This window comes from Nuphar pumila, chromosome 8 (genome assembly GCF_984573655.1).
Source record: "Nuphar pumila chromosome 8, dmNupPumi1.hap1.1, whole genome shotgun sequence".
NCBI classification, from domain to species: Eukaryota; Viridiplantae; Streptophyta; class Magnoliopsida; order Nymphaeales; family Nymphaeaceae; genus Nuphar; species Nuphar pumila.
Genome location: NC_143256.1, coordinates 100,935,121 through 101,007,209, shown reverse-complemented (window position 1 = coordinate 101,007,209; position 72,089 = coordinate 100,935,121). Strand labels below are relative to the sequence as shown.

At 35.6% G+C, this 72,089-nt stretch overlaps 1 protein-coding gene across 1 annotated transcript; it reads right to left on the bottom strand.

Annotated features, from left to right (window-relative positions):
- Nucleotides 1–24,480: 24,480 nt before the first annotated feature.
- Nucleotides 24,481–62,866, bottom strand: LOC149830066 (protein arginine N-methyltransferase 1-like). Its single transcript, XM_090016293.1, has 9 exons — nucleotides 61,766–62,866; nucleotides 61,272–61,282; nucleotides 60,438–60,593; nucleotides 48,813–48,876; nucleotides 48,544–48,686; nucleotides 25,633–25,720; nucleotides 25,428–25,543; nucleotides 25,194–25,344; nucleotides 24,481–24,948 (listed from the first exon to the last, which is right to left on the bottom strand). Exons 1-9 carry the CDS (start codon nucleotides 61,968–61,970, stop codon nucleotides 24,743–24,745), a joined length of 1,140 nt encoding a protein of 379 aa, XP_089872419.1. The 5' UTR covers nucleotides 61,971–62,866; the 3' UTR covers nucleotides 24,481–24,742.
- Nucleotides 62,867–72,089: the final 9,223 nt, after the last annotated feature.

Below are 72,089 nucleotides of genomic sequence, written 5' to 3'. Positions count from 1 at the left end.
TCTTCGTATAAATAGTGGTGTCATATCTTCAAAGTGAAGAAAACTGTTGCCAACTCAATATCGTAAATGGGTTATTTCTCTCATGAATCTTTAGCTGACGAGACACATACATAATAATATTCTTATGCTGCATTAGAACACATCCTAAGTCAGTGCCTGAGGCAGCGTGAAAACCATAAAACCTCTACTGCCAGACAGCATATCCAAAACTGGGACTGACGTGAGCTTCCTCTTCAGAGTCTGGAAGCTCTCCTCGCACTTGGCATCCAACTCAAACTTGGTTCATTTCCTCTGAAGCTTAGTCATCGGCAAAGTCATCCATGAGAAGTCTTAGATAAAATGTTTATAATAGCTCACTAATCGAAGAAAACTCCTGATGTCATAGACGCTCTTCGGCTGCTCTTAATCTAAGATTGCATTCACCTTCAAAATCATCCAAAATTATTCAGCAAAAATATAATTTTACGAATTTGTTACATCGAAACAACAGTTAGAAAAACTCAATTACCTTAGCAGTGTCTACGGCAACATCATCCTTCGAGATCACATGACCCAAGAACATAACCTCCCTGAGCGAAAACTCATACTTAGAGAACTTAGCATACAATTAGTGTTCCCTGACTATACTGAGTATGGTCCTCAAGTGATCCTGATGTTGTTCCCTGCTCTTAGAGTATACCAAAATATTGTCTATAAAGACAATAATGAAGGAATCAAGGTAGGGACAAAACATTTGATTCTTTAGAGCCATGAATGTCGTCAGGGCATTCATAAGCCCAAATGGCATCACCATAAACTTGTAGTGTTCATATCTTGTTCGAAAAGCAGTCTTCTGGATATCGTCATCCTTCACTCGAAGCTGATAGTAGCCGGAACGGAGATCGATTTTCAAAAATATCTTCACTCTGAGTAACTGGCTAAACAAATCTGTGATTCTGGGCAACGGATATTTATTCTTAATGGTAAATTGGTTGAGCAAGCGGTAGGTTATGCATAACCGTATTGAGCCATCTTTCTTCGTAACAAATAAAAGTGGTGCTCCCCAAGGCGAGACACTCGGTCTAACAAATCTGTGATCCACCAACTCCTGCAACTGCTTCTTGAGTTCTCCGATCTCAGTTGGCACCATACGATAGGGTGCTTCAGAAATTGGCACTGTTTCGGGCAAACAATCGATACCAAACTTCACCTCTCTCACTGGTGGAAGTCTGGGCAGATCTTCAAGAAAAATGTCTAGAAACTCCTTGACTATCTCAAGGTCCTCTATCAACGAATTATCATACTTTGTCCCAATCACACTAACCAAAAAAGGGGTGTGTCCTCAATTAAAACATCTCTCAGCCTTCACTGTAAAGATGATATGACCATACAAAGTAGGTTTGGATATCTTAAACACTATCTCTGGGACATCTGGTCTCGATATCACAATGTTTCCTTCTCGATATAAAATATAGGCAAAATGCCCAAACAATCAATTCATTCCCAATATGACACCATAACCTTTCATATCGAGTAGGACCAAATTGGCAGGTAAGACCTACCCATGCAACTCTATACGTACATTCTGGATATGAGAAACACACAAAGAATTATTCTTAAACAAGGTATGAACATCAAGAGTGAAGATAAGAGATTCTATAGGGAATTTCAACTGATTAGCATAATCTACTTAAACAAAAGAATGAGTAGACCCACAGTAAAAAAGAACTAAAGTGGCATGTCCCACCATAAGAATCGTACCTTGGACCAAATCATTCGACTACAATTGATCTATTGTGGTGGCATACACACATTCGGGCACCCAGTTTTGTTGTTGAACCAGTTGTTGTTGCTGGTGTCGCTGTTACTCGTGGTGCTACTACTATTTTGGCTATCGCTGGGGCTGAGCCCTCCCAGACTGTTGTCGCCCCACACCACCTTGCTTCCTGAAACAGTTTGAGCAAAGTGGTCTCTCCTGCCATAATAGTAGCAGATGGTGGCCTCCTTAGGGCACCTCGATCCACTATACACCTTGCACTTTTGGCATCTCTGCATAAATCTCCATTGTGGTGGCTGCTACTGACCTCTCCCTGCCTGTTGCTTCTGCTTCTCGGCAAGAGGAACGAACTTCTTTTCACTTATAAGATACTATCTGCGATGATTATTATTCTTCATGGGCGGCTACATGGATGATTCTTTATTTCCTTTCTCCCACCCCTCTGACAAGGTTGTAGCAGCCTTAATCGCATTAGCAAAAGTTACGAGCATGCTCGTCATGGCCCGATACCTAAGCCCATCTTTCAAACCTCTGACAAACTTAATCGTCCTAGCCTCATCATTCATAAATAGCATGGGGAAGTACCTCTCTAGACTCCTGAATTTGGTAGTATAGTCTACCAAACTCTTGAGCTCTAAAAACTCCTGTAGCTTTCTAATCCTGGCGTACTGAGGGAAATAAGTCTTCAAGAACGCTCAATGAAAAGTCTACCATGGAATGTCGACCACTCTTACAAATCACACAGTGTGAGTAGTGTCCCAGCACTTTTTGGCATCGCATTTTTAGCGGTAGGTACCGAAATTGGTTTGTCTATCTATCATCAGGAACAGGCAAGCCTTAAAAATCTTGCTCGATCACCTTGAGCCAATTCTACGCAGCTTTGGGATATCCAACTTAAAGAACTTATCGTACATCACTGGCACTAGGTTCAGATTATCTTGCACTACCAGTATTGTAAGAACTGGACGGTTCTGGTTCTACACCAATGTGTAAATGGCCTGACCAATGTTTCGAAGGGTGTCCATGATAAAGCCTTTTTGAGTCTCCCAATCATCACTGGAGTTTGTTCTATTGAAAATATTTCCACTAGAAGTGTTCCCATGATGAGCCATCTACAATTAATTAACCACAACTTAGCTACAGTGTAAGATATTAAATTCAAACATTTTTCTATTTTATATTTTTCTCATAATAACAAACGGTTTAAATACTTCTTTATGCAAATACACACTATTTATAGAACATATTGACAATGAGATGCCAAATTATTGGATGGTTGTAAACCAATGATTTTTTATCCCTGAGCTTTGATACCAATTGTAACAGTCATACAAATTTCAAACCAAAAATATAAGAAATTTTTTTAAGGGTAACACATTATTGATTTTCTTTTTCTCTTCTAATATATAGTAATGCAACAGTCTCACCAACGGACACGTTTCAACTGTACCAAGTACTAAACGGCCTGCCTGAGTGCAAGTGAAAGTGTGTCTTAACCTCCTAGTACCAGATACAGTACAGAATCATCGTTAACAAATCTTATTTAACCACTACATAAAAGAAATTTAATGTATTTAAGTATTTCATCATTGACATTGCCTTAACTGAATTAAGCTCTAAAGAGTAAGCCTTCGCATGCACCGGTGTTCAATAGCCCCTTAAAACAAAGTTTGAGATAAAGGCGTCCAAATGACAAAATCTAAATATCTTTTATTTATGTAAGTAAACACAGTAAAAAAATATTGATTTGAAATCAATTTAATATGCTGGATTTTTTACTAAATCTCCCGGATACATTGCATTTTAAAAAAAAATATTGTCTTTCAACTACCCATAAAAGAAATTAATTGAAATATGAAATTGTTTAATTAAATATCAAACCATTCAAGCATTTGTTTCAAAAACAAACAATAGAATAGTCAAATGAGTATTGAATTAAAATTGAACAAGTATCCCATAGGATCTCAAAAACATCAGTCACTCACAACCCCCTCAACATCCTGCATTCGCTCCACAGATTACATATTACCTAAAAAATATTTTATTTTTAAAGCATGAGACTTTGAAGAATCTCAGTAAGATTCACACAACTAACGCAGGTATACAACACATAAAGCTTGCATAATATGTATCAATCATAATATATATCATTCAACATTTAAGAGGCAGATAAATGATTAAACAATAAAGTTTATACATTCATGATTCTAAAAATGTATACAAGCATGATAATAACAATTTCAATCATGCACATCTGCAATATAATTGAAATCAAGACATTTAATCGTATACATGAATCTGCATAATTATATGAGGATAAATAAAAGTGCAAAAAAGTAAAGTAAGTATTTTAAGTTACACTTGATTCTCAAAAAGTCTATCAGGTATGTGTAGGCTCCCTATGAAATAGACTAGACTACTCGAGTGTTTATTATGCTATGTATTTTAGTTTCTCAAGTAACTAACTGAGTCGTCTCCCTATGAGGAAAGTCAGGTTGTAATACATAGCGGCATACTGAGAGAGAATCTATCTAGGAGAATGGCTTCGCGTCATACGATGATCAAAATCATATACTTCTAGAGAAGACCCAAGGATGTGCCCACTTAGGACAAAGAGGCAGTCCTAGTCTTCCTAAATTCTCTGGGTTGTAGAGCCATCGAGACATTGCCCCTCATAGTATAATAAGAAAGAAAAGGCTCAGAGAGTTTCATATTGATGATGCATAAATTATACATTTTATTAATACAATTTCACTGCATAAATGCATCATCTATAGGTTTAAGGTCCACACTTAGGTGCATAATGATATTATAGAGCTATGGTTCGAATTTCATCGAAATCGGACTTAAAATGAAGAAGTTATTGCATTTCTAGTGTTGCGGATCAAACCTCGTAGTTGAATCGGGTATTCAGGATCCAAATCGCCCATCTGGGCATTGGATCTGGACCAAAACTGATGTAGATCCACCCCAGCTCCAGTCATTCATGTTTTATAATTAATTTTTTAAAAAACCCTGCAGAAAGAGGCGTCTAGTGAATATTTAGCTTTTAATCCTTCTTTTGGAAAATCCCTGAAATAGAGCAAAACGTCTAAAAGGAAGAACACGCCCATGAGGCTTTTGTCTTTTGCTTTGATTTTCGTGTCCTAGGGGCACGAATCTTGCTCACCTCCACCTTCTATCCAGCCGCCCACTTCATACACCTTCTTCCTCATCCTTGGTTGGCCATGGAAGCCATGGCAACCCCAATGGAGATGCTAATTCTTCCTCTTCCATTCTCCTCTTTTTCAGATCATGTCCTTCTTCTCCCCCTGCTGGAACTAACCATTGAGGTTGTTTCTTTGCAGCCGGAGTGTATCCGTCATGGTGGAGGTCCCGCTCCTCCATGGCCGGCCGGCCCTGAACCCCGGAGCACCACCACTTGTGGATCCCTGCAAAGATGGCAGCAAAGAAATGTTAGACAGCATCACCGTGGTTCCTTGCGGTGCAAAGTCAAGCAAAGTCCGCTTTGCCTTTCCCCTCAGTCGTCGAATCGCCCTGAAGGTTAGATCTTTCCATCCACTTCTTCTAGATAAAACCCAAGTGTTGTGCGTGTTGTTGCTCGTATCTTATTTTATTTTCTGTATATGTGTGATGTGTATTTTTACTGTTTTGAACCTTAGCATAGATGGTCGTGCATAAACCAGCACGTAGAGGTGTTTAGGTTTGCTTTCTGAGAAATTGTGAGATGCATTTCAATGTTAGTAGTTTTGGGTGTGTGCGTCTGATCTGAAATTTCTGTTTGTGTGCTGCCTATGTTTCTCAATTATTTCTTCAGCCATAATTAGATCTGAGTATGTTCTTTCTAGCATTTGATTATCATAGGTCTGAAATAGTTAATTTCATTTTAGTTCGTGGTCGAATTATTGATTCTTGTGAATATCATTTTGTAGGATTGTGTTAATTGATTAATGTAATTTTAGATGTAGTGTTTTCTGTTGATAGAGTAGTTTGATAGATTAAATTAAATTAAGTAGTTGTTGTGTAGATTTAGGTGTTGTTAGCCGTGTATTCAATTTAGTTTTGATGCAATTTCGGTTGCAGTTTTGATTAGTTGATTAGAGAGTAAAATTCTAGAATGCGTTTTTTTGTTTTCGATTTAGGTACAGCATGTTATTAGGATTAGCTTTTATGTTTAGTAAATTAGAATTTCAGTCATTATCGTGTGTTATTATAACTTAATTTAGATCCTTGGTTAGTGTCATGTTGTTAGTTCAATGTAGATAGGTTGTAATTTGTTGGTTCTGTAAAAACCATATAGTATTTTGGTTAATTAGAGTGTTAGTCACATTTTAGTTGTAGCAGTTTATTAGATTATGGTCTGATGCAATTTAGAATAGGTTTAAGCTTATAGTATGTTAATGTGTAGAATTCGAGCTAGTGTAAATCGTTTTAGTAGAATTATGTTTGAATTATTAAATTAGATATAGATGTCATGTTTAAACTAGATTTTGTGCAATTTGTGATGTATTATTCCTGCCCTTGAGTGAGTTGTGTAGATTTTAATTTAGTTAGAGTAATGTTAGATTAATGTAGTTAGTTAATTTAATTTTGCATTTTAGTAAGGGCAATGTGGTCTTTGTGGTTAGAAAACATTTTTGGTATGAAGACACCTTCTCTAAATTCGTTGATTGCCATTGAGGAAAGTTTTATTTTATTGTCTCCAGCCAAGTTAGAATATATCTATCTTTGCAAATTTGGAAACCCACTTTGATTTTCAAATTATTTTCTTAAAATGTGGGACACGAATTTGGGTAAGAATTGAAATTTCTTATTTGCTTTTAAGAGCCATTTAAAATCGTGTGGGGTCTAATTAAAGAAGGTTTTGACGTTATGTGATCCAGCAAAGGTAGAGAATTTCCTTTCCTTTACACATTTGGAAACAAGTATGAATGTTGAATCTCTTGCTAAATTCATGTTTGGGGAAGTGTTTTGAAAAAGGGTCTAATGTTTAATGCAAAATAAGAAAAACGTATGGCCCAATAGGCTAGACGGTTTTTGATATTGAAAACTTTCCTAATGTGTTATTAAGTCAAGAATGGGAGAGGAAGTCCATTACCAATTTCGTGATCTAGCAATTATAGCCCTAGTGAATTCTTCCCTAGTTTGACTTAGCATAGAATTAATGTTAATTAATTTATCAAGTTTAGTAATAGCTTAGATTCTAGATATCGTGTATTAGCATTTAATTAGTCTTTCATTTAATGTAATTTGAATTTCCTCTAGTTGTCTAATTTAGATTTAGTCATTGTTAGCTTTATTTTTCTACTTGTCGATTTTATTGAATAGTCTTCCTTTATTAGGTTATTTTAAGTAACTTGTAATATAGTCGTTATTTCCTAGGTAGATATTAGTCCAACCTAAGGTGGCGTGAACCTAAATCAATGCCCTATCCTAAACCGCCATCCTAACTCCCCTTAGTTAGAAACTAACTCTAGTCAACCTTAGGTAGTTAAGTTTAACCCTAATTAGTTAGTGATGTTAGCTAGAATACAATAAGATTAATTAGAGTAGTTATTTAAATAGTTTAATTAGAATAGGATCTTAGTTAGGATAGATTAGAATTAACTATGTGCTTAGATTAGAACTAACACTTGTTTGTTTAGCTTCTTTCCTAGATTTTATATAATAAGCTTAATTGTTGTATTTCCTGTAGTTTAACAGTAGTCTAGATTAGGTTAGGACTAATTTAATGTGTGCTTTGATGTTTTAATGTCATTAGTGGATTTAAATAAATGAATAGTGCACTAATTTTTAAAACTGATTTTTACCCTATCGTGCACTCGTCATTTTATGTGGATTTTTCTAGAGTTTTCTAAAAATTATTTTTCTATTCTCCACATTCGTGTGTTTACTGTCTGCAGACCAAAATTCAGCTCGATCTGAGTTGATTTGGTTGGGTTTTTAAGCGTTTTGTGAAAACAGCTTTTTCGGGATTTTAAATTTCGGGTCCTGCGATTTCCAAGATTATCCTTATTTTTAAACGCTTATATCTGGAGATCCAGAACGTATTTTTCAAATCTATAAAAAATGTCATCTTCTTAGATCTGTCAGTTACAGAACAAAAGTAATTTCGAAAAAATTGAACTTCGTTTGTCCCCTTAAATCTTCGATTTGCAAAAAGCTGTCAGAGTCCACTTTTGCATTCTTTAGGGACAAAACAGTCATCTAGTTAATTATTTGATTTAGTGTAGTTTTAGTATTTTCTAGTATTGTAGTTAGTGAATTAACAGTAGTTAGAGTAGTTAGCATGCATTTTCTTAGTTAGTTTAGTTAAATAGTGTAATTTTAGTTTTCTATGTTTATTTAACTATAGTTTAATTGTAGAATTAGTTTAACAATACGTGTAGATGTAATTTAGATTTGATTTTTATTAGCTTACTGACTTTTTGTTTTCATTGTGTAGGTTGATAAGTTAGAACAGATTTACAGGTGTATTTCAAAGATGAAGTGCAATTGCACATGTGGTGAAAAGACAATTTTTCCCCTGGAGATCTGCAGAAGACTTAGCTTCCTTCTTTCGTTTATTTTCATAGTTTAGATTGTTATTTAATTTAAATTGTAATATTAACATAGTTGTAAACTTTGTTATATTAATAAAGTGTTATTTTAGAATTAATTCAGAATGTATCATGTTCCCTGTGGATTCGACCTGTACTCGCCACTTCTGTGGAAGATCGGTTTTTATATCTTTGGTTGACGATTTTCCCTTGTTTGCATTGAAAAAATTCTTTTAAAAATACTACTTCCAAAAGTCAAACCACATATCGTCTACCCTCTCTAAGGTAGACCAAAACTCATTCAAATTCAACATACCTCAATAAAGGCATACTCGAAATCCTGCTCATGGTTATCTTATTAATTAGGTCATAGTTAAATGCATCTACCATTTAGGCTAGTGCATTGTTATCTCATTATTTCTCCCTTGGAACCTTAAATCAACATTTATTGAGCACCCAAATGCCCATACAACCCTGTGGGATTTCTATCATTTTTCATGTATTTCACAAATATTGCATCTCAAAGCAATACATGCATTCTCATAAACAATGAATCATGTAAACATGCAATTCAATAATTTATTCATAAAGTATCACATAATTTTAATAAATAGAAATCAACATGCATCATTATCACAAATATAAATTAACCTATAAACCACAGTTCTAAATCACTATCAAATTATTTAGGTCCCGCAGCTAGAGTAGCCTAAAATTGCACAACTAAAACATGTTTTGCCAAATCACCATGCCATCAACATGTCCATAGACATCTTTCACGTGCTTTGCAAATAAGATCAAGCTCATGCTCAATTTATCATGAAAATAAATATAGTTATGTGATCATGAATGAATTAAATCATTAATATCAAATACAATTTGTGTAGGAGTCTATTTCTCATAAATAGGGTATCTTTACACCGAATCCATAACATACCATCATGATTGAACTCACTACTATCTCTATCATAAATATTTATATCAAATCTGATATAATTCAAAACTGAATTTATGAAAAGTTTAAAGAAAATATAAAAACATAATTAGAGCCATGAAACTCGACTTTCTCGATAAGATCTCTCATAAACCCTTACCAAGTAAATCGACATGACTCCAATTAATCTCTTTATTTTACAGTAATTCAAATCATATCAGACCTGATTAAATATTTCTAATAATAGATTGAACCAATAAATCTATTATAACTAACCCATAACCAAAAACACACAAGTCAATTTTCCTTGTACAGAACCCCAAAAGCCCAAATCAGAAGGCTTATATATTTTTAATTATATTCAGTTGTAGTCATGCTTATTCAAGGTAAATATATATAATTTAATTTAGTTTATGTTGGACATAACTTAGAAAAATCACACGTCAGCAACATATGCATTTATAAGAATCGAATTCAAAGAAACAACCCAAAACCCTAAATCAATTTCTGAGAAAACACGGTTTTGATTCTCTTAAATACAAATCATTCAATTTTTATTAAGTCAAGTATGATTTCAGATATTTAACAAGCTAAGCATGACGAACACAATCATATAAATAGAAATACTCTTCTTTGGAATTAACCAAAATAGTTAATTTGCATAACAATTAAGCTTTGGCAATATCTTTCAATTACAACTTGCATCATTCAAATTCAGTTCATTCTCAATGTTTGGCCCATTGTTTATGATTCAATAATATTTCTTAACACTGATAATATGCAGAATATAACAAAAAAATTATAAAACGATAAGATCCAAACAAGGTACTAACTAATCCCAAACACAAGTCGTCAGAGAAATTTGAATCCCTACTAACCCATTTTTACAAAATCTACCAGAAATAACATATTGCATATAAAATTATCATATTTTTTCTGTGGATGCCTTGTCAAGAATACAACTTAACAAACCGATCTAAAAAATAATGAGCAAAAAAATAATTAAAAACTTTTATAGAATCCTATTCTGGTAGAGTTTCAAACCAAAATTTGTAAGCTGAAAGATTTTTATCAGATTAATATTTTTCTTGAAATTTATATAAAATGTTTTTGACAAAACCCTTTTTGCACCATCTTGTATTATATGTTAGACTTCACCCAAAAAATGTATAACATATTTGGAGTGGTTTTGCTTGAGCATTTATACCTTTCATCAGAGATAAGACAAAACAATCTTGTATCCAGAGCCTGAAACTGGAGCTCTATTAAGATGGATGTTTTTTTCTCAATATGAACAAATCAGGTAAAACAAGATTCTAAAATCATGTAGATTGACCTAGTATTTTTATTAGATTTTTTAGAATGATATTTGAAGATATATCAAATTATTTTCGAAATTGGTTGGAAATAATATATCAATCATCTCAAACTTAGGTTTCTCAGAAAGCGTTTTCGTTAAAAATCTTTTTGAGACCATAAACCTTTGAAATCTCAGTATTTCAAATTTAACTAGGTCCAATAAGGGTTAACTTATGAATATCACCAACAATAAACATGTTATGACTGAATCTAACTCGAATCAATAAAAAAACCCTATTTAGGCATATTTTTAAAAAAAAAATTGATGAAAAACCCATGATTTGCCCTTTGCAAATCCAAATAACACTTTCTTCATAAAAAAAAAATATGTATAACAGATCTAGATATGTAAATATACTTCTGAAAATAAATATTATTCATATATACATGTTTAATGTATGTATAAAGCATCTACTATGTAAATCTTACCTGAAAATTTGATAGATCCTCTAAATAAAAAAAAAACTTCAGGTAGTTAGATCTCTACACCACCACAACCACCAAAGATTTTATAAGTTTAATGACTCTACACCATAACTCTAGACCTCCTAGATACTTTTAGGAGAAGATAAAGAAGAACAAAAATGAAAACAGAAGAGAGAGAGAGAGAGAGAGAGAGAAATTTCTGAAAAAATGAAAGGGGTGTGTGGGAGGGGGTATAAATCACCCTCTCACCAAGCCCTAGTCGTAAGTGATAAAGGACTATCCCCTCCAAAATCATGTAGAGGGGGAGAGGAGTCCTATATGAGAAGGACTCTATCTTCTAGACTCATTCCTCCTATATTATTTGTTTTTCTAAAAAAATTATTTGATTAGGATTATTAGGTTGGATTGTTCTACAACTAACCACTAACCATTCTAACTAATGTTATCTATTCAAGAGGTGTGGGACAACCCACCCTCTTTAATATCTTAATTAATAAGTTAATTAAATTTTCTAATTAAAATCTTAATTACCGCTTTTTTATTGATTTATCTAAATTAAAACTAGATAAGACATTAATTCATATGGACTCTTGGATCCAAATGGGGGTCCACATAGGATGTCCCCTATGAAAGTCCAATCCATAACCCTTGGATCCAATTATTATTTTAAATTTGATTCAATTCAAATGTCACCTCAGATCTATATTGGATTCAAATGCCAAAATTAGATCCAAAACCAAGGTCTAAGATGCAAAATCACTTACTTTTAAATTTTACAATTATTTTTGCAATATTCTTCATAACTTGAGATGAAAATCATAATTAATCAAAATCAAGAATTCATAATATAGTCATAAATGTACAATAATTCATTATTTATTTATTTTAATTATTAAAGAAAAATCTCAAGTTTTATATCCTACCCTCCTTAAAAAAGAAATTTGTCCCCAAAATTTGATATAATCAAAATTCAAAATAAATGACGATATTTCTCCTGCATACTATCTTCAGGCTCCCAAGTGCACTCTTCGATACCATGATGTTGCCACCGTACTTTCACTAGGGGAATAGTCTATGTCCTCAATACTTGTTTTTTTTTATCAACGATCGCTACGAGACTCGCTTCAACGGTCAAATCTTCTCTGATGCTCACATCTTCGCATTGGATCATGTGTGAGGGATCCAAAACATACTTCCTGAGTATAGATACATGAAAGACATCATGAATCTGTGAGTACTGAGGAGGTCGCACTACTCGATATGTGGTCTCGCCTATCCGCTCCAGAATCTCAAACGATCTGACGTATCTACGACTCAACTTCCCTTTCTTTCTGAATCGAAACACACTTTGGGTAAGAGACACCCTGACAAGCACAAAATCTTCCACCGTAAAAGTGAGCTCCCTGCGATGCATGTCTGTGTAACTCTTCTATTGACTCTAGGCCACGCGTAGTCTATCACGAATCCTATGAACCTTCTTGGTGTAATGTTGCAATACGATGGGTGACTTCACTGCATGCTCACCAACCTCATCTCACTAAACTGGGGATCGACAAGGTCACCCATAAAGAGCCTTATATGGAGCCATCTTAATGCTAGCGTAATAACTATTGTTATATGCAAACTCGGCTAGTGCTAGATGTGTGTCACAATCATCCTTCCAATCAAGAGCACAAGCTTGCAACATATCTTCAAGGATATGTATCATACGCTCCAACTATTCGTCAGTCTAGGGATGGAAAGCTATAGTGAACTTTAGCTTCGTACCCAGAGCTTTCTACAACTATCCTAAAAAATGAGAAGTGAAACAAGGGTCTTGATCGAATATGATCGACAAGCAAATATTGTGCAATCGAACTATCTCCCGAATGTACATCTCAGCTAAGTTGTCCAATGACTGACTGATTCGAATGGGTAAAAAGTATGTTGATTAAGTGAGTCTGTCGATAATCACCCAAATCGCATTCTGCTGACATCGAGTCTTGGGTAAAACAACAATTAAATCCATCATGACTTCCTCCCATGATGGGGGGAAAATTGAGCCCGAGGGGCCCAAATCAACACCATCAGAACATAAGAAAAAGGTGGGACGCCCTAAAAACGGTACCTTAGTGGATCCTATAGGACTGAGTAATGTCACTCTAAGGCCCTGAGGGGCTATAGTAGCAAGAAACCTAGTTCTCAATTAAGGTTCTTTCATGGAACCTCAGGGTATAACGACCTAACAGATTTCAAACCAAAAATACCAGAAAAAAAAAATTCAAGGGTAACATGTTGATTTTCTTTTTCTCTTCTAATATGTAATAATGCAATGGTCTCACCAACGGACACATTCCAACCGTACCAAGTACTAGACGGTCTGCCTTGCGCAAGTGTGTCTTAGCCTTCTAATAACAAATCCAGTATGAAACCACTATTAACAAATCTGATTGAACACTACATAAAAGAAATTTATATATTTAAGTATTTCATCATTAGCATTGCCTTAGCTGAATTAAGCTCTAAAGAGTCAGCATGCGCATTCACCAGCGTTTAATATCTCCTTAGAACAAAGTTTGAGATAAAGGTATCCAACTGACAAAATCCAAATACCTTTTATTTATATGAGTAAAAACAATGGAAAATATTGATTTGAAATCAATTTAATATGCTGAATTTTCAGTTAAACCTCCCAAACACATTACATTTAAAAAAAAATTGTCATTCAACCACCCATAAAAGAAATTAATTGAAATATGAAACAGTCCAATTAAATATCAAACCATTCAAGCATTTGTTTAAAAATAGAAAATTAAATACTCAAAAGAGTATCGAATTAAAATAAGACAAGTAGCCCCTGAGATCTCAAAAACATCAGTCACTCACAGCCCCCTCACAATATTATATACTCGCTCTACAAATCACATATTACCTAAAAAATATTTTATTTTAAAAGCATAAGACTTTGAAGAATCTCAGTAAGATTCACACAGCTAATGCAAGTATACAACACATAAAGTTGGCATAACATATATCAATCACAACATACATCATTTAATATTTAACAGACAGATAAATGGCTAAACAATAAAGTTTATACATTCATGATTCAAAAAATATACACAAGCATGATATAATAATTTCAAGCATAAACAACTACAATATAATTGAAATCAATCCAATCAAGAGTGCAAGCTCACAACATATCTTTGGGTCTGTATCGTACGATCTAACTATTTGTCAGTCTAGAGATGGAAAGCTATAGTGAACTTTATCTTCGTACCCAGAGCTTTCTACAACTATCCTAAAAAATGAGAAGTGAAACAAGGGTCTCGGTTGAATATGATCGACAAGGGAATATCGTGCAATCGAACTATCTTTCGAATGTACATATCTGTTAAGTTGTCTAATGACTGGTCTGAATGGGTAAAAAGAATGTTGATTTGGTGAGTCTGTCGACAATCTCCTAAATCATATCGTGTTGATGTCGAGTTCTGGGTAAACCTATAACAAAATCCATCGTGATCTTCTCACATTTCCACTGCGGGATCTTCATCAATTGCATAGTACCATCGGGTCTTTGATGTTCGATCTTGACCTACTGGAAATTCAAACATCTCGAGACAAACCCTACAAAAAAAATGATAAGGTCATATAAATCCATAAAATACATTATAAAGTTATTCAAAATCTACTAAAACTACCTACCTTGTGATCTCCTGCTTCATTCTATTCCACCAATACCTCCTCTGTAAGTCCTTAAACATCTTACTGATACCCGAATGTATGGTGTACCTGGCTTTATGACCCTCCTCCAGTAGCTCTTCTTTCAATTTGGGATCATTGAGAACCCAAATACGCTCTTTCATCCACATACTCTCATCTTCTTTTTGCTTAAAGGATGAATGTTCCAATCGAGCAAGAGCCTGCAATCTCTCACACTCGGAGACTTCCTTCTGAGCTTCCCTGATCTGAGCGATGAGATCAGACTGAACAATCATGCAGGATAATTGAATCACCTCTGCATCAACCGCAAAGGGCTGCCATGCCACAAAATCTTCCAACAATTTTCACCTTGCTCCTAACAAACTAGCTGAAATGCCTCTTGTCTTTCTACTAAGCGTGTCAGCTACCACATTGGTCGTCTCTGGATCGTAAGAGATAGAAAAATCATAGTTCTTAATTAACTCCAACCACCTTCAATGCCTCATGTTGAGCCACTTCTGAGAGAACAAGTTTTTCATATTCTTATGAACTAAGAATACATCGAACTTCTCTTCGCATAAATAGTAGTGTCATATCTTCAATGTGAAGACAACTGCAACCAACTCAAGATTGTAAATGGGTTATTTCTCTCATGAATCTTTAGCTGACGAGACGCATACATAATAGTTGTCTCATGTTGCATTAGAACACATCCTAAGTCAGTGCCTGAGGCAGCAGTGAAAACCATAAAACCTCTACTGGCAGACAGCATAGCCAAAACTGAGACTGACGTGAGCTTTCTCTTCAGAGTCTGAAATATCTCCTCGCACTTGGCGTCCCACTAAAACTTGGTTCATTTCCTCATAAGCTTAGTCATCGGCAAAGCCATCCATAAGAAGTCTTAGATAAAACGTCTATAATAGCCTGCTAATCGAAGAAAACTCCTGATGTCATAGACGTTCTTCGGTTGCTCCCAATCTAAGACTACACTCACCTTCAAAATCATCCAACATTATTCAGCAAAAATATAATTTTATGAATTCGTCACATCGAAACAACAGTTAGGAAAACTCAATTACCTTAGCAGGGCATACAGCAACACCATCTTTCGAGATCACATGACCCAAAAACATAGCCAAAACTCACACTTAGAGAACTAGGCATACAACTGGTGTTCCCTGAGTATACTGAGTACAATCCTCAAGTGATCCCGATGTTTTTTCCTACTCTTAAAGTATACCAAAATATTGTTTATAAAGACAATAACGAAGGAATCAAGGTAGGAACGAAACACTTGATTCATAAGATCCATGAATGTAGTCGAAGCATTCGTAAACCCAAATGGCATCACCACAAACTTGTAGTGTTTGTAACTCATCTGAAAAGTGGTCTTCTAGATATCGTCATCCTTCACTCGAAGTTGATGGTAGCCAGAATGGTGATCGATCTTCAAAAATATCTTTGCTCTATGCAACTGGTCAAACAAATCCTTGATTTTGGGCATTATATATTTATTCTTAATGGTTACTTGGTTAAGAAAGCGGTAATTTATGCATAACCTCATCGATCCATCTTTCTTCTTAACAAATAAAAGTGGTGCTACCCAAGGTGAAACACTCAGTCTAACAAATCCATAATTCACCAACTCCTGCAACTGCTTCTTGAGTTCTTCAAACTTAACTGGCACCATACAATACAGTGCTTTGGAAATCGGTGTTGTCTCGGGCAACAAATTAATACCAAACTCCACCTCTCTTATTGACGAAAGTCCATAGAGATCTTCAGGAAAAATGTTTGGAAACTCCTTGACTATCTCGAGGTCTTCTATCAATGGATTATCAGACTTTGTCCCAACCACACTAACTAAAAAGGCAGCGTGTCCTCTATCCAAACATTTCTAAGACTTCACTACAGAGATACAACCACAAAAAGTAGGTTTAGATATCTTAAACTCTATCTCTAGGACATCTGGTCTCGATATCACAACCTTTCCTTCTCTACACAAAATATAGGCAAAATGCTCAAACAACCAGTTCATTCTCAATATGACACCATAACCTTTTATATCAAGTAGGCCCATATTGGCAGGTAAGACCTTCCCCTGCAACTCTATACTTACAACCTGGATATGAGAAACAGATAAAGAATTATTCCCAACCAAGGTATGAACATCAAGGGCAAAGATAAGCGATTCTATAGGCAATCCCAACTTATTAGTATAATTTTCTGAAACAAAGGAATGAGTAGACCCACTGTAAAAAAAACTAAAGTGGCTTGTCCCACCATAAGAATCGTACCTTGGACCAAATCATTTGACTGCAACTGATCTGTAGTTGTGGCATACACACGTCCAGGTACCCAATTTTGTTGTTGAACCTACTGGTGTTGTTGCTGTTGCTGTTGCGGTTGTCGCTAGTGCTAAGCCCTCCTAGGCTATTGTCGCTCCTCACTGCCTTGCTTCCTGAAACAGTCTTGAGCAAAGTGACCTCTTCTGCCATAGCAATAGTAGACGGTGGTCTCCCTAGGGCACATTGGTCTATTATGCACCCTGTTGCACCTTTAGAACCTCTACCTAAATCTCTGTTGTGGCGGCTGCTACTAACATCTCCCTGAATGTGGCTTCTGCCTCTTGGCAGGAGGAACAAACTTCTTTTCACCTGTAGGATACTGTTTGCGATGATTATCATTCTTCGTATGTGGCTGCTTGGATGATTCCTTATTTTCTTTCTCCCACATCGTTGACAAGGTTGTAACATCCTTAATCACATTAGCGAAGGTTACAGGCATGTTGGTTATGGCTTGATACCTAAGTTCATCTTTCCAACCCCTGACAAACTTAGTTGCCCTAGCCTCGTCATCCATAAATAGTGTGGGGCAGTACCTCTTTAGACTCCTGAATCTGGTGGTATAGTCTATCAAACTCATGCTCCCCTGCTCGAGCTCCAAAAACTTTTCTCACTTTCTAAGCCTAGCGTACTGAGGGAAGTAAGACTCTAAGAACGCTAATCGAAAAGTTTGTCATGAAATGTCAACCACTCTTGCAAATCGCACAGTGTGAGTAGTGTCCCAACACTTTTTGGCATAGCCTTTCTAGCGGTAGGTATCAAAATCGGTCTATCTATCTATCATCAGGAACAGGCAAACCTCAAAAATATTGCTCGATATCCTTGAGCCAATTCTATGCGGCTTTGGGATAAGCTTTCCCCACAAAAATAGGTAGTTCCAACTTAAGGAACTTCTTATACGTCACTGGCCTTGGGTTCGGATTATGCTGCACTACTGGTACTGTAAGAACAGAACGGTTTTGGTTTTGCGCCAGTGTCTGAATGGTCTGACTAATGTTTTGAAAGGTGTCCACGACAAAGCTCCTCTGAGTCTATCAATCATCACTGGAGTTGATTCTATTGGAAACATTTCTATTGAAAGTTTTCCTACGATGAGCCATCTACGATTAGTTAACCACAACTTAGCTACAGTGTAAGACATTAAATTTAAATATTTTTTCATTTTATATTTCTCTCATAATAACCACAGGTTTAAATACTTCTTTATGTAAATACACAGTCTTCATGGAACATATTAACAACGAGATGCTGAATTGCTGGATGGCTGTAAACCAATGATTTTTTATCCCTAGGCTCTGATACCAAATGTAACAGCCTGATAGATTTCAAACCAAAAATACAAGGAGTTTTTTTTTAAGGGTAACACGTTATTGATTTTTTTTTCTCTTCTAATATATAGTAATGCAACAATTTCACCATTAAACACATTTCAACTGTACCAAGTACTAAACGGTCTACCTAAGCGCAAGCGTGTTTTAGTCTCCTAGTACCAGATTCAATATGGAACCACTGTTAGCAAATCTGATTCAACCACTACATAAAAGAAATTTAATATATTTAAGTATTTCATCATTGGTATTGCCTTAACTGAATTAAGCTCTAAAGAGTCAGCCTGCACATGCACTGACGTTTAATAGCTCCTTAAAACAAAGTTTGAGATAAAGGTGTCCAAATGACAAAATCCAAATATCTTTTATTTGCGTGAGTAAACATAGTGAAAATTATTGATTTGAAATCAATTTAATATGCTAGATTTTTATTAAACTTCTTCAGCATATTATATTTAAAAAAAAATATTGTCTTTCAACCACCCATAAAAAAAATTAATTAAAATATGAAAGTGTCCAATTAAATATCAAATCATTCAAGCATTTGTTCAAAAATAGACAATTAAATAGTCAAATGAGTATTGAATTAGAACATGACAAGTAGCCTCCGAAATCTCAAAAACATCAGTCACTCACAGCCCCCTCAGCATCCTGTATTCGCTCCACAGATCACATGTTACCTGAAAAATATTTTATTTTGAAAGCATGAGACCTTGAAGAATCTTAGTAAGATTCACACAGTTAACATAGGTATACAACACATAAAGCTTGCATAATATGTATTAATCATAATATATATCATTCAACATTTAACACACAGATAAACGATTAAACAATAAAGTTCATAGATTCATGATTCTAAAAATATATACAAGCATGATATAACAATTTCAGGCATACACAACTGTAATATAATTGAAATCAAGACATTTAATCATATACATGAATTTACATAATCATATGAGCATAAATAAAAGTGCAGAAAAGTAAAGTGAGTAAGTATTTTAAGTTACACTTGATTACCAAAAAGCCTATCGGGTATGCATAGTCCCTCTATGAAATAGACTAGACTACTCATGTGTTTATTATGCTATTATTTTAGTTTTCTAAATAACTGACTAAGTCGTCCCCCCAAAAGCAGAGTCAGACTATAAGACGCAGCGGTATGCTTAGAGAGAATCTGTCTGGAAGAATGTTTGTATGTCATATGATGATCATATTTACACACTTCTGCAGAAGACCTAGGGATGTGCCCACCTAGGACAAAGAGGTAGTTCAAGTACCTCTAAATTCTCTAGGTTGGGGGAAGGTCGAGACATTGCCCTTCGTGGCATAATAAAGAAGAAAATGCCTAGAGAGTTTCATAACGCCTACCCTCTCTAAGATAGACAAAAAATCAGTTTAGTTCAGCATACTTCGGTAAAGGCATACCTGAAATCCTGGTCAGGGTTATCTTATTAATTAGGTCATAGGTAAATGCATCTACCATTTAGCCAAGTGCATTGTCATCTAATTGTTCCCTCTTTGAAACCTTAAATTGATATTTTATTGAGCACCCAAATGCCCATGCAACCCTGTGGATACCATTTAGGCTAGTGCATTGTCATCTCTTTGTTCTCTCTTTGGAACCCTAAATCAACATTTTATTAAGCACCCAAATGCTCATGCAACCCTGTGGGATTTTTATGATTTTGTTTGTATTTCACAAATACTATATCTCAAAGCATTGCATGCATTCTCATAAACAATTAATCATGTAAACATGTTATTCAATAATTTATTCATGCAGTATCACATAATTTCAATAAATAAAAATCAACATGCATCATTATCATAAATATAAATCAACCTATGAACCACAGTTCTAAATCACTGTTAAATTATTTAGGTCCTGCAGCTAGAGTAGCCTGAAACCGCATAATTAAAATATGCTTTGCCAAATCACCATGCAATCAACATGTCTATATACATCTTTCACATGCTTTGCAAATAAGATCATGCTCATTCTTAATTTATCATTAAAATAAATACATTTATGCTATCATGAATGAATTAAATCATGAATATCAAATATGATTTGTGTAGGAGCCTATTTTTTAGAAATAGGCTATCCTTACACCAAAACTATAATATATCAATCGTGATTGAACTCACCACTATCTGTATCATAAATATTTATATCAGATATGATATAATTCAAAACTAAATTTATGAAAAGTTTAAAGAAAAACATAAAAATACAATTAGAGCCACGTAACCTGACTTTTTCGATAAGAGCTCCCATAAACCCTTATCGAGCAAATTGACATGAGTCTGATTAATGTCTTAATTTTATAGTAATTCAAATCATATCAGACCTGATTAAATATTCATGATAACAGTAACAACTAACCCGTAACCAAAAACACCCATGTTGATTTTCCTGGTCCAGGCCCCCAAAAGCCCAAATTAGAACTTAAAAAAATCACACGTCAACAACCTATGCATTTATAAGAATCGAATTCTAAGAAAGAGCCTAAAACCCTAAATCGATTAGCACTTTATTCATTCTTTTGTCCATAAGTTATTTTTATTATTGAGCCCATGATTTCTTTCAGAAATTTTGTTCGTTGAGTTACAAGTATGTAGATTTTTATATTACTCATAATGCTTTATCTGACTCTAATAGAATGCATATCATGTTTTTTTTTTATCCTTCGAGGTTGAAGTGTCATGATATACTTGTGAATGACAGAATTATTTGGTGTTCTGTTATTGATAAGATGACTAATAAGAGCTTTATAGTAGCTGGATTATATTTGAGTAATAATGTTGGTCATAGACTTCAACAGTTTAGAGCTTTATTGGTCATTAGGAATGTGATTTGCATGCCATGGATGATTATATGAGTCTTTAACCCAGCCAAGGCATCATTTTCACATCCCTCCCCCCACTCGCCCTCTTCGCTCTCGCTCTCGCTCTCCCTCTTCCTCTCTCACTTCTTCCCTACGTTGGACAGTCGTTGGAGCTCTATCATCCCAGGCACCGCCTCGCTGACCATCATCGGAGGCTGGACCATCACCCAAGCATCGCCAAGCACCCCCCTCAAATCAGTTGTGCCTTTTCCCCTCTCTGTGCAACCCCCTCTCTTTGCAACCCTATTTCCCCTCCCTCTCTCTCAAGCATCAAGCAAGTAGGGCCTCACCTGAGCCCTCTCACTCACCTTTCGTGCGAAGGTGAGCCCTTTCCATTTGGGAGAAACCTTTCGTACTCCCCATTTCTTAAACCCTAAACCCTACTCTGTATGTGTGATGGAGTCGGTGACCCAGTGTTCTTCAGAGATATCTCGCTCTTGTTTAGGGTTCTTTCTTTCTTGTTTGTTTTAGTGTGTTGATTTTCTATTTGGGGCAAACCTTTCTTTTTTTGCTATTTGGTATTTGATTAGTAGAAAGTGGTGAGTGAGAACCACAAGCTTGTGTTTCTGGATTTTGTGGTTCATAGAGAGTATGAATCATAATCCTCTATAAAAAAAGATTGCAGCCTTGTACTATGTGGAAATGATGGTAACAATTTTTCATGATTGAGTCCTACAATTCTTAGACAGTTGAAATAAATGAATAATGTACATATGTTCTAACTAATTCAACCAGCGTATACTCACCACCTCTTTTTTAGCAGTTGAAAATTGTAACCATCATTTCCCCATGGTACAAGGCTGCAATTTTTTTCACAAAGGAGGATTGTGATTATGAACCACAAAATCAAGAAACACAAGCTTGTGGTTCTCACTCACTACTTTCTACTAATCAAACACCAAATAGCGGGAAAAAAAAGTTTCCCCCAAATAAAAAATCAATGCACAGAAATGAACAAGAAAAAAAGAACCTCACAAAAAGGCAAGATATCTTTGAAAATTACTCTATCACCAACGGAGTAGGGTTTAGGGTTTAAGAAATGGAGAGTACAAAAGGTTTCCCCCCAAATGGAAAGGGATCACCTTTGCGCAAAAGGTGAGAGAGATCGATTGAGAAAGAGAGAGGGCTCAAGTGAGGCCTGAGGGAAAGGCAGATAGGATTGCTATATATATATATATATATAGAGAGAGAGAGAGAGAGAGGGATCGGCTCTTGAGGTGTTTGATTCTGACACATGGGTGAGTTTTTATAAGGTTCGAAAAATCAATTGTATAAAATCTTTGTAATTTTTTTACACTCCAAATATCATTTTTTTCATCGAAAACACATAATCCAAGTGTGGATTCCTCATAAATCGACCATGCCCAACACATTTATGTGGTCAGAACTGCAAAAAACACACTGGATGGGCAAAAAAAACCATTTAGCATGAATCAATTTTGCACCTCTCTCTCTCTCTCTCTCTCTCTCTCTCTCTCTCTATATATATATATATATATATATATATATATATATATAAGAACTGAACATATTAGGCCCACTTTTCTCGTTTTGCTTTGTTAGGCCCCATAATTTGAAGTGTTTTATGATAGATTTGAACCGTTAGATGTGTTTAGCATGCTCGATTTAGCAGGAATGACTTTTGAATCATATTTTTTTGACAAAAAATGTGATTTTATGAGTCAGGAAAAACTAATGCCTTCATAGGCATTGATTTTGGATAACTGTATACAGGTCAGATTCCGATCATCCAAAAGCCAATCCCCAATAAACCATACCTATAGATCACGTGTTAGATGTAAGAAAAATCACAAAAGACAATTTTTGAAGGGGCCTAACGGGGGCAAAATGAGAAAAAGGTCCAGTGCATTAAGTACACAAATCACATCTGTATAGTCAGAATTTAAAAATAAAACAAAAAAAATCTGAAAAACTCGTTTAGCACTTATCATTTAGCACCTACCTAATTACTATATATATATATATATATATATATATATATATAGCCTATCGCTACCCACACTTTTTGAGTTTGCCGTGTTGGACTCTCGAACCCACACCCCGTACCCATGTGATAGATTTTATTTTTTATTTTTTATTTTTTTGATAGGCAAGCTGGGGTTAGGCAGACCCCCACCAGTAGGGGTGTCAACATGTCAGGTTTACCCGAACCCAACCCAACCCAAACCCTATAAGGTCCTGGTGATAACTATTAAGACCTGTGTTCAGACCTGAAGGTCCAATTAATACACGGATCCGGGTATAGTTTATGAAATTTTATACCAAACCTGGGCTCAACCTGAGTTCCAATTTCAATGTAAAAATGATAAACATATTATTTTACAGGGTATATGGTCTGGGTCTGGTTCATATAGTTCTTATCGGATCCACGAATGGTTTTTCTTATAGTGGACCCAAGCTCAGACCCAATACCATACCCAAAAATCAGGCCCAATTCTGGTTCTAGCTGGGCCCGAACCAAGCCTGACCCATTGACACCCCTACCCACCAGTTACACAACATACCATTGGGTTTTGAATTTGCAACGTCCCAATACATGGTGACGTGCACTACCAGCTCCTACCAAACAAGCGGAGCCCCAGTTGGTCACAACTTTTAAGTAAATCTTATGGATAGACCAATGGTTATAAGTAAATCTTGTGGATAATTTCTTGAACTTGAGTAGAAGGTTGTCTCACAATAGAAACTAAGGTTTAAGATACCTTATAAAAGCTATTTGAAGCACACATCTCCACAAACATGCACCATAGAAACAAGGTGAGAAGGATTGAAAATAAGCCCGGAGAAGCAGCACCATCCACTTAAAGAAGCTCCTCTGGATCAATATAAAGTGATCACATCAAGGATCACTGGAGGCAGCTTATCCACATTCTCTAAATCGTTGAGTTCGTAGTGATCAAACCATGTTTTCAACCTTCCTTTCATGGCTTGTGCACGCAAAAATTTCCCTTGTAGCTTAATTTCTTGTGGTCTAAATAATAACGAAATCTTCTCCAAATAAGGGTGTGTTTGGATTCCTTGACTTAGTAAAATTGGAATCCAACCATCAAAATTCTTACTATCAAAAAGAGAAATTTTCAACATTAATTTCATGAATCTGACCAAAAAGAAGTGGATTAGTTACAGGGTTGATGATGATGCATTGTGAGTCTGGTGAGTTTTGCGCAGAAAAGATGTTAAATAGTAGCCTTTCAGAAAAGAAAAAAAAGGATGTTAAATAGTATGTTAGCACCCGTCAATCACAACCAATCCCTTTGTTACAAGTGCATTAATAAAAGCTCTCATCGAATTGTTCAAATTACCTTTACTAAATGCATCAAAATTGCAAGGATGGTGCAGAAAATTAAATGCCAATGCACTAAGCATGGATTTGTCTCGATCAAAATGAATACTAACCTAGCTAATTTAATGGCTGCAAGCTTGATGATTCACGAAAACAGGATTTTGATCATGACCTCAGCGCATCTTGTAATGCTGAGTTCTTGAAACTTGGCAACGCTGACCATCAAGTGAGTACTTGAGCATGATGTCAACATCACGAGGGTTCGTTATATTAGGTGCCACAGTCATGCTTCCGATCAGCGCTTCACCCTCGCAGATAGTTAAAACATCTTCAAGGTACAAAACCGTCTGCTTCCAATGCGTAGCGCGCGACCTTGGCCCTGTGTCAATGAAATGTGGGTGATCACCAAGAAATCCTAAACAGCACTTTGTAACAAGTAAATGTACCACCATACACAAGGTTGCATGTAAAATCAATAATAGCATTTCCTCAATTACAGTCAGAATTAGTTACACAGTTTAACATTTAATAGAGTTATTCAGTGTGGACCATCATGAGACAGTTGACAATTTGAGAGAAGTTTAAAGAGTAATTAGAATGGAAAATGATGAAATAAGCCCAAACCTGTAGAGAAGCCCATCAACTTGTGACATTTTGTAAATGAGACATCAAAGTAGGCAACAAGAGCATGTATGTAGTCATTACGCTCTGCCACAAGCTTAAAAGGAACAGTAAAGGAAGCATCTCCTGGAACCATAGTTGAGATGTCCATAGTCTGAAAGCACAATGAATTCAAATCAATTGCTAGAACATGTGTTGATCAAGAACATGTTTTGAGAGCAATAAAACTGCTACTACCTTCAATAACTGGCAGTTTGTGACTATCTGATTCTGATCAACTGTGTCAACAAGTGGTTCCATCATAGCTTGTTTCTTGATGCAACTCATGTCAAAGCCATACACATTGTTCCAAACTGGAAAATAAATCAAAAAAGGTTAAACATCATGTCCTCCCTCAAAGATGACATCATAAAATGTGTGGAAAAAATTTTAAGTAGCTCACATTCGATTTTATCATCCTTGTACTCTGCATCCTCAATAGCAGTCAGGTACAAAGATGCCTTGTCCGGTAGCACAATACCACCATTGATCTACACAGAACTTAACTCTGATTTTTGGGAAATAACACTATATCTGAAGTTCAAATTTAAGCTGCAAGTTATTATTTTCATGTGTGTATGTAATCAATTCCCCCAGTGTGGAAAAAGAGAAAGAAGTACTATAGTAAGTGCTATAACTCAAAGAAAATAGTCATATGATGAGTCCTACTAATTTAAGAAAACTTTTGGGTTTCGTGCATTCCTCCAAGGGAAAATTTTAAGAATAACTCTTTGATGCCCAGCAAAGATTAGAATTCTAGGAGCCAATCATGTCACCAATGGCCTAAGTAACATTCCTCATATACATAGCTCTTTTTTTTTGTGACAGCTCTCAGTAAGCAGAAATAAATTCAAGTATCTAGGTTGGTAATTTCAACTAAGCAGCACTCAGATGATACATAGGAGGCAGAAGAATGTCCTTGTCAGTATGATCTTGCGATGACCTATTCACCACCCACAACATGATGAAATTGATTCAGCTCATGGAAAGATTTGTTATTTCCTGAAATTGGCTGAGCATAGTCAAGTTTGTGAAAGGAAGGTTTATCTTTCCATATTCTTTATGACCACCATCCAATGGTTTGGGAATTAGATCTTGTCTTTTTTTAAGCTTCCACTTTCATCTGAGAAAAAATATGTCTGTGCATGCATGAATTATGTGACCATAAGGAAACAGCAAGGAATGAGAAGATGAAGGGACTAATTTACCAGATTCCATTATGAAAAAATTAGGAAAGATTCATCATATAGTTAATGATTAGAGGGGGAGGATGGGTTGGATGGATCTGGTTCTGAAAAACTGGAAAAATAAACTTGCACAACCATATTGAACGCTCCAGAGGACCATGGCTGAAGTACTCCAAGTACAGAGTAGTGAAAATAATGCATCTATGACTTTGAGGTTAAAGAAGTTGGGCATGCCACATCTAGGAGAAGAACCAACAATCCCTATGTTAAAGGTGGATGGTCAAGAATAACTCATCAGTCACGGATGAAATATCATAATGCCAGCCTCTCACATTTTGGAAATAGACAAAAGAAACACTTAAGAAGATGGATGCATGTCAAGCCTTGATTTTCCTAATAATGAAATTGGGACGGACTAACCTTGAAATGCTAGCATACCTCAAAATTGTTTTTATTTTCTAACCTGTTCATGTTCACTCTCGTAATATTACTTAATTATCCAAAAATTTAGTAAACAAGGGTTTGTTTACGTAACACAAACGCCTGCATACAAAAGTAACCGTAGGCCCTTTACATACTCATCACATACTTGCAATCAGCAGTAATATGAACATTCCATATGTTTCATTTCAGTAATTTCTTCAAGAATTCAAATGTGTACTTTTCCAGAGGAATATCAAGAAAATACAGTCAATTCTCAAAAAAGGGAAAAAGTTTCATGAAGATCAAAAAAAAATCTAAAAAAATAGAAATGATATTAGTCTGATATCACTATTTTACTATGTCACATGGGTGTGGGTACGGGTGCGACACAGGTGCGGAGCAATTTCAAAAATTTTGGACACGGGGACACGGTTTATATATATATATATATATATATATATATATATATATATTGTAAACACTCCAAATTTTCCTCATTCACTTCCAAACACCCTCTGCCATAGATGCCAAACCTGTAGGTCAGTGTAGGAGTCTAACCCTAGGTCTGTCCCCTTTTAGGTGTCATTTCACACCTATTCTGTCAGTAAAATTTTCATTTTACTCCTAGGTCACCTTAGATCCTTGTCAGTCAGAGTCGACCAAGCTCATTTTTAAGCTCAGAACAGTTAGAATGTTAGTCATTTTTAGCTCACCTGAGCTCACAAAGAGCAAATCATGTTTATTTCTGACCATTCCTGCCAAAATGGGTTCATTTTCTGAGAAATGAACTCATTTCTAACATAAATCCTAGTCAATTGTTCCTAGGACAGTCAAATTCAGTCGACCCTATTCCCCTGAGTCTAACCTGAGATCACTAGGAGTTCAAGTAGTGCGGTTCCAGTTCAAATCCATTTCTCATAGTCTAGGAGTCCATTTTAGCCCATTTCAGCTGAAATTGAGCTAAGTCCAGTCATTTGAGCTAGTGTTTGAGCCTCAGTTTTAGTTTATCTCAGTATTATTGATCTTTATTGCAGTTCAAACCCAGTTCTTGTTCGTAACTCACTTCACTCCCAATGATCATTTCTCACAATTTCTTTAAGAAATGATATCATTTCTCGATTGTCCAGTCTAAGAGTTTAGTTGAGCCAGTGTCTTGTTAGTTCATTTGAGTTCTGAAACCCTAGAACTCAGTTAAAACCCTAGTTTTCAGTGTTACTCTTGGCCCTACAGAGACAAAAACCATTTTTTTAATCATTTTATTCATTTTTATCAATTTTATCACTTTTATCACTTTTTAAACTGGTACAACTGTCGATCGGGGTCCAATACCTGAAATCCTTTATCCAGGGTTTGCATTTCACATGACATTCTATGTCATATCTCATCATTTATTATCATTTCATATCATGTCATTGAATTTCATATCTTTTTTTAGATCCAACACTCTGGTTTTTCTAAAACGTCTCAAGATTCGATTTTAAAACCTTTCTTTCGAAAGCAATTTCAAAAACCTGGGTTTTTGAATTGACATTTGTCATTTGGCTAACCCCCAAAGCATCATTTCAAAAGCATTTTTTTAGAAAACAATCTTGATTCGTTCCAAACCAAATTTCAATCTATTTTAAACCTCAGATGAGACTCATCCAGGTGGTGTCACTTCTGAATCAATGATTTCTTTCGCAATTTACACAATACCAATTATTTCAGAATTCTAGCTGAACTAGGACTTAGTCATTTTACATTTTTAAGCCCTTTCAAAAGTTCCATTTATTGATTCTGAATTAGAAGTGGATTCATACCTTGTTTACTCCCCTTATCTAGTCTTTTTCTAAGAGTCTCAATTGGATTAAGAGACTTTTTCAGAGTCCTAGTCAGATCAGGACTATCTTTTTACTTTTTAAACCTTTTTCAAAATTCTATTTTTGTTTTAAATCAGAGGTAGTCTTATCCCTTGTCCATTCCTTTTATTTTGGCCAAAATCTCAGAGTTTCAATCGGATTAGGACTCTTCCAGAGTTTCAATCGGATCAGGACTCTACTTTTCACCTCTATTTTTATCTCTTTTCGAGAAACCTTCCAAAACCTTTCATTTTGGCAAAAATCTTAGAGTTTCAGTTGGACTAAGACTCTGCCATAAGGTTCTAATCGAATCAAGACTCTATCCTGATTTCATTTTTTTTTTTTCATTTTCACTTGTTTTTAAAAGTCTATTTTAAAACCTACTCATTTGTTTTCTAAAAAACCCTAAATTTTAAGAGTTTTAGTCGAATTAGGACTCTGTCCGAGAGTCCCAGTTGGATCAGGACTCTAATTCTGATTTCAGTGTTCACCATGTTTTCATCTATTTTTACGAAAAAGCTTCTAAAACCTTCTTGTTTGTTCAAAATTATGAGAGTTTTAGTCAAAGTAGGACTCTATCCCAGAGTTCCGGTTTAATCAAGACTCTGACCCTAACTTCGTTTTTTAGCTCATTTTATCAAAAACTGAGAAAACCTTTTAAACTCCTTTATTTATCTTTCAAAAATGCCAAAATTCTGGAGTTTTAGTCGAATTAGAACTGTGTCCCCAGAGTTCTAGTTGGGTCAGAACTCTATTCTGATTTCACTGCTTCTTGCTATTTTTACTTGTTTTTGAAAATCCTTTCATCTGTTTTTCAAAAGAAGCAAAATTCTAGAGTTTCAATCGAATCAGGACTTTGTTTCAGAGTCTCAATCGGTTCAGAACTCTACCATGATTTCATCTGTTACCTTTATTTTACTTGTTTTTCAAAAACAAACCCAAAATTTTAGAGTTTCAGTTGAACTAGGACTCTGTCTTAGAGTTTCAGTTGGATTAGGACTCTAATCATGATTTCAAATTTTATCCTATTTCCACATGTTTTCTAAAAACTCTCTCAATTATTGTCAGAAAAACCAAAAAACTTAGAGTTTCAGTCCGATCAGGACTCTGTCCCAGAGTCCTAATCCGGTTAGGAAACCATTCTGATTTTTGTTTCTACTTCCATTTTCATTATCTTCACTTGTTTTTCAAAAATTAATAAATTTCGCAGAGTTCCAGTTGATTCAAGACTATTTTAGAGTTTCGGTTGAGTTAGGATTCTAACCCTGACTGTTTTTTTTACTTATTCTCGCTTATTTTGAGAAAATCTTTCAAAAAAAACTCTTCATTTAGCTTTTAAAAACCTGAATTTTAGAGTTTTAGTTGGTTTATGACACTAGTCTAGAGTTTCAGTTCACTTAGGACTCTATTTTTAAAACTTCTGATCCGTTGTTGTTGATCTTTACTCTGTTTTGAAACCATTTTCAGTCTTTATTTTAACTTTTTCAAAACTCTGATGTGGGGCTCACTCAGTTGATGCCACATCTGGAAGAGTTTTGATCCAGTCAGAACTCTATTTGGTTCAAAAACTTTCAATTTCAAATTCAAATTCTAAACCACTTTTTGAAAACTTTCATTTTCAAGTTTTAAAAATCGCTTTTGAAAAATCAAGTGGGGCCCACTCTAGGTGGCGCCACATTTGAAAGAATTAGGGTTAGCTTAGGATTAGTCAGTGTTCTAATTAGGGTAGGAGTTTAAAAGAGTCAAAATTTACTTTAAAAAAATCCATTTTTACTCAAATATTTTTAACTTTGTTTTATTTAAAGTTTTAAAATCAAATGTAGGCCCACAGAAGTGGCGCCACATTTGGGTTGGTTTTATTAGGGTTGACTAATAAGAAGTTAGTTAAGATAGGATTCCCAGCTGGAAAAACTGCCCCCCCTAATTAAGTTAATTAACAAAATTTCAAAACAATTAGGACTCCCCCTAATTAATGCATGAAAACCTATAAATAAGGACTCTAGGGGGGGGCAAGGAGGCTTTTCTCACCTCTTTCTCTCTCCCAAAATTTGTGGCTTCGTCCTCCCAAGCTCTCCTTCGTTGCAGCAGCCTCCAAGTTAAGAGTTCTTCTAGCTTTCTTTGCTATTTTATTAGTTTCTCTTATTTCTTTAGGGTTTTTAGCCATTGCCGCCCCTATGCATGAGTTTCTTCCGTATTTTTTTTTCATTTAGGGAGCCCTAAAACGATTCAATATGATGTTCTACAGATCATCCATGGCTGATGGCATGTTTTTAATCCATTGAAATCGTTGGTAATGAGTTTATTATAAAAAACGCTCAAAAACGTTCAAGATTCGATCGTTCGATGGTTGAATCCCTCTTTTAGCGGCTAAATCAAATCCCAACTGTGTTTTCCCTGATTTTTTTTATTTTATTCATCATATCAATACTTATTTTACGTGTTCAAGCATCAAAATATGATTCATTGCATATTTTATATTTTTTTATGGTTCTTGCATGTTTAAATTAGGTTTGTTAATGTATTTTTTATATAATACGTGTTTTTTATTCCGGGCACGCAGGAACCACGTTATCTCATGCTCAATTTTCTGTGAAAAAAATATGATTTTTTTAGGGTTAAACCGTGAACATGTCAGTGATTTCCTATAAACCGTGAACATGTCAGTTCTGAAACCCTGTCAAAAAATAGAAAACCGAACCCTGTTTTTTTAACAGTGAAATCACTATGTAGATTCGAGAGCGACTTGCTGAGATGATATCTCCCTCATCAGAGATCCGATCGACGATTCGTAAGTTGCAGTGGTTTCGTATTGATGTCTAGTATTTCCTGTAAAATGTTCAGATTTTTATGCATCTGTTTGCTATTTTTCCTCTGACAGAAAGTAGAATCAGTTTTACAGAGCCGTTATGCATTGTCTAAACCCTAGATCGACTTGTGTCAATCGTATCTCCCTCACCGAAGATCCGATCGATGATCTGTAAAAAGAAAAATCTCCATTTGTGTGTCTACTTCAGTTGCTAAAATTTTACAATTTTTAAATATGATTTCTATATTTTCCTGTACCCGAAACCGGATGTATTTATTTCAACTCGTTATATATTTGTTGGAATCAAGCGTATATTATCGAAACGATATCTCCCTAACTGGAGATGATTTTTCTGATCTATAAAAAGAGAAATCTTTGTTTTTCTATCTAGTATCTCTCTGTAAATTTTTGTGAATTTCCATGGTGATTTGATACCTGATTCGGGTCTAACACTGTGACATGTATATCAAAATCGCGTATTTTAGAGTTTTATTCGACTTTCTTATTAAAATAATGTCAAAATTATATATTTTTTTATGTAGTTTAATTTTAGGGTTATCAAAACTATCCATGTCAATTTTTACTGTTTTTTGAATTCATTTGATATATTATTTAATTAAATCATGAAAACAAGGTGCCCGCAGAGTCCCGGTTCGGGTAAAACACTGGCGAAAATCACAATTTTTTTTATATTTCGATTTTTTGTAAAAAGTTTCATGTTTTTAATGTTTGATTATATTTATAATCATGCTAGGGTGCTTCACACTCGATTTGGTGTTTATTTGAATCTATTTGAGCCCTAAATCCAAAGTTTTACAAAAATCATTACTGAAAACCCTGATTTTAAGGCCATAGTCTTGTTTTCAGGGGTATTTTTATCATTTTTCTCCAAATTCTGAATTTCAAAGTTGTTTATCTTCATTATTTCTTCAATTTTATATCATCTTTTATTATGTTTATCTCAAAAAAACATGAAAAAAAAACTTATATTTTGATAAATCCAGTAATTTCATATATTATTGGATAAATCCAGAAAAGTCGACATATTTTCACTAATAAGCTTTTTAGTTTTACAGGGACATCCAAAGTTGTATTTTCTTTTATTTCCTTTTCTCTTTTTATGTAAATTGTAATTGTAAACATTGGAATAAGAATTTAATTTTTTGCTTATTATAATAGGGTTGCATTGCAAATAGTTTTTTTTTTATATATAAATGTCAATGTGTGATGGATGATGATTCATACATATTCAAACTTACAATGGCCTACACGCATGTGCACTAGCTTCTAAGGAGTTGATAAACTCGTTGGGTTTTGTATTTATGGTCATAGTCAGAATATGAATGAAACTCAGATTTATCATCTTTTTCTAAGCCACAAATGGCCTACACTCTTAGGCATTTTCAGAAATCATAGCATGTTTTCCAAACTTTTCTAAGTATTTTCTCCTTTTAGAATCAAATAAGATATATTCAATATATATTCATGGTCATAGTCAGGGATATGTAAAGAATTTATTTCATCTAAGTTCTATAAGGCACAAAAATTCTCTTTTTCAAAGATTTTCCTCAAATTCTTCAAAAAATATTTTATCAAAATAGCATTCATTCATTCATCTAGGTTTAGATTGCATCATAAAAATATCTCATAGGGCCACACGCCCTGTCTTTCAAGAGTTCAAAACTCAGAAAAATCAATTTTCTCAAAGTTATTTGAATTTTCTCATAAATCGATTTTCTCAAAACATCAAGATTTCTTCATAAATCGATTTTCCTTTTCTTCAAAAGCATTTTCCAATGTGATTCACGATTTTCAAAGTGTCCCTTTTTCCAAGAATTCTCCAACATGTGAAGCATACATCATGTTTTTTAAGTCAAAATCTTTATAAGTCATAGCACAACCCTGATTCTGTGTGCATTTAGTAATAGAATGTCGATTTAGACAAGTTGATTAAAGCAAAGCACATGATTGATCCTTGGTTCGATTACCCCTGGTTATGGTGTCAGGAACGGTTGAACCTCGTACCGACATGCAAGTCTCATTCTTCAGAATTATCCTGCATTTTAAAACGGAGGCGAGTTATTTTCAAAATCTTTTTCAGAGGTCAGTTTGACTTGCAAAAGTAAATTTTTGCAATGATAACAAGTTTAGCGACCGAGATGGGACATGTTTTCGCCTGATCAATCTTTTGCTTTGTTTTGTTCAACTTGTCAAAATCGTGTTCTACTAGGTCAGCTTTATTTCATGTGAACCTAGGAGCTTAGAATCAAACCGAGCTGACATGGAAGAATGTAGACTTAGGCATGGTTTGGTAGGACCGATTGAGGAGGCATTATTCACGCTCACTTAGACTTAGGTCTCATACAATCCTCCTCAATCTAGGATATGATTGAAAACAATGTTTGCTTCACATAAATTTTTCAAAATTCTACTTCTTTAGGTTATTAGAGCCTTCTGTTTTCTTGCATGTTGAAAATGTTTCAAAAACAACCCCACCTACTTTTACCTGGCCACCACGTTTGGGACAAAGCCTCACAACTGGGTCACTTATTTGGGTTGATCCCCCCTGCTACGTACCGAAACCCATAATCCAAAGTATAGCGGAAGGCGCTCAAGGATGTTGGAAAACATGAGCCTAGAACCGGAGAAATTCTTTTTATGTCACGTACATCGAGCCTCGACTCGAGTATATCGGCATAGCATGATTGGACACAGATGATCTAAGCTTTAGAGTTAGGGGTAGGGTCCTACAGCTATTTCAAAACTTGTGCATCTAAAGTCAGGTTTTTAGGAAATGTTGTATGCAGACACTTGGTTGTGCAGGATCTGATTGAATGCATTTTTAGTTATTTTCCTTTATTCATTTTATTTTCTTATAATCTTTTCCATAATTTTTCTGAAAATCCTGGACGATTTTCAAAAACGCCTTATTTTCCATGTGTTTTCTTCTTTTTACAAAGATTTTATCAAACCCTGGATGATTTTTTAGAAATCTTGTACTTTTCCTCAAAACTCAAGGTGATTTTCTATCATTTCTTTCCTCTTGATCTCGAATCTTCTGCCTTATTTTGATCATGCCTGCAACTTTCAAAAATCGTGTGTTTTTCGCATGGATTTCAATCCTGATATCCATTTTCAAAACTTTTCATCTTATTTTTCTTCAGTGGGAAATTATCTACCCACCTTCTCTTTTAGGTTTACCTCAGTTGTGTACTTCTTTCGTCGGAGTAACAACGTAATTATAGCAGTTCTAGCGATGACTCAATCCCTGGTAATGGGATATTCTTCCAAAATTGTCAACCTGATTCCCGAATCTCATCCGTTGTTTTCCTTCTATCCTTTTCCGTCAAAATTGTTGCCCTCAATAATTTTTTCATTATTTTGATCATCCTCTTTGTCCCACAGAGAGTATCAGCATTGTTGAATGGTTCAGATCAGATCAGGCAAGAAGACTGCACCATAGCAGCGCGTTAGTGATATCAGTAACAGCGGAGAAAAGATGAGTTCCCCAGGTTCAGCCAGAGAACAGGGTCAACAGGGTGGCGATGACATTGATCATGCCATGTATGATCTATTCCAGAAGATGATGACCAAGATGCAGTCAGAGAAAGCTAAGGCTAGCTCAACAAAGGTGTTATCCAGAAAGAAAGTCAAGGGTAAATCAATAAAGAAGCATATTAAAATTGCCCAGAAGAAGGTTCAGCATAACAGTGAGTCTGAAGGGGCGTATTCAGCGGAGGAAGATTCTAAAGAAGAACACGAGTTGTTCATTCAAGAGCCTGAATCCCTTAACCAGTTGAAGAAGCAGGCCCCAACAATAGATGATCTGATCCAACTTCAACTGAAGGAAGTGACCAGGATGGTCAAGGACCTACAGGCCCGCGATAAGAGCAAAAAAACCTACAAGTGAGGACTTCTATGATAGCCTTAAAGGGAACGATAATCTGGAAGATCTCCCCCGCAAATTTGTCAAATTCAATGGGACTGGTGATCCCAAGGCTCACCTAGCTATGTTCTTCGCAGAATGCAACCGATTCAAGAGAGATAATTGGGCTTTGTTTAGATGCTTTCCACGCAGCTTGGAAGGTATAGCAGCCAAATGGTACTCCGAGTATATCAATCCAATCGAGCTACGAGCGTTCGATAAGGTGGTCAACTTGTTTATCAAATGATTCTTATTCAATACTAAAGCCTTGCCCACCTTGAACCATCTCTGCAGCCTAAGACAGAAAGAGGGCGAAAAGGACAGAGATTTCTTTTACAGATTGAGATCCACTTGCAATCGAATGAGGGATCCGATATCAGAAGGGCATGCATTGTCAGTGATCCTAAATAATTTCTCCCAACCCTTGAGGGACCTGATTTCTACCTCCCTGGCACGATCCTTTGTCGAATTAATAGATAGACCGAATGGCTCGAAATGGGGATAGAAAATGGTGTATATGAGAGTATCATGCTCTCGAAGAATAGCTCAAACGCCAAGAGAAAAGTGCGAGTCACTTGCGCAACCAACACCACGGGCCAAAATAATAGCAGCAGCATAAAAAGCAAAAAGGGTAATGCCCTCAAGCATGATAACAAGTCTTCTAGCTCCCTGTAGAAACCAAGCACTCGAGAGAAGAGAAAGCGCGACGGTTGGGGTTATGACCGCAAATTCACTCATTTAGATCAGCTGCTTGAGGAAGTTCTTGAATACCTGCTCGAAAAAGATATGATCAAACTTTCAAGGATTGTTGATCCTCCAGTCACCCTAGGAAAATGGAAAGATTGTTTTTGCAAGTTCCACCGAACAATGGGGCATGATACTGAACGTTGTTTTGTCATCAAGAACATCATTCAAGACTGCATCGACAAAAAGCTTCTTGTGATAGACGAAGAAGAAGATCAGTCGACCATCTTGACCAAGTTTTTCCTTGATCATTCAAGAAAATAATAATGTCAATACTTCCTCATCTGGCTTTTGTCGTTTTAAAGGGACAATGTAGTCTCATTTCTTTTCTTGATTTGTCATTCCTTCTTTAATGCATCAATAAAATTATCTATTTTCCTTATAACTTAGCACAATCTCCTTCTTTGCAAAATGTTTGCTTGCGAGGAGTGACATCTTTCAGAGCGCCTCCCAAATCAATCAAGAAATACATCGCCAATCTTTCCCTTGTTATCTTCGGAGAGTGATCCTTAAATATCAATTATTTATCCTTTCATCCAATATCTTACTCCCCAATTATGCTGGGGCATTTTTTTTTGAAAACTTGTCTTTACTTCAAAATCTCATGTATGCAGGCAGGATCAAACAAAAATCCTTCCATCATTCATTTGCATTTATTTGCATTTGTTTGCATTTATTTGCATTCATTTGCATCTGCATTGAATTTATACCCATTCAGGATAAAGGATAAATCTTGAGACCCCGACAAGTTGTCTAAGTGATGAGGGCGAAGATTGAAAATCTCCCATCACAATCATCAAGCGCTTTCAAAACACAAGTCTTTTTCAAATAAAACCTTCGGCTCGAGTATTTTATCAAAACCATTTTCGTCGGTCATGTCAAAAAAATTAACCTACAGGTTAAGCCTATTCTCTAAATCCAGTTTGCACTGGTCGAAAATTCAGTCTTCGCACTGATCGAGCTTTCAAAATTCGGCTTTCAAGACAACTTCCAAATCCAATCTTCAAATTGGTCCTTCCAAACCCAGTTTAGTACTGGTCCTTTAAAATCCAATTTTTCGAGTTGGTCCTTCCAAATCCAATCTTCAAATTGGTCCTTCCAAACCCAGTTTAGTACTGGTCCTTTAAAATCCAATTTTTCGAGTTGGTCCTTACAAACCCAGTTTAGCATTGGTCCTTCCAAATCCGATTTAGCATCGGTCCTTCCATAAAATCTGATTTTTGAGTTGATCCTTACAAATCCAATTTAGCACTAGTCCCTCCAAATCCGGTTTAGCATCGGTCCTTCCATAAAAATCCAATGTTCGAATTGGTCCTTTCAAATCCGGTTTAGCATCGGTCCTTCCATTAAAATCAAATTTTCGAATTCGGCCTTTCAAATCCGGTTTAGCATCAGTTCTTCCATAAAATCCAATTTTCAAGTTGGTCCTTACAAATCTAGTTTAGCACTGATCCTTCCAAATCTGGTTCAGCATCGGTCCTTCTATAAAAAATCAATCTTCGAATTGGTCCCTTTCAAATCTGGTTTAGCTCGGTCCTTCCATCAAATCCAGCCTTGCGCTGGTCTTTTTACAAAATATAGTTTTGAGTTGGTCCTTTTACAAAATCCAACCTCGCGTTGATTCTTTTACCAAATCCAGTTTTTGTGTTGGCCCCTCTCACCAAATCCAGTCCTGTGCTGGTCTTTCCAAAATTCAACTTTCGAGTTGATTTTTTACTAAGTCTTTTCAGGATTCAATATTTAGTCACGGATATATGAATCGGATGTCAAGTAATTTCTTTCATCAAGGATTTCAGAATAGTTTGCCAATTTGTCCTAAAAAACAATCATTGATTTCAAACTTTTATTTCACAAAGAATTACCTCATATTACCTTCAGTATTTCTTCCAAAAGGACAAAACTCTTGCAAAGAAAGAAGAAAATTCGAGCTATTTTCTATTGGTCAACCAAAAGGATGAAGAAAAATCTTTGATATGACTAGCAAGAAAAATTCAATGATGTTGAAAAGCCATAAGTGAATTGATATTGATCATAGCTATGGCATATTTTTAAAGATTATTCTTCTGGTAATAAGGCAGTGAAAATATCTTAGACGATATAAAAGAATTCACTCAATCTCAATATCTCTTCAATCAATCAAGCTGCAATTAATTATCTGCAAAAGGGATCTCTCACCTATCATCAAGTTGAAGACTGGTGGATGAGTCAGACCCCCGGGGCCAAAGGAGACTTGGATCATCTCCAAGTTGAAGGAGTATGTGACGTGTCCTTCCAGGGAAAGTTTAAATCATCGTCAAGTTGAAGGCTGATGAGATGAACCTCCCGATAATCCCCAAAAGATATTTGATTACTGTTATCATCTAGAGATTTTGATCCAAAGAGACTATACAATCAATTCAATTCTTGGGACCAAAGAAGACTCGAATCATCTTTGAGTTGAAGGAGCATGTGATGTGTCCTTCCAGAGAAAATTAGAACATCACCAAGTTGAAGGTTGATGCGATGAAATTCTCATCAAATCCCAAGAGAGCTTATTTGTCATGTCTCAAAAGAGCGCAAAAGATCATCAAGAGATTTCAATTAAAGAGACAACATCCTTAATATAATTCATGGAACCAAAGAAAACTCATAACATCTCCAAGTTGAAGGAGTTTGTGATGTGTCCTTCTATGAAAAATCAGAACATAGCCGAGTTGAAGGTTATGTGATGAAATTCTTGCCAAATCTCAAGAAAGTTCATTCTCTATGTCTCAAAAGAGTGCAAAAAGATCATCATGGCTAAACCCTAGATATCAAACTGCCAAATCTGCCAAGAATTATCTTTATTCGTGTGAAATTATTTTATCAATATCTTTACATAAATCGCTTTTATGAAACTAAGAACAAGTTTTCTTTCTTTTCATATCAAGAAAATGGATAGCATCCTTGAAGAAACTCAACAGCAATAAATTTGATTTTGATTCTATATTCTACAGAGTGAGGCCGGTTGGAGGTCATACTCTAGGTAGAAGAGGGAATATCTTTTAAACAAATGTGCTTACATTTCAATTATGTTGAATCAACTGCAATTTTTATCTTATTGACAATATTTTCAAGTTATCCTGATATAAAGCAAAAGTTCGATGTCATCTTGACACATTCTGGCATCACCGTATGCCTCCTTGAGAGAGTAGCCTTATCCGTCTTTCACGTTGTTGAAAGATTTGTCTCACCTTTTCTCTGAAAGGATAGCCTTTGTCGTCTTTCGCGTTGTTGAAAGATTCGCCCAACTTTTCTTCGAAAGGATAGCCTTATTCGTCTTTCACGTTGTCGAAAGATTCGCCCTACTTTTCTCCGAAAGGATAGCCTTTGTCGTCTTTCGCATTGTCGAGAGATTCGTCCCACTTTTCTCCAAAAGGATAGTCTTATTCATCTTTCGCGTTGTCGAAAGATTCACCCCACTTTTCTTCGAAAAGATAGCCTTTGTCGTCTTTCGCGTTGTTGAAAGATTCGCCCCACTTTTCTCTGAAAGGATAGTCGTTGTCGTCTACGCGTTGTCGAAATATTCGCCCCACTTTTCTCCGAAAGGATAGCCTTTGTCGTCTTTCACGTTGCTGAAATATTCGCCCCACTTTCCTTCGAAAAGGATAGCTTTATTCGTCTTTCGCATTGTCGAAAGATTCGCCCCACTTTTCTAGAAAAAGATATATGTATTCGTCTTTCACGTTGTCGAAAGATTCGCCACACTTTTCTCTAAAATGATAGCCTTTGTCGTCTTTCGCATTGTTGAAAGATTTGCCTCACTTTTCTCCGAAATGATAGCCTTTGTCGTCTTTCACATTGTTGAAAGATTCGCCCCACTTTTCTCCAAAATGATAGCCTTTGTCGTCTTTCACGTTGAAAGATTTGCCTCACCTTTTCTCTGAAAGAATAGCCTTATTCATCTTTCGCGTTGTCAAAAGAATTGCCTCGCATCATCATATTCATCTTTTGTGTTGTCAAAAGAATCACCATTGCCCCTCTTTGAGAGAGTTACCTTATTCGTCTTTTGCTCTAACGAAAAATTTGCCTTATACTTTTTCGAATAAATTGCCTTATTTGTCTTCCGAGTGGCCTCTTGCAACCCAATTTTCATCCTTTTGCAAACCCCTCTCGAATTTATTGTGTAAAATCTGAAGGTCCCATCATGGTTTCTCCTTTTGAGAAGTTCATCTTTCACCGTTCATATCAAGGGTCAAGCCTGAACCTCGTTCTTCCACGAGGTATTTTTCGTCCCATCCAGGTTAAGGGCTAAGTCTGAGCCTCATTCCGATGAGGTGAATTTTTCTTATACATTCTCCATCCCCTATCTACCATCATCACTAGAAATAATTCTTTCATGCACAATTAGATTCTTCTAACTAGGGCATTTCTATAGTCCAAATTTGGTGTGTTTTTCTTTGCCACTAAGTTCGGCTTTCAACCGGCTTAGTAGCAAAGAAAAACATCAGTAAACACCCAAAAAATTTCTCATGCACTTCCAGACACCCCCTGCCATAGATGCCAAATATGTAGGTCAGTGTAGGAGTCTAACCCTAGGTCTGTCCCCTTTTAGGTATCATTTTACCCTCATTCTGTCAATAAAATTCCTATTTTACCCCTAGGTCACTTTAGATCCTGATCAGTCAGAGTCGACCAAGCTCATTTTTAAGCTTAGAACAGTTAGAATGTTAGTCATTTCTAGCTCACTTGAGCTCACGAAGAGGAGATCATGTTTATTTCTGACCATTCCTGCCAAAATGGGTTCATTTCCTGAGAAATGAGCTCATTTCTAACCTGAATCTCAGTCAATTGTTCTCGGGTCAGTCAAATTCAATCGACCCTATTCCCCTGAGTCTAATCTGAGCTCACCAGAAGTTCAAGTAGCGCGGTTCTAGTTCAAATCCATTTCTCATAATCTAGGAGTCCATTTTAGCCCATTTCAACTCATTTCAACTGAAATAAGTCCAGTCATTAGAGTAGTGTTTGAGCCTCAGTTTTAGTTCATCTCAATATTACTGATCTTTGTTCCAGCTCAAACCCAGTTCTTGTTCGTAACTCACTTCACTCCCAATGATCATTTCTCATCATTTCTTTAAGAAATGATATCATTTCTCGATCGTTCAGTCTAAGAGTTTAGTTGAGTCAGTATCTTGTCAGTTCATTTGAATTCTGAAACCCTAGAACTCAGTTCAAACCAATTCAAACCCCAGCTTTCAGTTTCACTCTTGGCCCTACAGGGACAAAAACCATTTCTTGAATCATTTTGTTTATTTTTATCAATTTTATCAGTTTTTAAACTAGTACAACTGTCAATCGGGGTCCAATACCTGAAATCTTTTATCCAGAGTTTGCATTTCAAATGACATTTCATGTCATATCTCATCATTTCTTATCATTTATCATCATTTCATATCATGTCATTGCATTTCATATCATTTTTGAGATCCAGCACTCTGGTTTTTCTAAAACGTCTAATCTAGATTCGATTTTAAAACCTTTCTTTCGAAAGCAATTTCAAAAACCTGGGTTTTTAAATTGACATTTGTCATTTAGCTAACCCCCAGAGCTTCATTTCAAAAACATTTCTTTAGAAAACAATCTGGATTCGTTCCAAACCAATTTTCAATCTATTTGAAACCTCAGATGAGACCCATCCAGGTGATGTCACTTCTGAATCAATGATTTCTTTCAAAATTTACATAATACCAATTATTTCAGAATTCTAGCTGAACTAGGACTCAGTCATTTTACATTTTTAAGCCCTTTCAAAAGTTCTATTTTTTTATTCTGAGTTAAAAGTGGGTCCATACCTTATTTACTCCCCTTATCTAGTTTTTTTCTAAGAGTCTCAATTGGATTAGGACTCTTTTTCAGAGTCCTAGTCGGATTAGGACTGTATCTTTTTACTTTTTAAACCTTTTTCAAAATTCTATTTTGGTTTTAAATCAGAGGTAGTCTTATCCCTTGTCCATTCCTATCATTTTGGCCAAAATCTCAGAGTTTCAATCGGATTAGGACTTTTTTCCAGAGTTTCAATCAGATCAGGACTCCACTTTTCACTTCTATTTTTATTTTTTTTCGAAAAAACCTTTCAAAACCTTTCATTTTGGCCAAAATCTTAGAGTTTCAGTTGGACTAGGACTCTGCCACAGGATCCTAATCGAATCAGGACTCTATCTTGATTTTTTTTTTAATTTCATTTTCACTTGTTTTTAAAAATGTATTTTAAAACTCTCTCATTTGTTTTCTAAAGAACCCTAAATTTTAAGAGTTTTAGTCGAATTAGGAATCTGTCCCAGTTGGATCAGGAATCTAATTCTGATTTCAATTTTCACCTTGTTTTCACCTATTTTTGCGAAAAAGCTTCTAAACCTCCTTGTTTGTTCAAAATTCTGAGAGTTTTAGTCAAACTAGGACTCTATCCCAGAGTCTCAGTTTAATCAGAACTCTGACCCAAACTTCGTTTTTCACCTCATTTTATCAAAATCTAAGAAAACCTTTTAAAACTCCTTTATTTATCTTTCAAAAATGCCAAAATCCTAGAGTTTTAGTCGAATTAGGGCTCTGTCCCCAGAGTTCCGGTCGGGTCAGAACTCTATTCTGATTTCACTGTTTGTTGCTAGTTTCACTTGTTTTCCAAAATCCTTTCATTTGTTTTCCAAAAGAAGCAAAATTCTAGAGTTTCATTCGAATCAAGACTCTGTCCCAGAGTCCCAATCGGTTCAGAATTCTACCATGATTTCATCTATTACATTTATTTTACTTGTTTTTCGAAAACAAACCAAAAATTTTAGAGATTCAGTTGAACTAGGACTCTGTCTTAGAGTTTCAGTTGGATTAGGACTCTAATCATGATTTCAAATTTCATCCTATTTCCACGTGTTTTCTAAAAACTCTCAATTATTGTCAGAAAAACCAAAAAAATCTAGAGTTTCAGTCCGATCAGGACTCTATCCCAGAGTCCTAATCCGGTTAGGAAACCATTCTGATTTCTGTTTCTACTTTCATTTTCATTCTCTTCACTTGTTTTTCAAAAATTAGTCCATTTCGCAGAGTTCCAGTTGATTCAGGACTCTATTTCAAAGTTTTGGTTGAGTTAGGACTGTAACCCTGACTGTTTTTTTGACTTATTTTCACTTATTTTGAGAAAATCTTTCAAAAAACCTTTTCATTTGGCTTTTAAAAACCTAAATTTTAGAGTTTTAGTTGGTTTAGGACACTAGTCTAGAGTTTCAGTTCGCTTAGGACTCTATTTTAAAACTTCTCATTTTCATTCGGTGATTTTTACTCTGTTTTGAAACCATTTTCAATCTTTATTTTAACTTTTTCAAAACCCTGAGGTGGGGCCCACTCAGTTGACGCCACATCTAGAAGAGTTCTGATCTAGTCAAAAACCCTGAGGTGGGGCCCACTCAGTTGACGCCACATCTGGAAGAGTTCTGATCTAGTCAAAACCTTATTTGGTTCAAAAACTTTCAATTTCAATTCCAAATTCTAAACCTCTTTTTGAAAACTTTCATTTTCAAGTTTTAAAAATCGCTTTTGAAAACTCAAGTGGGGCCCACTCTGGGTGGCAACACATTTGAAAGAGTTAGGGTTAGTCAGTGTTCTAATTAGGGTAGGAGTTTAAAAGAGTCTGAATTTACTTTAAAAAATCTATTTTTACTCTAATATTTTTAACTTTGTTTATTTAAAGATTTAAAATTAAATGTGGGCTCACAGGGGTGGCGCCACATTTGGGTTGGTTTTAAGGTTTCATTAGAAGTCTTAGTTAGGGTTGACTAATTAGAGATTAGTTAGGATAGGATTCCCAACTGAAAAAACTCCCCCCCCCCCTAATTAAGAAAATTTCAAAACAATTAGGACTCTCCCTAATTAATGCTTGAAAACCTATAAATAGGGACTCTAGGGGGGTCAAGGAGGTTTTTCTCACCTCTTTCTCTCTCCCAAAATGTGTGGCTTCCTCCTCCCAAGCTCTCCTTCATTGCAACAGCCTCCAAGGTAAGAGTTCTTCTAGCTTTCTTTGCTATTTTATTAGTTTCTCTTATTTTTTTAGGGTTTTTAGCTATTGACGCCCCTATGAATGAGTTTCTTCCTTATTTTTTTCATTTAGGGAGCCCTAAAACAATTCAATATGATGATCTACAGATTATCCATGGCTGATTGCATGTTTCTAATCCATTGAAATTGTTGGTTATGAGTTATTATAAAAAAACGCCCAAAAAAGATCGAGATTCGACCGTTCGATGGTCAAATCCCTCTTTTAGCGGCTAAATCAAATCTCAATCGTGCTTTCCTTATTTTTTTTGTTTTATTCATCATATCAATGCATATTTTACATGTTCAAGCATCAAAATATGATTCATTATATATTTTATATTTTTTATGGTTCTTGCATGTTTAAATTAGGTTTGTTCATTGTTTTTTAGATAATACGTGTTTTTTATTCCAGGTATGCAGGAACCACGTTATCTCATGCTCAATTTTCTGTCAAAAATGTGATTTTTTTAGGGTTAAACCGTGAACATGTTAGTGATTTCCTATAAAAAATCGGATTATTTTGGGTTCTGTAACCCTGTCAAAAAATAGAAAATCGAACCCTGCTTTTTGAACCGTGAAATCGCTATGTGAATTCGAGAGCGACTTGCAGAGGTGATATCTCCCTCGTCAGAGATCCGATCGATGACCCGTAAGTTGCAGTGGTTTCGTATTGATGTTTATTATTTCCTGTAAAATTTTCAACATTTACTTGGTGCTTCTTTCTTGTCCTTTCAGACTTCATATTTTCTTTGTATTTATCGGCCATACCCCTTTAATCAGAACCAATTGTCCTCACCTTGCCTTATCACATCCAACAAAAATTTCTCTTCTCTTTATAGGCATGTGCATTTTTAATGCATAAAGGCATCTATGTAACTGGAATAAATTGTGCTCTTTCATTCCACATTTCGAACTTATTGCTCATTCGTGAACAATTTATCCACATGCTACGATCTCCTTATTTCAGTTCAACCCAAGATTCTGCATGGAGCCAAAAAACATCTCTTGTTTACTGAAAAACATGGTTTGAGACAAATTATATATTGTTTTTCTTTTAAAATCAAAAGTTAACAAAACCCAATCCGAGTCATCGAGTTGACCCGCCGAGTCACGAGTCAATAAAGAACGAGTCGAGTCCCGAGTCACTGGGTTTTAAAACCTTGCCCGAAACCGGATGTATTTATTTCAACTTGTTATATATTTGTCGGAATCAAGCGTATATTGCCGGAACGATATCTCCCTAATCGGAGATGATTTTTCCGATCTGTACAAAAGGAAATCTTTGTTTATTTATCTAGTATCTCTCTGTAATTTTTTGTGAATTTTCATGGTGATTTGATACCTTATTCGGGTCTGACACTATGACAGATACGTGCCCACGAGCAAAATCGTGTATTTTAGGGTTTTATTCGATTTTTATATTAAAATAATGTCAAAAATATATTTTTTTGAATGCAGTTTAATTTTAAGATTATCAAAACTATCCATATTGATTTTTACTGATTTTTGAATTTATTTGATATATTATTTAATTCAATCATGAAAGAAGGGTGCCCACGGAGTCCCGATTCGAGTAAAACACTTGCGAAAATCACAATTTTTTTGATATTTCGATTTTTTTATAAAAAAAATCATGTTTTTAATGTTTGATCATATTTATGATCATGTTAGGGTGCTTCACACCCGATTTGGTGTTTATTTGAATCTATTTGAGCCTTAAATGTAAAGTTTTACAAAAAACTTTTCTGAAAACCCTGATCTCAAGGCCATAGTCTTGTTTTCAGGGGTATTTTTGTTATTTTTCTCCAAATTCTGAATTTCAAAGTTGTTTATCATCATTATTTCTTCAATTTTATATTATCTTTTATTATGTTTATCTCAGGAAAACATGAAAAAAGGCTTATATTCGGATAAATCTAGTAATTTTCAGATATTATTGGTTAAATCCAAAAAAAATGACATATTTTCACTAACAAGCTTTTTAGTTTTGCAAGGACATCCAAGGTTGTATTTTCTTTTATTTCCTTTTCTCTTTTTATGTAAATTGTAATTGTAAACATTGGAATAAGAGTTTAATTTCCTGCTTAGAATAGGGTTGCATTGCATATAGTTTTTTTTTATATATAAATGTCAATGTGTGATGGAAGATGATTCATATTCAAACTCACAATGGTCTACACGAATGGCACGTGCACTAGCTTCTAAGGAGTTGATAAACTCGGTGGGTTTCGTATTTATGACCATAGTCAGAATACGAACGAAACCCAGATTTATCATCTTTTTTTAAGCCACAAATGGCCTACACTCTTAGGCATCTTTAGAAATCATAGCATGTTTTTCCAACTTTTATAAGTATTTTCTCCTTTTAGAATCAAATGAGATATATTCAATACATATTTGTTGCCATAGCCAAGGATACGTAAAGAATCTATTTTATCTAAGTTCTATAAGGCACAAAAATTCTCTTTTTCAAAGATTTTCTACAAATTCTTTAAAAAATATTTTATCAAAATAGCATTCATTCATTCATCTAGGTTTAGATTGCATCATAAAAATATCTCGTAGGGCCACACGCCCTGTCTTTCAAGAGTTCAAAATTAAGAAAAATCGATTTGCTCAAAGTTATTTGAATTTTCTCATAAATCGATTTTCTCAAAACATCAAGATTTCTTTAGAAATCAATTTTCCTTATCTTCAAAAGCATTTTCCAATGTGATTCATGATTTTCAAAGTGTCCCTTTTTCCAAGAATTCTCCAACATTTGAAGCATACATCATGTTTTTCAAAATATTTTTAAGTCATAGCACATGCCTGATTCTTTGTGCATTTAGTAATAGAACGACGATTTAGACAAGTTGAGTAAAGCAAAGCACATGATTGATCCTTGGTTCGATTACCCTTGGTTATAGTGCCAGGAATGGTTGAACCTCGTACCGACATGCGAGTCTCATTCTTCAGAATTATCCTGCATTTTAAAACGGATGCGAGTTATTTTCAAAATCTTTTTCAGAGGTCAGCTTGACTAGCAAAAGTAAAATTTTGCAATGATAACAGGTATATATATAATAAGATTGTAAATTTTAAAGCAAAAATAAAAAAGTAATTATATTGAAGTAACAACACAAACTTACCAAAATATAACACATAAAGAAGCTTGTGAGTATGATAACAACAAAACTTATCATAAATTTGCCTCATCGTCTAAATTAGAGGGAAGAACAGGATCGAGGTAGTCAGTTGTTTGCCCCTCCCCCTGCGTAGCCTCTTAAGGGTCGGGCCCCGACCCCAATACCGTCTTGGATCCAGGTCGGTCCATATCCGGACCCGACCCGAGTCCAAATTAATTTTAATAAATGGACGAAAATAAACTCGGTTAAAGTTGACCGAGTCCAAAATGTGGAGGGACTCGGCCCCGTTGCATTGACTGAGTCCAACACTTAGTTGACCGTGTCCACCCCATGTCCGAAGTCGCACCCATGTCGGAGCGTGTCGATGCGGGTGCATCGACCTTTTAGCCGAGTCTGTGTGACTTAGCTATTTTACAGTGATAATAAACTGAAAAAATGGTGTTCTGTTCAGTTTATTTCATTATCATTGTTTTGCTATGTCTTGCGAATTAATGTAAACATATCACAAGTTAAATTGATCACCTACATTGACTACTATTACTACATATCCGAACACAATATTGGCAAGAACATAGAAACCAAATATAGTAATTTGTATAATGACAATTTAAAATTGATGAAAAAATATTACATATATATTGTAATTATTTGATCATCCCGATCACTCAAAATTTTGTAGAGCAACTCTTTTAGGTCAAATGAACTTCTATAGAAATACAAAAAAATTTATCTTCAGAAAGAAAAAGAAAAATGCCAAACAAAAAGGAAGAAAAATCCAACCATATCCACTGGGTCCATGCATGCCATTGAGTTTCAATGTTTTCCTGTTATATCCAGGCAAGAATCATAAAATCCTACTGAACAGGGAATAAACTTCTTTTTCTTTTTCTTTTTTGAGGAAAGAACAGGGTATAAAACTAATAATATGATCCTGTAGAAAATTTAGGAACTGATAACCCCGGCTTCAGTTACCACTTAATAACATGTTCATGCATGCAAGAAACAGTGGCCACACGTGGATGATATTCTAGGGACCCAAATAAAAGTTCATATACAAAACAAAGTCATGATAAAAGAGACCAAGAAAGGATTGTTGTGTACTTTATCTAGGTGATAAAGCCTTCACAAAGACAATGTCATGGATACCAAGTTCAACAGCAACAAACTACAGCATAGTAAACAAAAGATTATATATGAAAATATGTGCATTTCAGACTACTTACAAGCCATTTATCACGTGCATAGAGAACCGTATTCAACATATTTTCAAACAACAGAAAATAGCCCATCCACTCTGAGATAATAATGTCCACATGCTCTACTGGCAACACAATTTCTTCAACCTTGCCCTTCAAAACTGTGATGACTGTAAAGATAGAAGTTATTATGGGAGCAACAAGAAAGAAGCCTAATCATTTTATTAACAATGGCAGGAGAAATATAGAGAATAAAAATCAAAACGGAGAAAGAACTTAAAATATGAGACCCTCACCATCACTGAATGCATTAGCTTGGACAATCTCCTTAGCCATATCAGCCATTAGAGAACACTCTACCTGAAATCCACAAACAAGGAAAAAGAAAATCTAAGTAACCGATAACCCAAACAATAGCATGTCCGAGGACTTGGGTTTCATGAACACAGTAGAACTAGGTCTGGAAACATTATAATGAAAAAAAACAGTATTAGTGAATTGTGACAGCTTCATCATGAAATTCCAAGTTTTCTTTCTTAAGGTTGCATTTGAGAGTTCTCAGATCTGAAGGTCGTCATTGTTTGATATTCTTGTTTGATATTCGAGGATCTTAGATCCAGAGATTTCTGGTATGACACCCCCCACCCCTCCCCACAAAAAAAAGGAGCAGAAATCCTGAATATAGGTCATTTTGAGGATCCGTTTGGGAGGAGGTCAGCACAGACCCCATCCCAGATCTAACCTTGATCGGCATGTTCATAGAACTCCAGTAAAATCCTTGGTATTCAAACATGCACTAAAGGAAAAAAAGATTGATGAGAAGTCATGGAATATAACTTACTGTGAAGAAAGCTGGTTGCTGAAGAAATGAAATAATAAGCAAATGACTTAAATTTATTAGGCTCCACTAAATAGAATATGATTCAACACCAATACATGCAGCCCCATACAGGTTCCTACTCAACGACATGTATAAGGAAATCAACGTAGCACAAGTATGGAATGAAGAAAAGCAATATTCCTTTGTTAAAAGCTACATCTTGAAACCATCAGACAATCTTGTATCCACAAGAAAATAGAAAACTGTTAAAAGAAATTCTAAAATGTAATAGTCAATAGCAATTAAACCGATGACATGTTTGATTATAGACCTAAACTACTAGATATAATCAGAAACTTAGCCAATGATAAAAATACTAAATCCCTTGCTTCTAAGCAAAGAAACTGCCTAGATAGTCAGTGCCTAGGCACCAGTCCTCCAAAAGGCCTAGTTGGTACCAAGGCAGGACTAGACAACCTACTCAGAACCAAAGAGAAGAAAAGAAATCACAATAAAATATGAAATATAATAGAAAATACATATTCAACACAATTTATGGGGTTGAACAACTAAAGCTAAGAAAAAAACAAAATTGATGAAAAACTTAAATGTTTCAAAATACATAACCAGAATATAATTATAATGTTTTAAACACTATAAGAAAACAAATATAAAATACTAACCTTAGTGCCCCCTCCCCTATCTAGATGCTCATAGGGCTGTTTGGATGACAAGGGTGCAGACTGGGTTTTCAGCAAGAAAGGTTTTGCCTAAAACTCAGGTTTTTGGCAAACTTGCTTGCCAAAAACCAGCCTTGGGTGAAAAAAAACCGGTTTCAGGTTTTTGGTCAACCAAAAAAAATATTACAAAAATTAAGGTCAGTCATTTTCCAGCAAAAAAAAGAAAAAATTTACAAAAAATAAGGTCAGCCAGCCAGTGGCTGGCTGGAAAATGGCTGGCCAGCCTTTTTTCTAACAAAAACAAAAATGAAAATTGGCCCGGCCATTTCCCGGCCACCCACCAGCCAGGATGGCGTCACCCACACTGAGCGATGCCATCCCGGCCGGTGGGTGGCCAGAATTTCAGAAAAAAAAAAAAAGAATGCACACATTTTTGGCCATTTCCAGCCGGAGTCAAAGTGGGTTGAGGAAGGGGTGATGGACAAGGGTGGGGTGGGGGTAGGTACACCCTTCCCCAATAAACCAAGAACACCGGGTGATGCCATCCTGGCTGATGGGTGGCCAAAATATCATTTAAAAAAAAAAAGAACACACATTTCCGACAACCAGCCAAAAATGATCAGACTCAAAGTGGCTTGAGGAAGGGGTGATGGGCAAGGGTGGGGTGGGGTTTAGGAACACCCTGCCCCAATAAAGGTTTGCAACCTGGGGGGAGGGTGTTTTTTCACTTAGCCAGGTTTTCATTGAAACTTGGCTGCGTAAAATCAAGGTTTTGTCATCCAAACATGCCAAAACCTTGGTTAATTGGATTTTCACCGAAAACCAAGTTAGAAACCTGGTTTTGGGTATCATCCAAACGTTACCATAGGTGGTAGACTTGTGCTTAGGTAGCCTAGGCAGGATTTTGATTATTAAAAAAACTACCTAAACTCCTATGTAACAATAAGCTTCCTAAATGAACAGCTGAAAATTACCAAAGTAGCACACAAAAACTTAAAACCTGAAATTTGACCCTTGAAATGATTGAGCTTTGAAATTTAGACAGTCCTTAATCATCAAAATGAGGGTTCGGTACTCAGTTTTCACTGAATAGGATCCACAATTGATCAAGAATCACTACCATCTGATGTTGGCATCAAAGGTTATGCACATTTGAAGTTAACCTTCTCTATTTTGATCACTTCGGACCTTGTGCTTGATATTCCATGAAGGCTAGGCCTAATGGTAAATACATCCAAAGTTATGTAGATTTGCCACTTAGGCCACGTAGCTTGTTAGTATGTTGAAAATAAGATGTGTCAATAATGCAAGTCATGTTGGAAATTTAACCTTAACTTAGTGGGTCAGGCAACCGAACTTGAACTAGGTACGCTCGGAGGCATGCGTATACACGCGCTATCTTTCAAGTGATAGCTATGTCACATGGGTGCGGGTGCGGGTGAGGGGGTGGGTGCGGGGGTGCGGCACTTTCAAAAAACTTGGGTGCGGGGGTGCGGCAAAATATATATATATATGTCGAGCCCCCTCCCTGCACCCTCTTTGTGCAGGGGAGGGGTGCATCGAAGAAATACCTGAATTTGAGGAATATCAGAATCTGTTTATATGTAAAAAAGTGGATTTGCATGAGGTTTTCACCATCTAAATTTGAGTCTAAATTCAGGTCTATTCAGCCAACATCCAATTAGTCGAATATGGTATTGGCCACACCTGATCCCAACCGTTTACATCCCTACAATCAAACATTTTCTAACCAAAATCTTTCTCATCCAGACCAAATTTATATCCAAACTGAAGTCAACCAGGTGAATATTTGAACCAGACTTGGACCCAAGTGGAACCAGACTTGGACCCAGTTTTCCGTTATGGTATCGGGTTTAAACGGGTACTTGAACCCGATAAGAACTATATGAATCAGACCCGAACGATACTCGGTAAAAACATATTTTTTTATTATTTTTACATTAAAAAATTGCAGGTCTTAATGGAAACTCAGGTCAGGTCAGGGTCTGATATAAAATTTCACAAACTATACCTAGGTTCATGTATTAATCGGATCTTTGGGTCGAACTCGACTCTTAATCGGGTCTTATTATTTATCACCATACCCGGATCTTATAGGGTTTAGTTCGGGTATGGGTAAACTCGACCCGTTGACAAGGACGTTGAATGCAATAATAAAAAATATGGGCTTTTTCTTATGTAAAAATGACACGATGGGTGTCCGTATGTAATTTCACACTATATAAAAGGAAACTCAATTCAGAAAATATCTTCACCGAGAGAGAGAGAGAGAGAAGGGATGGGAGATTAGGGTTTGTTGCTTCCTTGTTCTTGAATTAGGCTTCTTTTTTTCGCTCTATCGCGTGCATCCAAAAGCATCGGCTTGGGTTCTTTTTCTCAAGAGATGGCTGGAATCGGTTCGTTGATGCAGGATTGGGAGCCGGTTGTGATCAGGAAGAAGACGCCCAACGCCGTGGCCAAGAAGGACGAGAAGGCGGTGAACGTGGCGAGAAGGAGCGGCGCAGATATCGAGACCATCAAGAAGTGTGAGTCCCCGCTCGCCTTTTTTCCCTTTAGAAATCGCAAGAAATACAAGTTTCTCGTCGATCACGTTTGTGTTCTGTCTTTCCTCTTTTTTTCTCACCTGTATCTTCCGATCGCCTTTTTCCCTTGGAAAATCCTATGTCTTGTTGATATTTTCTCTTGTTTTCGGCTTCATTAGCTCAAGAGTTAGACGATTCCATTGATAATTCGTGTTTTAATTGGTTATATTCATCTTTCCAACCTCCTTTCCCCTGAAATCCGTGGAACAAGCTCTAATGATCCAAGATCTTTTTGTCCTTGATAAAAAAATTTAATTTTTTTAATAAAAAAATTGGACAAAAATGACCCTGGGTGCGGTCAACACACCCAGGGTTAGGTTGACCGCACCTGGTGCCGCACCCGCGTCGAGTCGCATCGACGCAGGTGTGGCACCCTGCTAGCCGAATCCCTATGACATAGAGTGATAGTTGCCCCACTTAGAATCAAGTCCTTGGTGCAATGGGTATCCGTGCAACTACGCTTTGAGGATACAACTGAGCTTTCGCCTACTCGCAAAAAATCGATCCACGCCCTGCACTGAGTGAGACCAATAACCTCGACACGAACCACCTTAAACAGACTCTTGATTAGGATAAAAAAATCTAGGCTTGATTTGGGTATGGATCCTAGGTATGGGTATGGATTCTAAACTGTAGCAGGATCTGAATCCAAACAACAACTGGATCAGAATTCGAATTGTAATTGGATATGAATCCAAATAACAACTGGATCAGGATTTGCATAACAACTGGATTTGGATCATAATAACAACTGGATCAAGATCCGAACTGTAACTGGATCAAGATCTGAATAGCAACTCAATCTATATTTGAACTATAATTGGATATGGATCTAAATAGCAGTTGGATCAAGATCCGAACTGTAACTAGATATGGATCCGAATAACAACTGAAATCAGATCTGAATAACTATTGGATCTGAATAGTAGTTGGATCAGGATCTGAACTATAACTGAATATGGATCCAAATAACAACTGAAATTGGATCTAAGCTGTAACTAGATTTGGATCTATAGCAACTGGATCAGGATCCTGGATAAGGATCCGAACAACAGCCGAACCTGGATCCTAAATAAGGATCCAAACTTTAACTAAAAAATCCAAAAGAAGAGAGAGAGCATAGCTCAGCTTGTGGGAGAGGGAGAGATTGTTAGATCTTGAGTTTTCACCGAACCCGATCTGCAATAGGAGCGAAAAGAGAAGAAAAGAAGGTAGAAGAAGAAGAAGATGATAGGGCATTTTGAGCTGCAAAAGGTTCACATTTTTTCTTAATCATACATGACCTGATTCTTGATATTTATACAGGTTACAAAACAATTTGGTTATTGACACAACTGTCCTACAGCAAACACAATATTACAAGAATGACACAGCAAGCACGTCCAACACACAAAACACAGTTTAGGTCTGGATCAGACCCAAACTAGTCCAGCCTATTTCATGACACTTAATAGCCTCCCTCAAGTTGTTTGTGGTCGTGCACCATGGACAACTTGTTCTTCAATAACCAGAATCTGTTTTTTGTTAATCCCTTTGTAAATAAATTTGTCACCTGGTCTTCCGTAGAGATGAAGTGAGGCTCAATTTCTTTGTCTTAAACATTTTGTCGAATGAAGTGCCGATCTATCTCAATATATTTTGTCTTACTGTGATAAATAGGATTAAAGGATATTTTGATGGCACTCAGATTGTCACACAATATGATAGATTTCGAGATCCCTTCCTCCAATTCATTCAACAAATGCCTTGTCCAAGTAGCTTTGGTAGTTGCAGCAGCCATTGATCGGTATTCAACTTCAGTACTTGATCTAGCTATTGCATTTTGTTTTCTATTGCTTCAAGATACTAAGTTTTTTCCAAGAAAGATGCAATACCCGAAAACCGACCTCCTTTCATCAAGATCTCTTGCCCAGTCCGCATCACTGTAGATCGTGACGTCATGCATGTCTTCTCTTTTCCAACTCTTCTTATATACCAGCCCATCTCCAATCGTACCTTTTAAATACCGCAACACTCTCTTGATTGCATCCATATGTCCTGTTCGCGGCTCATGCATGAACTGCGACACTTAATTGACAGAGTAAACAATGTCAGGGTGAGTAAAAGTAAGATATTGAAGCATACCGACTACACTTCGATATCTTGTAGGATCTGGGTACAAATCTCCATCCTGGGAGTTGAGCTTTTGATGTAAGACACTTGTTGTAGGCAAAGGCTTGCAATCTTGCATGCCAAATTTCTTCAACAAATCCAATGTGTATTTATGTTGTGTCAATGTCAAACAATCATCCTTCCTGTCTACCTCAACTCTAAGGAAATATCGCAAATCTCCTAAGTCTTTCATCTTAAATTTTTGACTCAAGAGTCTCTTTATTTCTTCAATGTGGCTCATTAAGTTCCCGTGTAACAATGATATCATCAACATATATCAACAACAGGGTGGTGATACCTTTGCCCTTAAAGATGAACAATGAGTGGTCCAAGAGAGATCGTCAGAACCCATGTTTCTGTATTTCCAGGGAGAAACTTTCAAACCACGAGTATGAGGCATGCTTCAAACCATAAATGGCTCTTTTTAGCCTGCATACAAGTGTGCTTGGGTCTCCCTCAGCATATCCAGGAGGCTACTCCATGTAAACTTCTTCCTTCAAGTCTTCATGAAGGAATGTGTTTTTGACATCCAACTGACTCAATGTTCATTTATGCTTGTCCGCTAAAGACAATATAATTCTTATTGTTCCCATTTTGACTACTGGACTGAAAGTTTCATCATAATCCCGGTCATATTCCTGTGTAAACCCCTTCGCAACAAGCATGGCTTTATATTGTTCTATGGTGCCATCGAATTTGTACTTAATTTTGTAAACCCATTTGGAATCAACAACATTTTTGTTGGTTTGGAAACAATTTTTCATGTCTGACATTCATGAAGTGCTTTCACTTCTTCATTCATGGCCTCAATCCATTTGTTTGATTTCAGGCTCGATGAAACCCCACGGGTTCATCATGCTTATCAACCTTAGATAAAAAGAGTTGAAGATCCATAGAAAAATTATTGTAGCTGACCCACCTGTCAATAGGATGTCTGATTTTATTTGAACTCCACACGTTTCCAACATGCACATAAGTATCTGGTTCTATGTGAGAAACAAGAGGAGCGCCTTTTTCTCTTCGCACGTAGACATTCCCTTTAAATTTATCAATAGGATGAGATTGTGAGTCTACACATTATTCAGCATATGAAGCCCCATCTGCCTGATCACTGAATTGAGGTAAGCACGCTTGGCCTGAGTCGATGTCATCCTGGTCGGCCGACTGTGTCTCCTGAGTACACTGAGGTGAGCAATCACCATAAACACTTGCAAATAACTGGTCGGCCGACTGTGTCTCCTGAGTACACCGAGGTGAGCAATCACCATAAACACTTGCAAATAATTCTGTATTCGGCCATGGATGATAAACTTCTTCTCTGAGAATTATTTGACAGGTATTAAACAATATATCTCCAAAATCATTCTCATCAAACACAACATTCCTAGAAATTTTAACACGCCTAGTCGTAGGATCATAGCACCAATACCCTTTGTAAGCATCTACATATCCCACGAACCTACACTTGGAATCCTTTGGTTGAAATTTATTTTTGAGAGAATCATCAATATGAACATAGCAAGTGCATCCAAAAACACGCAGAGCATTATAATCAGGTTGAATGTCGAAAAGAGAAAGATATGGTGAACTATTCTGTAAAACTGTCATGGAAAAGCGATTTATAATATACATTGTTGAATGGAATGCTTTTGTCCACAGACTAATGGGAAGATTAATGTCGTGCATCATGCTCATGGTTGTTTCAACAATATGCATATGCTTTCTCTCAACAATCTCATTTTGTTGTAGCGTATGCGGGCAAGATACTCTACGCTTTATTCCATTACTTTGGATAAAATCAATGAAATCCTTTGATTTATACTCACAACCTCCATCATAATGAAGATGCAGAATATTGGTAGAGAAATGGTTTTAAATAAAAGCATGAAAGTTGCGAAATATATGAAAAGTTTCAGACTTATACTTCATAAAGAATATCCAAGTATAACGAGAATAACTGTCAATAAATATAAGATGATATATGCTGCCAGAAAGAGAACAAACGGGTGCAGGACCCCAAACATCTGAATAAACAATTTCAAAAGGTCTTGAAGCTCTTTTATTTGTAGAATCAAAAGAAAGTACATAACTCTTACGCATTTAACAACCGGAGCACTTTTTATTATTTTCCTCAAGAGTTAAACTTGATTTAGGAATTAATTTTCTTGAAACAAGTTTCTCAAGAAAATAATGACTGCAATGACCAAGACGGTCATGCCAAAGACTTGGCTTATTACATTTGAAAAGACTAAAAACAGACTCAGGACCTGACATAGATAACTCAGACTGAAAAGACTTAGACTTCAATGGTGGCTTCAAGACGGAACTTGTATGCGCAAATGGATCTTCCTTGAAGATGTACATATTTTCTTGTCGCTCTCCTTCAGCGAATGTCTCCCTCGTTTGAAGATCCTTGACATGCACATAAGAGGGAGTAAATTCAACATAAGAATGTGCATCATCAACAAGTTTAGACATAGAAATAATGTTTTTTTTTATGTTAGGAGCATGAACAACATTTGACAAATTGAGAAATAATTTTGACAAGGGAATGATTGCATCTCCAATGTGAGAAATGTGGTGAGATCCATCTCAAGTGACAATACTATTTTTACCAAAGTAAGAAATCGTGCTTGAGAGCTTACCAACATCCCCCGTAACATGGGTAGCTGCTTCTGAGTCAACATACCACAATCCTTGATCATTCTGCTTCAAGTGCAGCCCAGACAATGCTGCCAGCAAAAGTTGTTTCACCTTCCCATCGGTTTTGGTAACATTATCTTCCTTCTTGCTCTCAGTGTTTTGCAACTTTCCTTTATTTTGAGGATTAAACCAGCAATTTGCTTTAATATATCCATTTTTATTGCACAGGTAACACGTTGGAACAACTCTTTGATTTTGGTTCCTCGCATTGGAATTGAACGGCATATTGGGTGTGGGAAGCAAACCTGGACCTGCAAATCTGCCATGACCTCTTCCTCCTGTGAAGCTATTTCCTCCATGACCACGACCAAAAGAGAACCCAGTAGCTAAAACATCTTGTGAATCAAATTGAGTGCCAGAATCTTCAGCAATACCTTTCAACGACATTTCATATTATAGAAGTTTTGCCCGAAGGTCCTCAAATGTGGGGAGAATAGGTAAGCACAACAATGATGCCACCAAGACATGATAATCTGGGCCCAAACCATTCAATGTATGTTGGACTTTATCCTTGTCGGGTACTTCACATCCAATAATGGCAAGTTGATCTGTAATGGTCTTTACCTTGTTCAAATATTCCATGATGATGGGTAGGCTGCCCTTTTTGCGAAGCTGGAATTCACGCTTGAGAAACAGAACTCTGGCTTCAGATATCTGAGAATATGTCTGCATCAATTTGTTCCACAATTTCATCGCAATGCAGTCATCGGGAATAACAACTAGCACTTCCTGAGACAAGGTAGATGTGATATATGTGATTAATGCCTGGTCTTTCTTCATCCAAGAGACATAATCCAGGTTTCGAACAAGTTTAGTAGATGCAGCTCCTTGTGCGCATGTTTATTCCTTTGCGATGAACTCTGGTGGGGCTGGAATTGATCCATCCAGATGACCAAAGAGATCTTGGCTCTTGATAAAATGAACTATTTGTCTCTTCCAAGTCAAGAAATTTGAATTATTTAATTTCTCAGAGGCAAGCTGGCTAAGAAAGTTTGATGACAGACCGGACTGAGTTGAAGAAGAATACATGATTATGGGATACCTAAATATGAAGTGGAAAATACTCGAAGAAAGAAGCAAGTGAACCTGTTACAACCGAATTCGGATCTGCAATTGCAATTAATCTGCGGTCCTTTTTTTTAACAGAGATCAGATCACGTGAATATTTAAGATATCACTCTAATGTTCATGAACCAGGTCACTTGAATATGTCGCGTTCGATTAGCATTAATAGGCCTTTAAGAAAAGATCGTTATACGGAGATCACGATAAATTTGTGTTTTTAGACTTATCAAGAATCAGTTTTTAGATGAGAGAATAAGAAAACAGAATTAAAGAAATTGTGATTCTAAGACGAAGGATCACAAGTTTTTCTTGGGATACGATGACGATTCAAGAAACTCATGTTTCAAGATGTGTATACAATAGATCTTAGAGACACGTGAACAGACTTTTTAAGAAAAATGGTGTGTTTCAGATGAGAACACGACAGCACTTCAAGAAAAGGTGGAGATGAGAAGAAGAAATAGTATTTAAGAAGATAATACGACAACACAGATTTCAAAAGAGAAGAAAAAACCAAGAAACGATGAAGGAAGAATATTTCCTAATTAAAAGCAGACATTAATCTCTTTGTTCATACCTTTTAAAAACAATACCAAGCCCTAGATCCAACCATGCTCTGATACCATGTTAGATCTTGAGTTTCCAGCAGACCCGATCTGCAATAGGAGCAAAAAGAGAAGAAAAGAAGGTAGAAGAAGAAGAAGACGATAGGGCATTTTGAGTTGCAAAAGGTTCATGTTTTTCTTAATCATACGTGACCTGATTCTTGATATTTATACATAGGTTACAAAACAATTTGGTTATTGATACAACTGTCCTACAGCAAACACAATATTACAAGAATGACACAGCAAGCACGACAAACACGCAAAACACAGTTTGGGTCTGGATCAGGCCCAAACTAGTCCAGCCTATTTCACGACACTTAATAGAGATAACTCATGAGAAAAGAGAGGACAGGAAAGAATGGGATGATTAAAATGGGAGAGAGGGTTGGGGTTTATATAGGCCCAGCCCAAGGCCACCCATAAAGTCTATAAACGGCCATAAATAATGGGTTATGGCTAGCCAAAACAGCCAGCCATAAAGGCTCAAACTGTTATGAAAAGAAGCCACCAAAACAGGACATAAACGACCCTAGCAAAGTCAAATCCGACCTTGACCAAGTCAAGGTCAAACAAGCCAATGATAAGGGGCAGCTATGGGCCGTTTCGAACCTTTAATGCCCATGCAAAACTGTTGGCCAAGGTTCAAACGGATCCATAAAGATCTGAATAGATTTAATGCAAAGACAATGACAGTTTTAAGGTTTGGTCAAAGGTCGGTTTTAGACTTGGAGATTAAATCTGTCCCAAGTACTAAAAAGATAAGTCAAAGACCAAACCCCAAGGTCCAAAGTCCAAATCCAAGTCCAAAGTTAGATCAAGATCCAAGGTCCAAGTGATGCACAAGCCCAAGATCGAATGCCCTTGAGGGCCTTTTCCTTAAAGAACAAGAGTTTTCTCAAAAACCTTCAATGTGGGACTAAACTATTGTAGAGAACCCATTACCCACAAAAGTTAGGAAAAAAAATAAAAGGAATACATAGGGATAGTTTTGAGCCAAATTCTAACAAGCCAAGACGAAAGAAGACCAATGCAAACACTCACGATACACCACAAAGTATCAAAGGACGAATGGATCTAAATGTAACTATGTGACCCACTATCCAGTTAAAGAAGAGATATTTGCATTTTTCTATTTGAAGAAGTTTTTTCCCGTAATCGAGAAGAGGGGAAAGCAAATGCTTATATGTGTACTTAACTTCTACCAAGTAGCTACTAAAAAATTTCATCAATTTTTAACAAGATATTGACAAATGTAATATAAATGAAAACAAAAAAAAGGGGTATCACGCACCGCATAAACATGTTTGGCACCTGCTTTAGCACAAAATAGAGACAAAATTCCAGTCCCTGCTCCAACATCAAGAACAACTTTGTCTTTAAAGAGAAAAGAATTCTGGTAGATAACATTTTGATATGTTTTAGTTCTGACAGAATCTTTCAACATTTCCTGCAATAAGAACAAGAAACCAGATAACCTTTCATCCAAAACATCCATATTTTATCTACTTGTTAATATAATTAATATAATTAGTTGCTTACACACACATGCATGCACCCTCGTGTACAGGCATCATGCAAGCACCCACGCACCCACCAAATAAGTCCACAGGCGATTGTGAACCTGATAGAACAGCAGAACACTAAGATAGCATTCATGTACTCATAGTGCCATCCCAACCACAAAGAAGTGTCTCGGTCTCAAGGCATGAATATAGCAGCATAAAGCTGCTTAGGGATCAGCTAAACAAAATTTGGTGGTAGTAGTTTTGAACACAACTGACTAGGACCCACATGCATACAGGCAAAGGTGTACGTACACACACACACACAAAGCTAACTGTTGGTATATACTATCAAATAAGTCTACAGGCGATTGTGAACCTGACAGAACACTAAGATAACATTCATGTACTCATAGTGGCTTCCAACCACAAAGAAGTTTGCTTGGTTTGAAGGCATGACTATAGCAGCATAAAGCCAGTTAGGGATCAACTAACTGAAATTTGGTGGTGATAATTTTGAATACAACGACCAGAAGTTGCTTAACTAGTGCAACATCATGAAACATTTCAGGATGCTCATGTTCATTATGCCTACCCATCTTACCAGACATATTTATACTTACTTCATGTATACCTGCAGAAAAATAACAGAAAAATATATATATTAGTTTCAAACCCTGGAGCTAAAAGAACAACAGAGAGAGAGAACATGACCTAGGAATCGATATTTCGGTCAAAAAACACAACAGATAAATAATTTCAAAGCTCCCTAAAGTAACAGGAAAAGTTCAAAACTTCAAATCGTCCAAATAAAACCCTACCACTTCCGTCAAATAACAAAGACTCAGACCATGTCCCAGAAAGAGAAGTATTAGAACCATGTGAATACCCAGATCAAAACAAACAAAAGATCATATTCAACAAAAAACATTAATCGAAAAAAGGAAGAAAAGCTCATTTTTACTGCAACTCGGGAAGCAATGAAGGAAAACAAATAAGACACCAATTAGCATTCGAACCGCACCAGCAAAGAGGAAAAACTAAAACGAATATGCATCCCCATATGACAATACATAACAGAAACGAAACACAAGAACAAAATCATGGCAATGCGTACCGAAATGAGAGTACGAATCGAAGTAGTAGTCGGCACTGGTTTTATCGATGCCGATAATGGAATCACTAAGCTCGCAGCTGGATTCGAGAACCGAACTCTCTGCTTTCTCTTCTTTAAAACAAACATTGCTAGCGTTGGCATCATCGATAGAAGAGCTTCCTTTGTCGCCCTTTTGGCAACGCAATGCCATTTCCTTTGAGGGCATTCTATATCTTGATATGGAAGAGATTCAAGGCAAGTTTTCGAGATGTGTATTGATCTAAAACCAATGGAAAAACATGTTCTCGATTGGAGAAGTGACTATAGTGGGTTTTGAAGATGGGTACTGCTCCAAAATGAAAACAGAATGGCACCAACTTGGACTCTACAATCACAAAATGAGGATAGACGCACGAAAGGTCGAATTTTACAATTAAAGGGGGTATTTGTGGTGGATTGTGAAGATGGGTATTGCTCTATAACGAAAATGGAAGAGAACGGAATCCTATTCTGCTGGTAGAGAACGGAATCCTATTCTGCTGGTAGAGAAGGGATTTTTGGTGGTTTTTGACGATGTGTATTGCACTAAAACGAAAATGGAAGAGAACGGATTCCTATTCTGCTAGTAGAGAAGGGATTTTTGGTGGTTTTTGAAGATGGGTATTGCACTAAAACGAAAACAGAAGCATCAGAACTTGCACTTTGCTAGCAGGAGACAGTGGTAGTGATTTTTGGAGATGGGTATGGTAACTATTGCCCTAAACCGAAAAACACGAGAGAAAGAGAGAGAGAGAGAGAGCTTGTACTTTGCTACTAAAAGAAGGGATTCATGGTGAACGGTTTTGCTCTAATTAACAAGGTAGTGGACAAAGAAACAGTCTCCCCTATGTATTTCTTTGTTTTTGGCTCTCGCTTGTGCTGAGAGCAGAAGGGCCGCAATCAGAGACTGAGGGGACAAAGTGGTGAGAGGACTGTTTATTGCTCGGTATTATAGGGCAGACGACGATGCTGTACTCGTATCTTAGCCTTTTAGGGCAACCGTGAAAGTCTATTTAACTTTGTTCAACAAAAAGTGTTCAAAATAAAGCATCCGAGACAGAGATGACATGGTGACGCTTAGAGATGTTTTTTATATCAAAGCAAATTAGGCTACTTCTACCGTATGTGCAAGGTCAGGGTCTTTGTAATAATAAACAAAATTCTTTTTTTTAGTTTAAAAAAAAACTTCCATCACTATTCTTTTTTTAGAAAAAAACCTTCCATCACTAATCATACATTGACATATTTTCCATTGGTAAAACCTTTATTGACCTAGGGGAAAGTACACTCAGCTTCAACCTTGTGGCAAAGGGCGCTTCTTTTGAGTTTCGAACCCTTGACATCCTCTAAACATGGTGACAGTCTTATCAGATGAGCAAAGCCATTAGGGCGCGTTTGCTTGTCACCGCTTCTTCTGCTCTAAACGAATCGGATAACCTACTTACGGGAACTGAATCTGTGGAAAGGGAGGTCCAGCATGTAAAATGAGAGTTCTTTCACAAGAAAAGTAGCTCCCATGTTTGTGTTGTATTGTGAGGCCCGCAAAAATAGCACTGACGCCTATGCATTTATGTAGAAAGCCCCTTTTTCCGTGACATGTAAACGGGCCCTTAGGAAAGGGAAGTATGGAAAGAACAAGTTAAAAAAAAGAAAAAAGAAAATTACAAGAGTTTATATCTTTCTTAGTGGCAAACGGGAGCTTCCTATTTCAACACCATTTTATTTTTCAAATCAAAACAATGATTTTATCAAATTAATGATACGCATCTTAAATCTCAAGTGTGGAGATAAACATGGTTCAATTCTGGTACAGCTAAACAAAATGATCTCATTGAATAAAACATAATCAGGTGAGCAATGATAAGTGGATTCATATTGAAATCAAGTCAACAGATTCCATGCTGTCAATTACACAAATTAGGAGTATATTTGAAGTATTAAAACAAAAAACAAAAGTTTCGAGGAGATTTTGATGGGATAGTTTTCACTTTACTTCACAAGTGCCTCTGCAATCATCAGGGATCTATGCTACAAAGAAACGACCAGGACTCTTTTTGAAAAATAAGATGAATTTTTTAAATTTTTAATCAATAAAAACATAATATTTTTTTTTATAAAATGTTAATAAAAATTATCTAAAATCTACTGAAAATATTAAATAATGATGATAGGTGTTAAATATGTCACCTGGACATGACATTTTGGCTGCGTGTCTCTAGTGACATGAGAACACACTACACATACTGCATTATTTTAATATATTTAAATAATATTTTATTATATTTAAATTTTATTTGAATACAAAACTAATTTTAATGTTACAATATTCAAAAAATAATTTTTATTTATTCAAAATTAAAAAAAATCCATGTTCTCGTGTCCTGCTTTTGAAAAAAAAATCCAAAGTTTTTTAACTGAATCCGAATCCCGCATCCTCGACTCCATGAATCACTGTGACTGCCGTAATTGTATCATAGCATACCTCTTTCATGTCTAGGGATGGCAGTGGGGAGGGGGACAAGGTCTTCACTCCCACTTCATCTCAAAATTCTGCCTTTTATCCCTGCCTCTATCCCAGTTTCATGTCCTCCATCCTGGTCCAAATGGAGTGAGGCAGGACCCTATTTTTCCTTGGTTCATTGTCATCCCTAAAAAGTATTTTAGCATTTTACTAAGGGAGATCAGGAGACAGGACAGGACAGGAGAAAGCATAAGTTCATTTTTGCCTCTATCCTCGCACCGGTTTTGATTTTAACCTCTATTCCCATTTCATGTCCTCCATCTCTTATCCAAACCAGGCGGGGCAGGGCAGGGCAGGGCGGGGCCGGGCCGGGCTGGGCCGGACCGGCTTTCCCCCTATCCACAGCCATCCCTACTCATGTCATTCATAACATACATTCTAAATGGTGTGTTACTGTGACATTGAACAAAACCCATTTTCTAATGGAGCTTTAATTAAACTGAATATTTTGATTGCAATGATTCGACTATATATTGCTCTGTGGCTGAAAGTTGAAATTAATGGGATTTAGCAGAAATTTGATCCGCCTAATTCTATATATCTGAACGCCATATTTGTTACACGAGCACCAGTGGGAACCATATTTCGTGCGAAACACGGTGCCCCGTAGGGAAGTGGCGATCCTTTTTCATATGAAAATGAGTTTTATGAAAAACATGGGTCTCACTATCTCTTTCCCGCGAGCACATTCATTTCAGTGCCCATAGTAAAAAAGCTGTCACTGGGACACGGCATTGTGGTGGGTGGACATCTCTGACAGGGAACATGGCAATTATTTTAACATTTTTAATGCTTTTAAATTTTATTTCAGTATAAATGTTTTTTTAATATTAAGAAATCAGAAAATTAGTTTTAATGATTACAATTTTCGTCTCCTCGTGTCCTTTTTTTTTAAATTGAACTTGCAAGTCAAACCGGAATCGCTCATTCTCATGTCCACGTATCTTTGGAAAAAACAAATCTATTTTCATATCAAAATAGACCCTTTTTTCCACGACCTGAAGAGAGTTTTTAGAATTTAGGGTCTGAATAATCAAATTTGTGGGAAAACAAGTGTAAGGTTACAGGGTGAAAATACAGTTGGGAAAACAAATAAAACTCTGTTGCTTGAGGGCCACACGTTATGGTGTTCAACAATCAAAATTATAAGAATGGAATCTATGAGATCAGGGACCATGGCAAAAGTGAGACCTGGAACTGGACCTCACTGAAAACCAATAATTTCTTTTTACATGCAAAATTCTATGACACAAGGAAAAGGAAGAGGACAATTAAAAAAAAAAAACTAAGACACAAGGACACATTTTTTAAATTTTTTTAATTCATAAAATAACATTTTTTATATTTCTGATTGTCCAGAATCAAAGCAGGTTATATGTTCCCCCCCGAAATACGCAGGTGCGTGTTCTCAGGTCTGAATGAGTGCCACTTATGTAAGCACGTGGGGCTCATTTCCCCGTGTGTGTCAACATCACTTAGCATTGGATTTTGGTGTGGTTGCAAAGACTTAAGTATTCTTTACCGCCATGAGTGTCATGAAACGATATTTCATGTAAAGGACAAAAATATCCTCCCAGTATAAGAGAGAAAGGGTTAAAATCATCATTGTTTTTGCCCTACGGAGTAAACTCCTCTGCTTTAATAGGAGCTCCTCGCAATATGTCACCCTAAACATTCTGTCTCACCCTTCGACGATGCACCATCTACTATAACAAGAGCTCTCTTTGACGACGCAGCCTTTGACATCGTCTGTTGTCGTGGAATCACCCTTTATCCTCGCCTGCTATCGTTGGAGCTCTTTTTTTCGTCATCTACTACCGTCAGAGCACCCCTTTTTGTCGTCTATTGTCATTAAAGCACAGTTGCCACCATCGACTGCATCTACTTTCTAGGTGTTTCTCCTCCACTATCGGATTAGGAAAACTTGTATCCTTTTGGTGAGTTTTGTGTAAGGTTTCGTTATGTAAACAAATCAATTTTCGTTATGTAAATCTGAATGTTAAATCTTACAATTGGTTATACTATTCTTGCTAAATAACACATATTTTCATACTAAAACAAATCGACTTGTACCTATCCACCTTCTGGGCATCGAAAAATAGTTAGCACGATTTGTTCTTATGAAGGCCAAACATTACAACGATATGTACTTATGAAGGCTAAATTTCTACAATGATTTGTAAGTTTGAATTTAACAATAATTTATACATTTAATGTAATAGTGATTTGCTCGATGCAACAACGATTTATACGTTTCAAGCAGTAGTGATTTAGCCAATTTATGATTCATGATTTATACATTTAAAGCAACAACAATTTATACATTTAATGCAATAGCGATTTATGATTTACAACGATATGTACTTATGAAGAGTTCGATTTCTACAATGATTTGTATGTTTGAAGGAGCGATTTGTACGTTCGATGTAGCAACGATTTATACGTTTGAAGCAATAGTCATGTGTATTTATGATTTATGAAGTTACCACAGTTTGTACTTAAGTTTGTTAAATCATACTACGATGTTTACTTATAAAGCCAAAACGTTACAATGATATGTACTTATGAAGAGTGTGATTTATACAACGATTTATATGTTTGAAGCAGCAATGATTTATATGTTTGATGCAGTAGCGATGTGTAATTATGAAGTTACCTCGCTTTATACTTAATTTTGCTAAATTGTACTACGATTTTACTTATGATGCCAAATATTACGATGACTTGTAATGTTGGTGATTGTGTAACGAATGCGATAACTTATAATAATATATACTTGGGGAGGCGGTTGTAACATACACTGATGCGGTTAAATTTATGTGATGTGCAGGTTAGCAATGACTATAATTCCTAAGTCAAGAAAGCCTTCGCCGTTGGAGGGGATGACTCTTGGAGAAATCATCCACCAATCTGATATATATGCGAGTTATGTAAAGTACCAAAATATAATGAACATTGAGAATGAAAAAGACAGGAATAAATTGTTGGATATTTATTATACGAAGCTTGATCCATCAGATATTGAAGATGAAAAGCAAACGAAGAAAGATGAAGAAGAACTAAAGATGAAGAAGAAGGATGACGAAGAGAAGGAAGAGCAAAGGAAGAAGGAGGAGGATAATAAAAACTACGCGCACTTATGAGGCAAAAGGATTTCTTCCTGCCGACCATGCAAAATTAAATCTATATGCACATCATTCTTCATGTTATCTGTCATGATCGTCAGTTGCATCGCACTATACTATGCATCGAGTTGTTATTTATTGTGCCAATAAAATAAATGACTTATCGTATATGTTTCATTTATAAATGAATGACACATATTTTCGTAACAAAGGCAAATCGTTGTGGCGATTTATGAGTTATGATTTATGATTTACACATTTAAAGCAGCAATGATTTATACATTTAATGTAGTAGCGATTTATGATTTATAAAGTTACCAAGATTTGTAATCAAGTTTGCTAAATCGTACAACGTTGTTTACTATTGAAGCCCAAACGTTACAACGATATATACTTCTGAAGGGTGTGATTTCTACATCGATTTATACGTTTGAAGCAGCAATTTATATGTTAAAAGCATGAATAATTTATATGTTTGATGCAATTGCGATTTATACTTGTTGACGATAACGATTCACGTGACAACTATTTAATTACAGATACGACGCTTTGAAGCGATTTCTATAGAAATCGCTAAATGAGCAATGATTTGAACACACAAATGGCTACCTCATGTATCTACAATATAAATTCCTCACACACATGTTTCAATTACATACTACAAATATCTAACAAATCGACACTAGAAAGCAGTAAATATTTTTTAAATCGGTACACATATCGCATAATATATTTAATCCTATAACTTAAAAACTAAACCCTTAATATCTTACTAAACCTTAACCCTAAACCATAAACCCTTAATATCATATTAAACCCTAGCGTTAAACCTTAAACCCATAATATATTACTAAACCCTAAACCCTAAACCCTAACCTTAAAACCTAAACACTAAACCCTCTACATACACCCTCGATTAATATGTTGATTTTGTATATCGATATATAAGCTATCAATATGAATTTCCATATCGATTTGTATGATATTTGATCATCGATTTGTGTTATACTATGATAATATTTTCGTAACAAAGGCAAATCGACTAAACATTACAACGGTTTTTAAGATATCAATAGGAAATGCTATATCGATTTAAGATATTGTTTTGATTCTTAATATCGATTTAAGAAATTATTCTGATTCTTAATATTGATTTATATGCTGATTCTTAATATCAATTTAAGATATTGTTTTGATTCTTAATATCGATTTAAGATATTGTTTTGATTTTAAATATCAATTTTTAAGATATCAATACAAATTTCCATATCGATTTAAGATGTTGTTTTGATTCTTATATCGATTTAGGATATTGTTTTGATTCTTAATATCGATTTTTAAGATATCAATACGAATTTCTAAATCGATTTAAGATATTGCTTTGAATCTTAATATTGATTTTTATGCTGATTCTTAATATCGATTTAAGATATTGTTTCGATTCTTAATATTGATTTCTATGCTGATTCTTAATATCTATTTTTAAGCTATCAATAGGAATTTTCATATCGATTTAAGATGTTGTTCTGATTCTTAATATCGATTTTTATGCTGATTCCTAATATCGATTTAAGATATTAGTTTGATTCTTAATATCGATTTATTTGTTGTTTCTTAACATCGATTTTTATGGTTTCAGTACGCATTTTCATATCTATTTTTTAAGATATTTTATAATCGATTTGCAGATATTGATTCCTACATTGTGGCAATCAGAAAAGCATTGGGTCTTATATGTGTTGGATGTATGAGAACAAAAAATACAGTTATATAACTCCTTGGACTATAACATTAGTGTAGACCTTGACATTATGCATTTGGTAAGTTTCTATCTTTAAGATTATTGTATTTTGTACCGGGGCCCGAAATTTACTTGCTTTTGCATAAACCACAGGTTGGATTTTTCAGAGACATGTTGGGTGTCGACATTGGCTCGTAGCGGCTTAACGTCGCAGAGGATGCTCCTTTACAAAATAATGGCGTTGATTGTGGCATCTTTGTAATGAAGTATATTGAAGCAATATACTATGGACGAGCACCAGAATTCACCGTTGTATGTTGTACACTTAAACATATTTTATTATCCTAAATTATTTGTGACTACATTTTTATATTGGTTTGACTTTCGGGTTTTTTTTTTTCAGGATGATATACCTGGATTCCACACAAAAGTATGCAAAAAATTGAAGAATTTTCTAATTGAGGAAGATACCAAAATCCAGACTTCAAGATTACCCAGAAAGCAACGAAGGACGTGAGGTTCCCAGGAGTAAAGTGAAGTCCTTTTAAACATCTATATGTTCTCAAGGATAACGTGAAGAGGGTTACGTTCTACTCCTAAGAGAGAGAGAGAGCAATTTTTTGTTCAACTTTCAATTTCCATTTTTTTTGTACAGACATTTGTAACAGATTTTGTAGACTATGTATACAAATTCTGTAAGACTGTGTACAAAATTCACATTGATCCACAAACCAAAATTATGAACCCGGCATACGTGTATTGAATACGCAAATCGCCACCTCAAGCACTCAAATCACAATAATGTAAATTCCGCAAGCACATGTTTCAAAATCATAATACAAATATCTTGCAAATTGATATATCTTATAATTTATAGGATATTATATCAATTGTTGTGAGATATTGTTTTGTTTGTTACTATCGATTTGTAATATATTATGTTGAATTATCGTATATCGATTTATAAGATATTATGTGTTTTCTAGTGTCGACTTGTAAGATATTATTTTGTTTATTATTATCGATTTGTAATATATTATGTGGAATTGCCGTATATTGATTTGTAAGATATTATGTGTTTTCTAGTGTCGATTTGTGAGATATTATTTTGGTTGTTAATATCGATTTGTAATATATTATACTAAATTGTTGTATATTGATTTATAAGATATTATGCTGAATTGCTTAATATCGATTTGTAATATATTATGTTGAATTGTTGTATATCAATTTGTAAGATATTATGTGTTTTCCAGTATCGATTTATGAGATATTGTTTTGGTTGTTAATATCGGTTTGTAATATATTATGTTGAATTGCCGTATATCAATTTGTAAGATATTATGCTGAATTGCTTAATATCGATTTGTAATATATTATGTTGAATTGTCGTATATCGATTTGTAAGATATTATGTATTTTTTAGTATTGTTTTATGAGATATTATTTTGTTCGTTAATATAGATTTGCAATATATTTTGCTGAATTGTCGTATATCGATTTGTAGGATATTATGCTGAATTGACGTATACCAATTTGTAATATATTATGCTGAATTGTCGTATATCCATTTGTAAGATGATAAGTGTTTTCTAGATTCGATTTGTGAGATATTGGTTTGGTTGTTAATATCGATTTGTAATATATTATGCTGAATTGTTGTATATCAATTTGTAAGATATTATGCTGAATTGCTTAATATCGATTTTTAATATATTATGTTGAATTGTCGTATATCGATCTGTAAGATAATGTGTGTTTTCTAGTATCGATTTATGAGATATGGTTTTGTTTGTTAATATCAGTTTGTAAGCTATTACGTTGAATTTTTGCATTGATTTGTAATATATTTTGCTCAATTGTTGTATATTGATTTGTAAGATATTATGTGTTTTCTAGTATCGATTTTTTATAATATTTGTAGTATTATTTCTATTATAGAATTACAACAAAGAATTATAACATTACAACAAAGAATTATCGATTTACAACAAAGAATTATGGAATTACAACAAAGAATTATTGATTTACAAAAAAAAATTATTGATATGGCAAGCACAAAAGAGATGCTGATGGTGAACGTGAGAGCTCTTGCAATCTCACAGACCGCCTTCTTGGAGGCTCCTACAACACGAGTCTCCTTGACAACGAGGCTTCATGGTACGCCAATCTTTGAGGATAAGACTGAAGTGGGGAAGATGGTGGCTCTAATTTCAACTGCAACCACCTTCTTGGTGGGGTTGGCTCCTCTAGCATGGGTTTCTTCGATGATATTGGTGTGTCGCGATAAGACAATAGCGAAATAGAGGGTGGAGAAGATGGAGGTTCCTCAATTCTTACACGCGATTGCGTCAATGGCACTTTGTATTCAAAATCATCATCTTCCCTCTGGCTCAAACTGAACATTAACTAAAGCAAAAGATAGAAAATGTTGACTACTACAAACTAAAAACCATGTAAATGAAAAAATGCATTGAGCAGACCACGTTTTAATTCACTATACTTTACATGCATTGTCATTGTCGTTTACATGAGAAGCAATATATTGTATTACATACATGTTCATGCGAAGGGCTTGGTTGCTTAGGTGTTGGTTGTTTCTTAGACATTTTCTTACAAACTAATTTCAGTGCACCCGTATATCGATTTGTAGGATATTATGCTGAATTATCGTATACCGATTTATAATATATTTTGTTGAATTGTCGTATATCAATTTGTAAGATATTATGTATTTTCGAGTATCGATTTGTGAGATATGGTTTTGTTTGATATGGTTTTGTTTGTTAATATCGATTTGTAAGCTATTATATTGAATTTATGTATCGATTTATAATATATTATGCTCAATTGCTATATATCGATTTATAAGATATTATGTGTTTTCTAGTGTCGATTTTTATGATATTTGTAGTATGA

Excerpts from the sequence above, each read along its gene's own strand:
- LOC149830066 (XM_090016293.1), bottom strand. The coding sequence starts at position 61,970 with ATGCCCTCAAAGGAAATGGCATTGCGTTGCCAAAAGGGCGACAAAGGA. Across the intron at positions 25,721-48,543 it reads ATGCACGTGATAAATGGCTT|ATCAATGGTGGTATTGTGCT; the intron begins GTAAGTAGTCTG and ends AGTTCTGTGTAG. Across the intron at positions 25,544-25,632 it reads CAAGGATGATAAAATCGAAT|TTTGGAACAATGTGTATGGC; the intron begins GTGAGCTACTTA and ends TTTATTTTCCAG.